Source organism: Saccoglossus kowalevskii, chromosome 10, assembly GCF_978046115.1.
Source record: "Saccoglossus kowalevskii chromosome 10, keSacKowa6.1, whole genome shotgun sequence".
Classification (NCBI taxonomy): domain Eukaryota; kingdom Metazoa; phylum Hemichordata; class Enteropneusta; family Harrimaniidae; genus Saccoglossus; species Saccoglossus kowalevskii.
The window spans coordinates 22029807-22101895 of NC_140650.1; the positions used below are offsets into that span (position 1 = coordinate 22029807).

Below are 72089 nucleotides of genomic sequence, written 5' to 3' on the forward strand. Positions count from 1 at the left end.
AAAGTTTTAACATGCAAAATATAAAAAATATAAACTGGCATCACTAAACTCTCCGCCAGTTGTCATTAATAGTATTTCCACTCGTCGCGTATGTTGGGTGTCTACGATTTATTTTGCAGGTACCAAACTAACAAGATGAAATGTTGTACAAATAACGACTTTAATAACACAGTTAACTGAGTTTGAAGTGCTTAACATGTATACGTAATACTTAATTGATACATGGTAATACAATCTGTGTAGAACGAAGTACATATGTGTACTGGTGTCACACAATGTAAACCTAGTATATTAATTATTTGACGTACCTTAGCCCCTATGTGGTCATGGCAATATGAAAGTACATACGTTGACAAGACTAAGGTTCAACGTACTAATATATTGTGCATCATGTAAGAAGATAAGATTCGAATTGTTTATCAAAATAGAACTGCGTTGCTCCGGGAATTTAATAGGCAATTTGATCGCTTGAAAAACATGTTCCACCGTGTAAACAAAATAAACTTCAGAATACATGTCAAATGTTCGGTCGGCCAGAAAATCGACATTTAAAAAAAGTGTGAAAAAGGGATCCTGCCAAAGGCATGACAATTATATTAACTTGCACGGTTAGATTAGATGATGCGTTAAATACATATTTATACTATCGTACTTGGGGTGTTATTATATCTATGTCTGGTTCTGTCAATCATTTATATTATATTCTACAATTTCTACAATCGTTTTTATTATATTCATATTGTCACATTAAGGAACGCGCCAAACTGATGGTCGGGGAATATAAACCATGAATATTGTATGATCATATATTTACAATGCAATATATTCATCATATTGTGGTGTGTCGTTAGTTGTTTTATTTTGATGATTTAATTACATGTCATATGTCTTGACGGTTTGGTATAATACATGGAAAGATATATATTTGTTATACTGTTCTCATCTCCTTTATAATACGAAGCTGGCATATCATTTCATCTAATATAAATGCAATATAAAGATATTGTTATCCGTGTTTTCATATGAAGATTACATTTCGTGCAGCATGTTTGTTATTCAAAAGACGTTGTAATGCACTGTATAATTTATGGGTGACGAGGGCTATGCAACCATATATATTAACTAATTTAATTTTGTGTAATTTAATACTGGTGGTTCAGTGTCAATGTTGGCAAAAGTATATCATTGAAAATATCAAATATTGAACTGAACAAACAACCTTGTTTCACTTTTCTATTTTTGAAGTCAATTATTTCCATTACAATACAGCTTAGTTTTTCGAATTACTAATTTCAAGGTTTGCATCATATAATGATTGAATGCATTTGTTTGTGTTTATGAAATGGGTACCATAATACCTCGTTCTTCACTGTATGCTAAGTTGTATTAAGATTTATTCTAGTTATTTGTGCAATTTCTGAATTTAATTTGCCGTAGTAGTAACTAACTCATATGCGTCGGGTGCAATTGACATGATCTGATACGGAAAGCGATAAATAATAGATTACTGCTTTGTAACTTTCACAGAATATATTTATATCTGACCAGTGCTTCTCGACCAATCACAAGGCTCGTTTGTAGAACTGTATATACATATGTTCAATGGTCTTGTTTTCGTTATCATAACCACAACTAGAATTAAGTCAAATCTTTCCGTTTTCATAAATTATCTCCGAATTGTCATACTTCTTCGTTATTAGAAATATTTGAACTAGGATTTGTCATATGACTTTTATTCAAATAACGTGAGATAATTGGCTAAACGTACGACAAGACCAATTTAAAATTATGACTTCAGACATAGGGCGCACACGGCGTCATTTGACCATGAAACTATATTTCCGTCATTGCATTTTGTGTTTCATGCTTAAAGCGCGGTGGTCGTCGCGCAGCGCGTGTTCGTATTTCACGTAAATAAACAATGTATTTTACACGCGTTGTATACGTCGCTACGAGTCCCATATCGAACAGGACGCGGCGCGACGACTCCCACCCTTTAAAATTAGATAATCATGAATACTCATAAGTTGGTCATTGTATAACCCCAGAATTTGCGTTTTTCTGCATCAATTTCAGATCAGAATGGTCAACCACCCATGAACACGTACACTGTATTCATTAATGCATAACATAATATTGTTTATGTTATATATACACCCATGATCATTTGAGATTAAATTGTGAAAAGGCAGACATTATAACAAGAACAATTCAATTAACTGAGCTTGTAGAATACCTAATGAATACCTAATTAATAAATAGAAAGTGGAAATGACATAAATGCATTGAAATGAATATTACAAATATTCATAGCATGTGCGAGTATTCACCCACAAGACCACGTGAGTATTTCAGGAACAATCACAACGATTTGCTTGGTCATGTAGCTGAACCGAGCTGAATATTCCACAATGACGTAATGAGAGGGAAAGACATAACCTAACCAATGGGCATGACACATGTGGACTTTGAACACTAAACACTAGTCATGTCTTAAAACCTTTAAAAAGCTGTTCTGAAGCGTCTCCAAAACTAAAAGTCTCGTAAGATCAAACAGCACCATTTTAAAAATTTCAAGTGAAAGTTCATACCATAATTGTGACCAGTATTCGCAAGGTTTGGAGCGAAGTGAGTGAGAATTTCTAATAGATATGCGAGAGATTGCCATGAAGTGCTTCGGAGACGAAGACGATGGAAAACAGATTGAAATGTATATATATATATCTTGTATACGATGTCTGAATAATTTGCGGAAATTGTTTGAAGTGTGATCATTGTGTTTGCGAGTAGGTCTCATGCCACTAATCAACCAATTTTGTAAATATTTTTTTCTCAGGTGCGCCTGGGTCAAAGGTGAGACTAACATGTGGTATTCTGTTCATTACATAGCGGCTGTGTACCGATTGGTTTATTCTGTGTGTATTTGGATGTTCTATTTGTTGTTTTTGTCCAGTGATTTCTCTAGGTGCAATCCAAATGCAGAAGGTGTGTCTTGTTTACCTGAGATTTACAAGAGTTTGAGCCGGCCAACATGCTAGTTTTTCATGTGGTTGATTAGTGGCATGCTGATTTCCCATTTTGAGCAATGTTTTCAATTTTGTTAAACATTCCCATATAGCAATCTTCTCATATGTTAACATTGTCGTCCGTGGAGTTCCAATCAGTGGTATGAGCCCAGCATTATTTCTCTGTTTACGTTGGAGTTATTTTTATATCAGTACCAGTCACAATAATCGTGTCAACACTCATGGACACGAATATTATTGGTGATGATTTAAATAGCGGTAGGTAAAATTTCGACTAATTAACACAATCCCCTAAAATCAACGTGTTGAGTAAAGGACCGACACACTGTGCATTATTCATTAATAATTGAAATGCACAATAAATAATTAATATATTTACCAGATAATGGAATTCTAATTTACTTTAAATCTAGACCTGGTATTAAAGTGGAACAATCCCGTGTTATTTAAAGGTTGCTATGAGGATTTAAATTAAGGATTATGATGGATCAACACAATGCTAATCGCATTGTAAATCGATGTTATTTGTCGTGCCATTTGTCTACTTTGATCTCGCCGGCTGGAAGTTTTCTATAAATACCGTCATGGTCCGCCTATTTAGTTGGTGTGCGGCTCCACACCAAATGGGATTAGATAATTTATAAATTGTATGCTCTAGGGACAAAACGTTACAAGAATGTTTATGATTAGCTACCAAAACCAAAACAGTAGGGCCAGATTGTTTGTTTCCAGGGTCTCCGTTAAAGCCATTTCCATCGCAGTTTGAAATACATAGCCATACTTCGATGTAAAATATTGTTTTTAAAAATGTTTGTATTTAAAAATAACAGCTAAAAACCAATTGTCGTTTTGAACTACATTGAACTATCGACATCGATTGACGTTATATGACCTGCCGCTGTTTTTTTTAAATAAAGGTGTATTAAACATTGTTATTAATATGGTATTCTTCTTTCGATATATATTGCTGTAGTAGGAGAGAATTGAATCCCATTTGAGGGGCAAACACAGGTGTCGTGGCTCTGTCGCTTTCGACGACATCTTGACGTGATAAAGAGCGAGTAAAACATTCTCCCCAGCTCATGTTGACATGTATTTAAATCACCGACTGTAGATTATATTTCAACACACTTCCGGTCACACAGAACAATTATTTGCCACTCATTTATAGGCAAGTACGTACAGCAAAAAATGTCAAAGAAATCATTTGATAATACCGGTGAACGTTGTATCCATTGTTTACTTATCTGACAACCCTCTCCAAAACAGCAGCCAAGAATAAAAACGTGAAATATCTTACTCGTAAAACCCATGTACACACCAATACCTCTATCAGATAGGAAATGTATTCATGAGTGTTCAGTGTTAAAAAAAACGTAAAATTGCTTGTTTCACCACAACATTTAATTTTCTGTCAATGTATTACTATGATAATAATGTTTATGCATCTTTGATGCATTTAAGAAGTATTTGTCTCTAATGTTTCGCCTTTTGTCTGTCAGAGATAGGTTGTTTATGTTTGTATAATCTAATAGCAGCAAATCAGTAAACAGTACCCTGTCTCTTCCACTTATTCGTCAAAGTATAAGGTATTAAGATACAACAAAGCAGACTTTTATATAATGAAGAAATAGTAAAAGTACATTTTTTTGGCAAGTTTATTGAGTTTATTTATGTTAACATTTTTTTTAATAATAAAGCAGGTGTGAAACTTGCAGTGAAAACAAAACATGGCTAAGACTTTCTTAGATTGCCTTGTATTCAAAATGTAAAACATCAACTTTACCTACATTTTCACATTTAAATACTAATGAATATATTCCCCATTCTTATAGCTATGTTGAATTTGGGTTTGATTAAAGAACGCGTTTGCACTATATAATGGGGAAGGTGTGGCTTAATATACTAATTAACACCTTGCCTACCAGAGGCATTACTGCTTGATAGAAGATCTAGTAAATTGCATGCCTAAATTGGCTATTTCTACAAAGCTAGGCATGTGCGAGTTTATGAACACACAGGGATGTTACATATGTATTGCGTGTGACTATAAATGAGGCGCCGCTGCTAATACGATGTGTATTACGTGACGTCATGGCGATTTTGACCTATTTGACCTGCTATGACGTCAATAGGTGTTATACCATGACATTACAAACAATCATTTCCCTATTTACAGGTAGTGTTATTCGTACAAGAATTTGAAATGTGTTTGTTATGTAAACATCTTTTTTCAAGTAGACTAAATTGAAAGTCTTGAGACATTCTAATCTTACATCACAAATTAGTGGCACGAGTCAAAATCTGAAGATTTTACATGGATTTTGATTGCGCAAGTTGCATCGTCACACGAAATGAACTGTTTGTTTTGTGCACAGTTAACAATTAAGCGCAGACGTTTTCTTCCTGTATACGATGACGATTGCGAGCTGGCATAGTTGAAAAATCAGTCAAATTACTAGGGCCCGCCCTTACGCATGAGTAAGAAAACCTGTTTTTTAAGAAAGTAAGCTGCATTAAATTTAGAAGTGGCTGGACCACAGTAAGTGTTCTGTCTCCTGTCAAGCGTCAAAATGATGATATATATTTACATTTTCAATAAGTAATATATATTTTTAAATAGCAATAATATGGTTGCATCACGAACATATGTGTATTCGAAAATGTTCATAGTGTATGACAAAACATGTATAATTCTAATACGCTCACCATGTCACATATGCAGTCAGAAATATTTTGAATATTGGTTTTCAATATACCTATCTCCATTTTATTCGTGTTATATGCAAATAAGTCATCAGATATAGAGCTATTACTAAATATGATCTGAAACATTGATCTTGAAATTGATCGAAAATTTTCTATAATTTTTTGCTTTTGTCAAACCTAAAGAATAAAAGAAAATTAATGTCTACGACAAACTACGTTGGTAACAACCCGCAGTGCAGCAAACCAACAACACAGTGTTATAGAGAAAATTATAATAAGGGTTTGGTGGTAAATATATTAGAATGAGGTATATCTGCAAATCATCCATCTTTTATTACAATATATAATCCTGGTTTAATGTTTGTATGATATTAATGGTTGTTTTGAATTTTTGGATGTTATTCCACGTATGGTTGTTATAATACGGGGCACGACGTGCGTCACAAACTGACACAGTTTGGGGGGGGGGATTCTAATAAACCACATGCGAAGGTATACGTCCTTAATAAGTTATGTGAAAATCAATGTCTGGTCGCTCACCAATACCATTAGTCGCCAATATGTGCTTTTCAGTTGATCCAGCTCCACAACTTGGTGTCATTGTGGCGAAATGTTGATTTAGGGAATCAAGTGTAATAAGGAAGCGCTCCAAATTATTAAGTTTAATTTTTTGTAATGTTTACAAAGTGTTTATGTGTGGAGCAAAATACGTTGTTTTGCCGCTATTTTGAATTCATAATGAATTCATTAGCGACATCTTAAATCAGCAAATTAGTTCTCTCGCTAAATTCGCTAAAAAAACATGCTCGCTCGCACCTTTTATTCCGATAATCAGAAAATAACTGAATCCTATCCTCAATCTGATTTGGCAAAGCACGTTGGCTAGTAGTCCATTTCATTTTGTATTTTCTGAATTTAATTTGCCATATTAGTAACACATGCCGGCAATTGACATGATCCGATACGGGAGACGATAAATCACGGTTATCATTTCGTACCGTTCACGGAATATTATAACCTACCTAGTGCTTCTCGGCCTATCAGAGCGCACCGCTGCATGCCTTTATTTACACCTCTTCAATGGTCATGTTCCCCGAGTCTGACCAGTGACCTTAGTAAGAACACAACTAGAAACAAGTCCCAGATCTCTTGGTTGCCATTAATTGTTTTCATAATTTGTCTTTACATGTAGTTATTTTGATGTGTGCACGGTGTAATTTGTACATGGAACCCGATGTCAGTAATTGTATTTTTGGGGTATTTCATGCTTAAAATGAATATCATGAACATTCGTACGTTGATCATTATAAGTTCCTCCTGAGTAATTATATACACACGTGTACTATACTCGTGCATTTTGTCATAAATAAATTAGAAGAAATCCTAACTAGAACATTTCTCTGAACTGGGATTGCAGTTCTAAATGAACGTAGGAAGTAGAAATAAACACAATTGTATGAAATTGAATATTTTAAAACATGTTTGACTATGAACTGAAACTGTGCGGGTAGTCACTCACAAGGCCACGTTGTTTTTCGGAAGGAACAGATGAAATGAATACAACAACAGAGCTAAACATTCTACAGGGATGCAACTAAAGTTACACAACGACAGAGGGAACAAGACATAAGCTAGCCAATGAGCATGCCAAATGTGGATATATTTGGCGATAAAGCGAGTCGCGTTTATTCATTTTAGCAACAGTCACAATAATCATCTAGGAATAGTATTATTGGTGGTGGCATGATATTTTTTTTTAAAATTAACATAATCCAAGAAATCGACATGTTTTGGTGAAGAACTACGCATTGTACCTTGCATTGTCTGGTCATTCATTTATTCATTAAGATTGAACATAACACAGAGATCTATTAATAATTTTTTGAAATATACAATAGAATAACAATATTATTTATTGAAGTACATATTGAATAATTAATTTATTAATCAATAACCATCTATACATATTAATAGATAATGGAATTGTAAAACGAGATTTCAAATTTTCTTTAAAATCTAAATCAGGTAAATGGAACAATCCTGTTTAATTCGATAAGGTCGATAAGATGATTTAAAATTTGGTAATGATAGAATCACTACAATGCTAATCGCATTGAGAATCTGTGTTTTTTGTCAAGTCATTTGTGTACTTAGATCTCACTGGCAGATTGGTGCGTGGCTACACATCGAGTGTGGCCAAACAGGTCAATTTATAAATTGTACGCTTTTTTTGGGGTTTTTGACAAAGCATGTACATTTCGATAATAATTGCGTAATCACCATGTAACATATGCAGTCAGAAAAGTTTGGGTTCTGGATACTCTATATAAACATCTCCAATGTGTCCCTGCTATATGCAAATGTACAAAGTACGTCAAAGCCAATCTAATTTCAACAGATATTCTTGAGTTGGTAAGAATTTACGATTTTGCAATGGGAAAGTTACTAATTACTTATTATTACTAATTGCTTATACTTTTCAAAGATATTTTAAATTTTCAAATTGTGAATGCCATATAAATATGTTACATCAAGTACAATATAAGCGATCTATTAAAATGTGAATAAATTACCCATTAAAAAATTAAAAGTTTAATTTCAGGAAAAAAAGACTTAGCACGAAATATTTGCAACATAATATATACTATATATATATATATATATACAGATATGGATGGTAATAATTATATCATTATTGTTACATTGTAAAATCATGTACATTCTTCTTATACAGAGTACAAATCAACATTTTAATGTTCACACCATTTTTATGTTACAAAACAAAAACAAAATAACAAATCGAATGTCTCAGATAAAATCATTTGAAATACAGTTATCAATTTCGCTGTACGTATATTGGCCGTTTTGGACCTGGTGATGGCGTCATCTTTCTGGACGGCGATCCCGATCCTGTCTGTAAAGAAGTCATACCTGTGTTACTGCGGACGCACTTTCGTCTTCGTCTGATTCCCAGCGCCCTCATGAACGCGGTTCTGAACTTAGACGAGAGTATGCTGTATAAGAGTGGGTTGATTGAGGAGTTCATGTACAGCATAATTCGACAAAACGTGGCGAGGCTAAGAATTGTGTATGGTGTGTGCTTCATGGAGAAGTCCCTGTCGAAGATAAAAATTAGAGTTACCGCTCTCTGCGGGAGTAAACAAATAAAAAACATAACGACAACAGCGAACAACATGACGACGGCTCGGCGCCGAGCTCGCAGCGGGCCTTGTGGTAAGGAATTCTTTGTGCCGTCTTTATTCTTCTTCTTATCGTCCTTTCTAATGTTAGCAAGCTCGTATTGATTCCTGTCGCTGTTACACGCTTGTCTTGGGTAATGAGCGCCCTTGGTGGAGTGCGCCTGTGTGCTTATTCGCAGGGCGTTGGCGATAGCAGTGTAAAGACCTCCTAGCAAGAAGAATGGTACAGCGAAAAAAAGCACCGTTAATACGACGATGAAAGCCCTGGCTTCTCGCGTATCGATGTACGTGCCGCATCTGTATACTCGATCGCCCTCTGGTGTTAAATCCGGTTCATGTTTCGCGAATAGAGTGTACGGAATGCATGAAGCGCCCGCCACGATCCAGATAAATACACATATTTTGATTGTTCTGCTTGTTGTGCATATGTATTGGGCTTTAAGTGGGTGACAGAACGCCACGTAACGCTCTACTGCGATAGCTACCAACGTCAAGACAGAAGCGTGGGAAGTGGTGTGCTCGAGGAATGGAACCAATTTACCTGAAATATTAAACGAAAGTTCAGTTAGAAAAAAATAACCCAGTATAACCCGGGAGTATCACCCAGGCGACAGGACGGGGTAACTTAGTTTTTGACGAAACAGAACGCCACAGGAAGTAAATAACCTCTGTTAATTTTCTGGCGCCGCTTTGTACGTCGTGACCTGAGAAGGTCGAACCTGTGAAATATGTAGTGATGTCACTTCTAATGATGCATTTAACAGTCGTTGATGTGATGCATACGAGCGTCCCCGGGAAGCGCCCTCAGGAGTAATATAACGTGCCAGAAGGTGCCTGAGTATAGTTCCTTCATTTGTATGTTGTTTCATTCGCGCTCTATAGTACTGGATTCATTGGCATGGTAACCAGTTAATGATGTTTAGGACAGTTTTACTTTTCTGGATTTCGCCGTATAAGCACATTTATAATATTTTGTTTATGATACATTCTCTTAAATATTACTAAGATTACCAACATATTTATAATAAATATGGAAAGTGATTTTTGAGTGTTAGCATTTGTTCGCCTTCGAGAAAAATCAAAATCAAATTAAAATTAACACTTACAACGTAAGTATTTACGTAAATGCAATACTTATGCAGTGCTGGAGCAGTGTGTCATTGTTTCGGGTTGATTCAACAACAGAAATACAAACATGTTGACAACAGAATAAATATTGTATAGATGACAAATATGTACATTGTGAAGTTCTGAGCAATCTAATTTGATTACAAGTGCGGATTTCTAGCTATGACTAAAACAGAATTCAGTGTTTATTTGCCTGTTTTTAAAAATTAAACGAACTTTCGTAGGACCACGAGTGTTTATTTCCATTTTATTTGCATTGCATATGCTTTGTCAATCCTAGACTGTCGATTTAAAAATATATATATATTTGCAAGTTGCAAAACCAAGGTAGCGATTACAATGGAAAAAATAATAAGCTCCCTTGTATCCAAGGCGACATCGCGAAAGGGATATGTGACCCAGAAAACTACAGAGAGTACATAATTAGCTTCAGTTATCAATTGGTTCGTTATTTATAAAGGCTCTTACACGATGGATACGTACAATACTGTCTAGGTAATGCTGTATGAACGCCTCGAGGAAGGTCTTTCCGATATCTGTGCTGCTAATCGATACACCATACTTTGAACGGCTTGGCATGCATTACGTCGTTTCCGGGATGGCCACACATGACCGTGTAGTACGTGTTTGTTTAAAGGCCACTTAGCTATAATATAACTGTATCTTCCCTAAGGATACCATTCGAGAAGATGCGAGGAACGATTATAGTGGTAGCTTTAGGAATGGCAGAGAGAACGTAACAGTGTTTCTAGTGAGCAAATGTTTAAGTTTACACATGATATGTTTGTGTCACTTTTTATTTATGAAAAGATATATAATTTGTCGTTTCACCGTTTATATATGTAAATTATGTCTCTACTTTTCACGAATAATGAACAATTCAGTAGCTGACACAATCAAACTCAACATCTACTCAATGTATGAGAAAGAAATGTATATTATAATATTATTATCATTATTACATTATTGCGGGCTAAATATGCATTATCTATAACAAATATTTTTTAATAATTACACCAAAACATTGAAGTAAGCACCATAATGTACGCAAAAACTAACTAAACAATTGTAACTTAACAATTGAGATAGACGTTGACTGAAACTGTAATGGCAATCAATCTCCCATGAAAAGAAAAACAAATATAATCACAAAGTGGTCATAATGCTCAATGCTGCGTGCTACACGCACGGCACACATTTAATCTGTACATGCTGTACTTAGGCTATATTATGTAAATTTTCTACGATTTGTTTCTCTATATCACAACACTAAAGACGTAATATAAGCCCACTTAGATGATGAAAATACTACTATATAGATACATTTGAAGTATTTGGTTTCAAACTAGTTAGGAATAAAGCTAATACACAAAGTTCACGCCAAGTTTATCATTTCACGCAGCGTGAGTAGTAGTGCATGTTAGTACATGTTTATTTTTAGTATTATTAAAAAAAAGATTTCCACAATTTGTGGATATAATTGAAATATACGATGCTACTAGAAATACGCCGACACAAATGACTCTGAGTACAAAGCAGCGGCAACTATATACCAATGTCTACGTTTACACAGCGTGAGTCGAACACGTGTTCGTCTGTTTTACGTATTATGAAATAAACAATTGCCAGAATGTCTCCACGCAATTCAAATATACGCTGTCGTTTTCATGTTGCTTGTATCACGACAAGTCGTCGCAATTTGCTTTTATTCAAACGGTCTAAGTCATAAACTAGACTAATATGATTGTAATATACATTGAATTCGTGTACTAAAATATAATACATTATAATATAGCTGTGAGTCTTGTGATGTGTGTGGCTAACCACTGTGGTTTATATTGTGATCCATACTTTCTGGTCATAGTTGTTCTCGATTAACGGTAAGCAGGTAAATAGAAAATAACATATATTGGTAATATGGGGATAGACATTATGGATGAAATTATGTTGCAATACGATATTGGTTTAAGTTCAAGTATAAAGTTAATATTTTCATTGCGTTGTAATACGATATTGGTTTAAGTTCAAGTATAAAGTTAATATTTTCATTACGATGTAATACGATATTGGTTTAAGTTCAAGTACAAACTTAATATTTTCATTACGATGTAATACGATACTGGTTTAAGTTCAAGTACAAAGTTAATATTTTCATTACGATGTAATACGATATTGGTTTAAGTTCAAGTACAAAGTTAATATTTCCATTACGATGTAATAGAATATTGGTTTAGGTTCAAGTACAAAGTTAATATTTTCATTACGATGTAATACGATACTGGTTTAAGTTCAAGTACAAAGTTGATATTTTCATTACGATGTAATACGATACTGGTTTAAGTTCAAGTACAAAGTTAATATTTTCATTACGATGTAATACGATACTGGTTTAAGTTCAAGTACAAAGTTAATATTTTCATCACGATGTAATACGATACTGGTTTAAGTTCAAGTACAAAGTAAATATTTTCATTACGATGTAATACGATACTGTTTTAAGTTCAAGTACAAAGTTAATATTTTCATTACGATGTAATACGATACTGGTTTAAGTTCAAGTACAAAGTTAATATTTTCATTACGATGTAATACGATATTGGTTTAAGTTCAAGTACAAAGTTAATATTTTCATTACGATGTAATACGATACTGGTTTAAGTTCAAGTACAAAGTTAATATTTCCATTACGATGTAATACGATACTGGTTTAAGTTCAAGTACAAAGTTAATATTTTCATTACGATGTAATACGATACTGGTTTAAGTTCAAGGACAAAGTTAATATTTCCATTACGATGTAATACGACAATGGTTTAGGTTCAAGTACAAAGTTAATATTTTCATTACGATGTAATAGATACTGGTTTAAGTTCAAGTACAAAGTTAATATTTCCATTACGATGTAATACGATACTGGTTTAGGTTCAAGTACAAAGTTAATATTTCCATTACGATGTAATACGATATTGGTTTTGGTTCAAGTACAAAGTTAATATTTTCATTACGATGTAATACGATACTGGTTTAGGTTCAAGTACAAAGTTAATATTATCATTACGATGTAATGGGATATTGGTTTAGGTTCAAGTACAAAGTTAATATTTTCATTACGATGTAATACGATATTGGTTTAGGTTCAAGTACAAAGTTAATATTTTCATTACGATGTAATACGATATTGGTTTTGGTTCAAGTACAAAGTTAATATTTTCATTACGATGTAATACGATATTGGTTTAAGTTCAAGTACAAAGTTAATATTTCCATTACGATGTAATAGAATATTGGTTTAGGTTCAAGTACAAAGTTAATATTTTCATTACGATGTAATACGATACTGGTTTAAGTTCAAGTACAAAGTTGATATTTTCATTACGATGTAATACGATACTGGTTTAAGTTCAAGTACAAAGTTAATATTTTCATTACGATGTAATACGATACTGGTTTAAGTTCAAGTACAAAGTTAATATTTTCATCACGATGTAATACGATACTGGTTTAAGTTCAAGTAAAAAGTAAATATTTTCATTACGATGTAATACGATACTGTTTTAAGTTCAAGTACAAAGTTAATATTTTCATTACGATGTAATACGATACTGGTTTAAGTTCAAGTACAAAGTTAATATTTTCATTACGATGTAATACGATATTGGTTTAAGTTCAAGTACAAAGTTAATATTTTCATTACGATGTAATACGATACTGGTTTAAGTTCAAGTACAAAGTTAATATTTCCATTACGATGTAATACGATACTGGTTTAAGTTCAAGTACAAAGTTAATATTTTCATTACGATGTAATACGATACTGGTTTAAGTTCAAGGACAAAGTTAATATTTCCATTACGATGTAATACGACAATGGTTTAGGTTCAAGTACAAAGTTAATATTTTCATTACGATGTAATAGATACTGGTTTAAGTTCAAGTACAAAGTTAATATTTCCATTACGATGTAATACGATACTGGTTTAGGTTCAAGTACAAAGTTAATATTTCCATTACGATGTAATACGATATTGGTTTTGGTTCAAGTACAAAGTTAATATTTTCATTACGATGTAATACGATACTGGTTTAGGTTCAAGTACAAAGTTAATATTATCATTACGATGTAATGGGATATTGGTTTAGGTTCAAGTACAAAGTTAATATTTTCATTACGATGTAATACGATATTGGTTTAGGTTCAAGTACAAAGTTAATATTTTCATTACGATGTAATACGATATTGGTTTTGGTTCAAGTACAAAGTTAATATTTTCATTACGATGTAATACGATACTGGTTTAGGTTCAAGTACAAAGTTAATATTTTCACAAGTTATGTGTTCTACTGACATGCTCATAAACTAGCTACTCACGTTTGCCTGTAGTAATTCTATGGGCAAACTCTGGCTTGAGATAATTGCTACAGATAACTGATCACATGTGATTTCTTCACTCCGGGGGGCAATTAACCTTTCCAGTTGCACCATTACTTGCAGAGATGGCACTTTCATCAATACAAACTTATCCTTAATTGACGTCCATGGCGTTATTAGGACAATTATCTCACTGGGTAATGTATTGTGGTTAAGTAAAAGTCCATTGATAGCAAATGAACAATTCCGTCTGGAAATCACACATTGACAGGGGTAAGTCAAGAAGTCAGCTTGTTTTCCGATTATGGACAGCGGGATTCGATAACAGCGCTAAGGGTATGTAGAGTTAATAAAGACAATTTCAGTCATTGTGAGTTTGTCCTTGTTAGTAAACGTGTGTGAAATCTTAAAATTAACCAGAATTGTTGTTAGATAAAAAAAAAGAACCTTAAGAGTTGATTAGAATGTCTTATTAGACAAAATACGAACAGGTCGAAGATACAATTGATTAAAAATAAACGGGCGAGGTAGCAATCAATCACTATGATCCACTCAGTGATTCCCCGGGTTCAACATGTGCAAATATCTCGAATGCATCACCATTTCTTTCTCATTAAGATTAGGGAAAGCATTTTAACAGAGAAAAAACAAAAACACCTTCCAGTAGATTGCGATGCGGAATCTATCAATTTGTAATTACATTCGATTAATGGAGCACATCAACACACCTGTGTTACATGGACTGTATACGAGTTTATATGTGCATCCATGAAATTCAAATTTGGTTCAACCGCGCAAGTAGATGAAAATGCCAACGTAATAAAATGAATTGATAACAAACTTTTAATTATTAAAATACATTTTGCCATTCCATTCCCCCGATCTACTTATCTATTTATGTCTGACCTATTTTACAAATAACATAATATACGATGCCTGCAGTTGACATATCGGTAAGCGTCATAGAAACTCTGCACCTTTCATATTGAAATAATCGTCTGAAACATCTACAATGCACGGTCGAATATCGAGACTGGTTTATGCACGTGACTGTTGGATCGCTTGTAATAAGCGCGCCCTAGGGTCCTCCGTGTAAATTCATGGTGCCGATAGGTGGTGATAGTTCGAATTCTTGTCGTTCACGCGTGCCAAATATGCTTCATTATTTCTTGTATCCGCGTCACTGTGGTTGATGCATTGCACAGTGATTGTTACGAAGCGTGATATTAAAAACATTGCCGCGGATATGCAATATAACTTTTGTATCACGCACCTCCCCAGAATCGCAGCGTACATATAAACCAGTTATATAGTTTATATTCATCGCTGATCTTCAATTCTATAAAAAACATGGCGGGAACAATGTTGTCGTCCGTGAAATAAAACTATTACACAACCCCATGGGGATGATTGATAGAGACTTGGGTACATGCACCTGGCCTATCAGTTATCAGAAAAACGCGCATGGTCCAGTCCCAGTAAAATATTTTGCAGTGAATGTCGTGACGTTTACCCACCCACGTATAATCGCTACCTAAATCACCATCGTCTGCTAATATGTGTGTTTCTTTTAAAAAACTAATATAGGAAGTTTTAAAAAGATGAAAAATAGTTTACGTTCAAAACGAAATTAAAAATTTGAAAAAAATAGAATTAAATTTACTGAATGTAACCCTTTAATTAGATCGAATTGTAATATTAGTAAACATAGATCATAATAAACCGTGATCATTTCACGATGTACTTTATTAATTTAGGCAAGAACGCACGTGCATACAGCAGCGTTACTCAACTCAGCCAGGTACAAACACAATGCTATCATTGATGGCCGTCTGACCGCCATGTTCTCTGTAAAATGTGGTATTATAATATAAATTCTAGCACCACGATATAAATTGTAAGCAATTTAACTTTGCAATCAACCACTATATTACATGATCAGTTAAATGGATTATTAGTGCGTTTTATAATCTAGTAATAACAAAAAAATACTTTCCACAATTCCAGGGGTAAGCAACTTAACAGTGTAAGCAGCTGCTTTAATACACGACCAGTTAAACGGATTCTTTGTGCGTTCGATAATCTTTTATAAGCTATAACCCCGTTTATTGATTTCAATTTTACAGAGTGGCAATCTGTTTTACATTTGCACGACTGAACAGACAGTATAATCCGTATCACATGATATATGCATCGATTGAAACCAGATACATAGTGGTGCATATTAAAGTACTTGACACAATTCATCAGGGTAGTTCGACCAAAGCGTCCAAAACATGTATCGCAAACTCGTTTAACTTGTTAGTGTATACAAATCTAACCCTAGTGTTGAAGAAAGGCGAAATGATACATAGCCTTAATATAATGTGGGTTCGAATGACTTCATCATCATCATCATCGTCATGACAAGAATGTAATGTTTGAAACCACAGTCTTCAAAGAATCATGTTAATTTACACCCCCAAACGATATGATCACACTATTTGTACGCAACTTGTTTTTGCAAAATTGTCTGAATTATTTTGTATTACTGCTTTGTTTACGCATACGCTATATGGCACATGATGGGGGCAAATCGGGCAAATAAAGAAAAAACATTGCCCTGTATGTGTAAACATTGTTTCACGTATCAATTTGAATTGAACAAAAGCAACATATATCTGAGAAACGGAACACAAAATAAAGACAAATCAAGTAAAATGTTCAACATTGTTAAAATGGATGGTAAGCCAAATGATTATGTACATTTATACCAACGTTGACGAAATTCCCATTTCATGTCAGATCAATTTTATCGTAGTTACTGACAGAGACTTAATTAATATCATATTTTTTAAGAATATATTACCCTTTCTATGGTAGATAATTTTAATCCATTGAGTTATCGTGTCACCAGCATGTGACAACGAAATCCAGCAAACTTGTAAAATGATAAATGTATATTAAATGTAACGATAATAGTCATACAGTCTGGTGCCGCTGATAATTCAACGGCGCCATATTCTAAAATGAATGTTCGCCTCCCGCACATAGGTAAGCACAAAACGTGCCGGGTGAACTCTGTCACGAAGATAGTCAACCCACATCGCAAAGAATACCGAATTACTCGTTTTCTCATTATGTCATTTTTATTAAGATTATTATTTACAGAACCCGTAGTTAAATATACGTAAAATTTATGCAAATAATAACGTACGTTTATATATAATTAGTATATAACGAGTAACAGGTCTACATTTTATTGACTTACTTCGTATATTTGCATTTGTTGTATTGTGCATTAAGCTTACGGATTGATAATAAATAAACGTCTGTGCACAGCATCTGTTATTGTCAGAACGCGATTACAATGCTTTTATGGGATCTTGTAGTAAATTGTACTTTTCGAAATCCTTCATATATATTCAAAGCTAGTAATGTAAGTCTATTTTGGATCTAATTCTCTAGGAACCCCTCAAACAACTTGGTTGTGACATGTATCGCTTCAAACAAATGTTAAATAATTAAAATAAGTGAAGACAGATTACGATATTATAGACACGTGCCCACGAGATTCGAACTCATGACCACGGCAAAGCGACTTGCCGCTGTAAGTAGAGGCACAACTCAGTAGGCCACAGCAAAAAATGAACGGATACAACTAGCCGGTGACAACCTCACTGCTTATTTTCTATTGAGTAAATGCTTAATTTCAACATAAACTGCATTATCATTCAAAAATTAAAACATGGCCTGTTAGAACACTTGCATATTATACGTGTTTAACATCGAGTATATTGCGTTTGTATATAGCATATACTTGTTGGAATGAAATGCAATCACCAATGTGTACATTTCACTTACCAACAACTGTCATATTCAAAAAAAAACATTATTAATCATATTCATCAGAATCACGCATTTTTGGATTTTGTTTTCCTGAACCTTCTAATCACAGCTATTGCTATGGATACAGTGAGATATGTTGCACGTGTCGAGCAACATCCACTAGCGACAGATATTTCCTTCTATTTTGCTTTTATGTATTAATTTATCATTGATCCAAAATGTTCGGCGTGATAAACTAAACTACTTTCTTTACCCGAGATAGACGGAATTTAAACACAAGTCAGTGCAAACAGAGACCGTGTGGTTTCCATCACAGCCAGCCTAGCCTCAATAACAGTTTGGCTGTGTTTGTTGTAGTGACAAATGAGAGAACATTAATGCAAGGATGACGTTACAAAAATGCACCTTTTAAGCATAAAAAAGATGGTAATTAGCATATTAAGTAAGATATATTTCCAGTTAATATCACTGTTATTGCGCGGTTTATAATTTTTACAGTGTTGCTAGGTGACTTAATTAATAGATAGATGACTAATTAGCTTAATGAGGTTTCTATCTAATCAGAAAACTACGAAGTGGTATGTATGTGTTGGGCACACTAACGCTAGCCTGTCCAGAGTACAGAAAACTGAGCAGGTAGACTGTTTTAATTATCTACAATTGACGATAAAGAAGAAAGACGAAGTTACAAGTTCAGGAAGTCTACCAATATGACGCATTTTTTATCTTGTTTTAGTTAACACCCCAATTAGACCATATAAAGAGAGAGACTTGTGTAATCAATATCCCGACAAGAATCAGATTTATTTACAACTAATGCTTATTGGAGTGTCTAGAACAGTGACGTGGAATAATGGTTTTATCATTTTAATCAAACACGTGGATTCAAAGATTGAATAGTTCAGTTGTGAGTTGGTTCTTTAACTGCGAGCGGTGTGCAACTTGGTTCCAGTTTGTAGCTAGAATGTGATTTAAGTGCCACTGAATACACACAGACATATGTTTTTGTGAGCAGTTGGACTTGATCTGGACTGCGTTTGACAGAGAAATGTAATTTTCGTAGTGTTTTAAAAAATTTCCATGGTAATACATGTTGCTTGGAAGAGCATATTTTATCCTGAAACTCATCCAATAATTCATAATTTATTTATTACTAAAAAATCTAATCAAACCATCTTACTGAAAAGGGAATTATCAAAATTGGCGACCATACTTATTCCTCACAACATCTTTTCCCCGTTGAGATGATTCGATGAATTAAAACACCGTCCTTCTATCAACTAATCTATCTCTATCATGAACTAATACAGCTATCCACCAGTCATCGCATACATAGAAATTGTGTGATCGTGAAAGACGAATACCCAAGGGGCTATATAACTATTAATAAAATACACAGGTCTAATCCACTTTATTCACACTCGTATATTTGTATCTGACATATTTTACACATTTATGTATTAAGCATTAAGTAATATAAATCAATATAAGATATACTGATATAAGATCAATTGTAAAGATGCTTTTACCCAGTATTTCCCAGAACAATACGCACGCTAATAGACCTGGAGCGTTTGCAATTATGTGTTGGTTGGCTTTCCCCCCAATGATGGGTAATCTTATCTCTCAATGGTCCCGATGCTGAATTCGCTATCAAATGACGTACAATTTGAACAGTTTTTTTCAGGCACGTTTCTTTTTCTACGAGTTTCAGATTTCATTACAGGCACAGAAATCTGTTTCTAATATCTGTATCTAATATCAGAGTGATCGGTTATATTATACGCCCGCGCCATAATCAAACCATACTGGAACTCAATTTATTCCATGATCTCTGTATTTATCGCGTTAAAGAATCCACTTAATTTGAATACAAATACAGATTGACATTGACAGTGTATCAGCATTGTGTATTATAATATGACAGAACCCCACACCCTCCCCGTGGCTTTCGTTGCGTATGGAAGTTATTTTCACGAGTGATGCGGTGTATCCTGCGGCCGTACTTTCACGAGCGAAGCGAGTGAAAGTACAGCAGAATACACCGCATCTCGAGTGAAAATAACTTTCATACGCAACGAAAGCCACGGGGAGGGTGTGGGGTTCTGTTATTATTACATATGTTCCATACTTGATTATTTCGTATTAAAGAAAGAACGTGCAAATCAGGATGGAATTTAGGTCGGGGAACCCCATTGCCCATTAATATGTTCCAATATAAGTGTTACGCCCTAGCAGCGCCTGTCAGTGTAGAACGCGCCCGGAGAACGCGTGTCACTGTTTGTATGAAATTAAAATAATCAGACGTCTAATCTGAGTCACTGTCCGAATAAATAACTCGTTGACGTTTAGTTGGGAACACGACAGAACCAGAACTTGAACTGGACCACTATGATACACAGTTTATGTTGAAGTTAAAAGTTCCGCAAACATGCCGTGCAACTGCGGTACTCCACTGACGGGATGACTTTCGTCGACAGCGGTTGTCGCTGAGCTGCACGCTACAACTTCGTGTGTGATGTTGCTTGCTGGTCGTGGATTGACTGAGTCTTGATTACCGGTTAAAATGTTGCTCTTTTGGCGTTGGTAATTTTTATTTGGAACTGAGTAACGCCGCAACGTCGCCAGCAGAAACCTGGTATCTCGATGCTGATGGTTGCGGCTGCATAGTAATCGCTGATTTTACTGCGGGTGGATCTTCTGAGAGCCCTTCAAGGTTTATAAAACTCAGTTTCCAGGTGATCAATATACATTAAGTTCTCCCAATCGTAGTATTCCATGTGATGTACACCTGACATGCCAAAAATGCTGTTGAACGATTTGAACTGGATAAAAATAGCAGACGAAAATGTGTTTACAAAATAAAAATAGTTCGGTAGCCAATGAAAATACCATGTTCATTTGCATATCGACCGTGAAAATACCGAAAACATTATTGCATGGGTGATATGCAAATTAGTTTGGGCCAAAATAAGTGACTGCCTAAAAGTATCATTATTGTTGTTCAAATTTCATTTCACTCGGCAAGTATATTCATGTACCCCAAGGGGAAAATATCATACTTCTAAATATTGTTTATTTCGAAAAACTGTACTCCTGAAGGGACTACTTTGTTTGCTCTCAGACCTCATTTGCATATGGGTTGTGGAAATACCGATTTTGATTTCATGGACGAATCAAAATAAACTGCAGTACATATGTAATAATGGTTAGTATTTCAGTATTGTGTATTATAATGGGTAGTGTTTCAGTATTGTGTATTATAATGGGTAGTGTTTCAGTATTGTGTATTATAATGGGTAGTGTTTCAGTATTGTGTATTATAATGGTTAGTGTTTCACCATTGTGTATTATAATGGGTAGTGTTTCAGTATTGTGTATTATCAGGGTTAGTGTTTCAGCATTATGTTTTATAATGGTTAGTATTTTAGTATTGTTTATTATAATGGTTAGTATTTCAGCATTATGTTTTATAATGGTTAGTATTTTAGTATTGTTTATTATAATGGTTAGTATTTCAGCGATGTGTATTACAATCGTTAATATTTCAGCATTGTATATTATAATGGTTAGTGTTTCAGTATTGTGTATTATAATCGGTTGTGTTTTAGCATTGTGTAGTATAATGTTTACTACTTCAGCATTGTGTATTATAATGGTTTGTGTTTCAGCATTGTGTATTATAATGGTTTGTGTTTCAGCATTGTGTATTATAATGGTTAGTATTTCAGTATTGTGTATTATAATGGTTAGTATTTTAGCATTGTGAATTATAATGGTTAGTGTTTCAGTATTGTGTATTATAGTCGGTTGTGTGTCAGCATTGTGTATTATAATGGTTAGTATTTTAGCATTGTGAATTATAATGGTTAGTGTTTCAGTATTGTGTATTATAGTCGGTTGTGTTTCAGCATTGTGTATTATAATGGTTAGTATTTTAGCATTGTGTATTATAATGGTTAGTATTTTAGCATTGTGTATTATAATGATTAGTATTTTAGCATTGTGCATTATAATGGGTAGTGTGTCAGCATTGTGTATTATAATGATTAGTATTTTAACATTGTGTATTATAATGGGTAGTGTTTTAACATTGTGTATTATAATGGTTAGTGTGTCAGCATTGTGTATTATAATGGTTAGTGTTTCAGCATTGTGTTTTATAATGGTTAGTATTTCAGCATTGTGTATTATAATGGTTAGTATTTCAGTATTGGTATTATAATGGTTAGTATTTCAGCGTATGTTGTGACGTTTCTTACACTAAATGAATTTAAATATGCGTTGACATCGTGTAAGTACTGAGAAACGATTCATATACGAATTATAAATACTCATATTTTGAAAACGTGAGACAAATATTTAAACCCATCTACTGTGGACATTAAACATGGAACAATACTAAATTGGACTGATTGCAACACACCCCCTGGAAATATAATTGGATAAATTAGCTTACTCGCGTCATATACTCAAATTTGTGTTTTGTTTAAATCACTTGACTCCTAGCGTGTACAATCTATCTAAAGAGAAGTACAGGATTTATAAGGACGAAACCTGACACCGAAATCGTTATTGCTATGTGAAACCAACACCAACGGTACGGTATAATAACATCGTGACGAAATAATTTCAGAATATAATAATAATCTGGGACATTATTTCTACATTTTACGATTTCTACTTGTTATATGTTATACCCCTCCCCTCCTCGCACGGAAATTTGTGATTCACAGGATATACGTGGAAACAACTAAATACTGATTGCGATCCTGTTCATGACTGCATTAAATGTCGGGGAAGTAGAAATCCCGTAACATTATACACTTGTTTTTTTAAGAATGAATTGAAACTCAGAAATACCCTAGGGTGGAACCGTCTTCTTCCCTCATATCTTAATCAAGTCACCCTGTTCACATCTGCTTTCACTGGATGGAAATAGATACAGGCTAACTGTTAATAGTCTCGCCGTACTTTTAATAGACCTGTGATGTATATGGTAAAATGCTGAGCGTTGACAGCTATGTGTCTCGTAAAAGAAAATATGTTTGTCTTAACTTGTAAATCAATAATATCGCTTAATTGAAGGAGGTCAGGCCAAATTGAAAAGAATTGAAAAGACAATTTCAAATCAAATAACAAAACTGAATAGTAATACATTGTAAATTGCGAATAAACAGACACATATAACAATATGAAATGGAGGATTTCACGATCACGACAATAGACTCACCACTATCCTCGGGGGCGGAGCTACGTCACAAGACGTTCCACGTTGTTAAGACGCGCACTACTGTACAATGCATTTATATGGGCTTTGTGCGCGCTGCTGTGGAACGCCGATCGAGCCGGTTAAAATTCGAGAAAACAACACAAACCCAATTTTTAAGTAATCCTGAACAACACACGCATGGCTAATCTTGTTACACTGTTCAGAGGAGTCTTAATAACCATCCCAAAGTACCGTTTTCTTCGAGTTGTTGGCCTTTGTCTTCACCGCGATGGTTTCCAGGCGGTGAAAATGCTTGGATATCCTCCCCGAGGATAGGCAGATGCGCTATCTCCCATTCCGCACTCCCTGCGCCAAAAAAACACGCAGATGGAAATTATGTATAGTTAATACCGTTCCACAGCGACTATATGGTATTGCACAAGTCGAATCTCGGACATTACAAAGTAGGTATTTAGTTACGATTGTTTACGTAATTAACTAAATCACTCATGGATGACGCTGACGATTGTTATTGTAATTATGCTAGCTTGTTCCTTTTTCCTTGTGCTGATCTGAGTCAGCAAGTAAGCGTGTATGAGGAACAGCTTAAGCACCATATGCACGTTTGAGTAGGGAACTGATAGTAGACCCGGCTCTGTCAGAAGAACACTATCAATGCCATGTGTGTTGTTTGACAGGAAAAGCTTCCAGAGTGTAGCTGAACTGCCTCAAGTTCCCTCTAGTTGATGTGTCTGGAGGACTTCCGTGCAGTGTTCCAGAAAACCCGAGTCTGGAATTCCATTAGGTGTAGTTAATTGAGCCAAAACCAATATATAAGTTAGAGTACATCATCATGTGAGTTGTTTTGCATTGACTCAGCATGTGTTCACCTCAGCCTACTCATGAAGCATTCATCACTCGGATGCCATCGGTAAGTGTGGTATAAGACACTTCAACGAACAAGTGATCGGGGATGGCCCACCAAGCTTGTGCCATCGACTAGTAGGTGTTCTGTGGGGGTCTGGTCGTATGTCCAGCAGCCGTATTGATCAGTGTCGCAACATTCAACATATTTCATCACCTTAACCACTCTCAATTTTTCAAAGTGTGGACATTGGCTGAAATCATATGAGGTCTACCACCTCCTTAATTCTGTCGCAGCATCTGGCCAATGTTGTCATTTCTATTTACATCCACGGGTACACATCACAGAGTTCTGTCCACGTTGACCACACGACCCAACAACAACGTGTTTGATATAACGCCTAAACAAAATTTCTCCCCTCTCATATGAAATTGCTTACACGAGTGACTAACCTAGTTAAAACACCAGCCCGGATATTGAATAGCAGTGGGTTATTTGTATATACAACATGATAATACAAGCAAAACACAGAATAGAGGATCACTGCTAAAATAAACACAGCGAAAATTGAGTAGACCAGATAACACTAAAAATGAAAATTACCACTAGACTTTCCTCAAACCTACTAGGTATGGTGTAATTGATTCACAGCACCTGATGACACTTCTTATAGAGCAGAAGATACAAGGCTTGACAAAACACACAAGCATTACACATTACATTCAGCAGTAACGAGAAAACGCAGCCAAAGGGCAATGTTACAAGACAAATCAACCATAAAATCTTTCAACAAAACCTGCCAGAATGGACAACTACCTCTTGGTTACACAGGTCACCCGGAAGTGGAACGTCTAATCATTAAAGACTGACACTTTTTTTCAACATACAGCAGCATCCTACAAAACAAGTTATGAGAAAATTATGAAGAAAACCTAGCAATAAGATGCGGATTGCTTCAGATGCTGATAATAGAAACCTGCTAACTATTAAATGGTCAATGGGCTACATGACACTGTGGAAGTGAGGAACTTCAATCGAGCCCAAAGTGTAATGTAGATACTTGAGTATTGGTCATACCAAATCATCAGGATGATTCAAGAACGATTTCAGAGAAATATCCAACCTAAACAATAGTGTTACTAATCGGAGTGACGACATAAACTACATCATATATCATTTATACTGCTTTACGTGGTTGGATATATGATACAATACAGTTTTTATTTCACTACTGAATAATCCCACGCGATTATCGCACTCTGACGTCAGGATTACATACATCAAAGGATGTGACCACAAGGATGTATTAGAAACAATCCTCAACTTATATTACATGGATGGCATACGTACATACCAAAGTGATATTAAAACTAATTGAGCTATATACAATATGCTAAGTAAGTAATGATACCAAATTGGTTTACCAAATTCACATGTAAATCTATGTATATACCCCGAAGAAACCTCGTGAATCAGTTGAAAATCCAGTTCATTATTTAGTGTTATAAAGGCATCCGCATCAGCGACAGTAATATCGATAACGCCAGTGACAGAGATGAAAAATATCACAATCCATCACTGTGAAAGTAAACAGATTGTCCACATTAATTCACATAATACTCTAAAAATCACATTTTATATATCGTGTTTCTGGTTTTGTTATTGTATGAAAAGTACAAAGTATATTTACAAAGAAATTGTTCTAGACCAATAATTTTCAAGTAAGTATCTTGTATCATTATTAGATAGGTAATTGCTGTAGATTATATACCTTGACTTTGACTCGAAGAGCAAGCTTTTTATCTGACTATATGATAAAAGACATGATTCTCATTTTATCATCACCAAATTTTCAACCCATTTCTCCACTCTTTCCTATTGGGGTATACAATTCCCACATGCTGTGCCGGAGTTGTAGTACGTACACTAACATTTTTTAGAAAAGACCTTGCCTTCTTTGGTCCAAACTATTAAACCAAAGGTTTTGTAGATAACGAATAGCCATCATTGTATCTACATTCAATTATACAGGGCAATGTAATCGATGCTTAGGTTCGCCCACGCAGGAATTGATGTAAACTATTACTATAGAAGGATTTTATCATAATCCGATTCAGTTGTATGCATGTAATGTAACCCGAAAGATTGACCAAAACCTATAACATATATTAAATATTAAGGCATCTGCTGCACCAAACATGTATATTAATGGAATATTGTTTAGGATTAATTTTGCTTCCAGACTTAAAAATGTAGTGAATACAAATATAGACTATTTAAGTATTCGCATTATTCGATCAGTATTTGCATAATTTCATTACATCGAGAACTAACCAGATGGGAACTGTGTGACTGACAGTCTGAAACATGAAAGAAATATAGTATTCTATTGCACTTATGCATTTCACTGACATCGTGGCAGCGCAACAAGAATTAATATACCAATTACACTTATATGCACGATGCCCCGTATCACGACATAACCAATCACCCATGCAATTGAAAGCGACACTTCATTTGGTTTACGAGATTGTCAATGAACATGTCTGCGATTTCAGACTACTACAGGATAGATTATTACAAGATAATGGGAATACAATTCTCATTACTCGTAATTACTAGTAACTGGAATATGTGACAACAAATATTTATTGCGTGTCATTGCAAATGCGTACAGTCGCATCGTTCTGTAGCTTAGTTTGCTACTCAGTACTTCAGATCCTGAAAGCTTTCATCAGGAGATGCTGATCTCTGTTGTGCCGTAAAAATAGGTAATCAAGTTGAGAATATGTTTAGCCGCACATTTACGTGTACGTTTATCGTTTGAATCAATCCATGGTTTGTAAGAATGTACACAAATCTAAGCTAACATTTAGGATGAAGTCAATTTAGAAACTTCACGATGACATTAATAACTGACTCTAAGTAATATATTATACTCTTTATTAGTATCGCAAATGCTTAGAAAGACGTTGTGTGAATATCTGAACGACTGTATTGATTTCTTTGTGTTTAGCCAGAAACGGTAAACGTCAATGGTGCTTCAATTATTTTATCTAAATGAGTATCGATTTCAAATTATCTGCTAATGCAATGGAGGCATGCATGCAACAGTTAACATTTAACAAGGCAGAAAAGGGAGAGTATACCATACAAAATTGTTATTCTGCTGGATAATCCATAAAAAGAAAACAATGCTATTTAAACATCTCTAAATCTATTTGCATCAGTAAATGTTCAAATCCAATTCATTGTGACAATTGTAGATATCCAGCTTCATAACCCGTAAACTCACCGTATATAAGGACAAATGAAATACTTTAATTTTATAATATAGTTGTTATATTTATCTCAGAATGGGATGGGATGGAAGATGATGATATGTTGTACTGACTATCAAGTACTCATCAAGTACCCATAATGCACTCATGAACGAGATCTAAGAATATACAATGTATTTAAATGAATATGACCAAGGAACATATATTGTATATGTAAGTGTGCAATCGTATAATTTCAGTAAGAAATTCAACAATGTCCAGCTTACCATTAAACTGCCCATGAACAATGGAGATGGAGTACATATTGGTTTAAATGTGTATGAAATGAAAAATACCAATTCTTGCATTAAATTAATTATGTACTATGTTATCGATTTTGAAATGTAATGTGACTCCAATGCATGTTGGGATTGATAATCTTCGACATCATCTGCTATTTAGGAGTATCTCATCTTGAGTAATTCTGGATAATATTCCGTCAAAATATCAAAGGTCAATATTTAGTTATACAGATGTCTGATTGAATGATTTCTAAATCAGATAACTCATCGCGAAGCTTACGTTTTAACACAATCGATAGTTTAATTTGCCAAATTATATCTTACACAATGGATATTATATATTTTTGTAATAAAGTACTGTATAAAGAATATGTACATTTTATTTTTCATATATGTTTTTTTTAACATTACAAATAAAATAAATCTGAATTTCATTGTATTAATACTATAAAATAATACTATTTTAATGATGTTTGAAACATTAAACAAATAAGCACTGCTAGGTTTTTGCCCAATGCTCGCAATCGGAATATAGTTTACAGAGTCGGTGAATGTTGTTGACAAGTGATGTTTGACAATCCATTATCTAATGATTGTTATATGAACATATAACTGGCAACACAAAGTTTTCCTTCAATTTGCATCAGTGTGAAAGTATTCAACGTGATCATTGTGTCTGCCGTAGCACTGGTTAAAAGAAAATTGTAACATTTATACGTTTTTTGTCGCCACTCCTTTTCTCTGTGGTATCAATAAATAAATAATGAATAAATAACAAAACTACTACATTGGTGCTACATGTTTAAAATTTATAGTGATGAGTCTAACGACAATTAGAATAATACAATAATATACTGACTTACTTCCAATTATTGTATCACTAAATAACCAGACACAACAAAATCGTTCATGTTGCTCAGGTTGAATAGTCGAGATGAATTGATTTCCGATGTAATGTATATTTTACTTTGTTTAGTAAATTACACGTGTTCAGTCAGTAAAGAGGAATGATTCGCCCTTATACTCAGGTGTTTATGACATAAATAGCATAATATAAAAAGATTCGTATTTCTTCAAACAATTAGTTGTTACTGTGTACTCACTGACGCTTGTTATCCCTCCTTTCGTATACAGCGGGGTAGCTCAGTAAGATGAATAGAAACTGTATAAGAATGTTTGTCGTTTGAGATATATAGTACGTTTAGTAAGTGATTTATGTGTGGTGTCGAATATGGGCAGTCATACACATGGGCCTTAGTTTTACGAGACGTATAATACATTCACGCAAAACAGTTTATCGATTGTTCACAAGTGTGTCTGAAGGATGAAGAGGGGGGGGGGGTTAGTGAAAGCATGATTATAGCAAAATGGTATCGCAAGAAATTTCTACGAACCGATTCGGTTATCTGTAGAATTGACCGATTGTTTTGACCAATCCATAATTAATTCAATAGTATTGAATAAAGTGGTTGTAATGCCATTCATTTTCGGATGTATTATCGAAGGTAATTAATACATGATTAATGTCACACCAAATTGTTGCTTGAATTATTCCTTTGCAGAAAGCAGCTCAGCGAATTTCGAAAATACGTGAAAGGCGCGGACCGATCGTTGCCACAAAAATAAAATGACTTGATTTTGAACTTAATTTTGTTTATAGTTCAATGTCAATATGCCGATTGTTCATCGAGGGATATGAGATACTTTTACTTCATCTAAATGGTTATCATCGAATTAGTATAACATATTATTTAGCGTAGAAACACCTCCAAATTACTTTCGCTTTTGTCGTATACAGTGCGATATTTTGACGTCACAAAGAGGCTATTATTTTTGTTTGTCCTGTATTCACGTTCAAGGTCACGCATAATGCGAGATCACGCAGTGAACAGAAATCTGACTATTGTGTGCAGTGACACGTAGTACCGGTTACCAGGCAAAGCTACCTCATCTCTAACCCAGGTCACCTCATAATAGCGATAATCTTGTGCAATTTTCCGATGCATTACACACCACAGTTTGTAAAAGTAATGTACTATCCCTGATGCTCTGGAATAAAATGTCGTCACAATTTCTAATGCTCGGGAAGCGGAAAACAGTGTGGTAATATATATATAGCATGAATACATCAAAACTAAATAAATAAATTGGAATTTTAACGTATTTTTAGTTTTTTATTATTAATAATTCTTAGCAAATAGTATTTGCCAGCGCAGCATAGCGATTTTTTATGATCCAAATTAGGACTCTAAAAATGACAGCACTAATCAATTGTTTTTTCTTCCCACGTTGAAACATGCATTAACGATTTATTGTTATACCTTTGTTTAAATTTTCCAATAAGAAAAAATGCTATTGATAAACTCGTATATCACGGGCTATATTTAACGAAGTTAATTATGCCAGTGAAAAACGACAGAGAGACGACCCCAGGACTCTGAAAAAAAGATTCGTGATCCAGTAATTCTGGAATTATATCACGTTGAATAAACAGATAAATCTGAACAATTGCAGAAATTCAATATATAGATATATAAACTTGAACATTACGACGAGAAAACGTTATGAACCTAAACTAAAGCTATTCTTGCTTCATACTCGCACACTAACAAGAGTTAAGTTGTGGGATTTGGAGTGTAACAGGTCGTACATTAGACAGAGCGTTTCGTATTACGCTTTCTTCCTTTCTATTAACCTAATTCGACACTTGCGACTAAAAGATCGAATTTCCAATGCAAAAATTGCATCCACGAGACATTTTATATCATTATCCACTGACAGCATTTACCGAACCGGAAAAAGTGTATTTCTTGTTGGGTCTTATAATGCCTGCTTTTCCGTTAAAAACAGCTGCAAGTGAACACAGCTTAGAAAATCTGAACACTCATACATCACAACGGACAAGTTGTGAAGACAAATCGACACATGATACTCCTCAAGAATAATGTTTCAGGATGTGTACACACCTTCCGATTTTAATATAGTTACACTCGTACTGCTCACTTAATATATTTACTCAAAGATTAATGAGATCTATGTTGAAATTCTATCAACTGCAATGGCGACGGTATGCATGTAGTCATGCTTATCACGTGGCGAGTCTCTTATTAATCATTCAAAGAGAAGACTAGTAAGTTGAATGGCTATACATGTAAATGAACTAAAGGTTGCAGCAGTTTATAGGCATTAGTCACATGCATTCAGCTACCCAATCAATGACCTTGATTCGTACGTGAACATCATCATAATTTTCAGCGCAACTGCAATCCGCGAACGAGCTCTATAGCGGCGTTTCGATGGTAGATGGTTGATGCGACAGGCTTGACCACTCAATACGCTTGACCACTTTGTGAGCATTACACACTATTATAAGTTTACATGTTTTGTGTGTATTTATCGCATCGCATATGTATTGATTTAAAAAAAACATGACGTGTGTTTATTTTTTCAACGTGATTTATGTATGTTTGTTCGTAAAAAACACATCATTTAGCCGATGATGCGTATCTATATTAGCAGCGATTGACATCGTTTGTGATAGGCAATTTATCTTGAACTAATCCTAATACATTGTCCAATCGTAATGATAATATATATTTCATGCTCCAGTGTGCGGTTGAATTATTATCATATGCTACATATGATCCATATGTACTCGTAATATATCAAAACATGCACACAATAAGTTTTCAGGCAATTCGCATAGACTTATTAAATTTACAGCACAAAATATTTGTTCACCAACTGCCAGAATACTTATCAGTTATAACGACACCAATCATCATCGTAGCATTATTTATGTATGAGAGACATATGTATTGTACGTATTAACTATACTTTGAATGAACATTTTCTCACCCATTGTAAATGTTTGGTTGTCATTGTGATACACCAAACACTCAGCATAAATTAATTATTCATGTATTGTTACGTTCATTCATTGTTCATTTTGAAATATACAAACAGAAATTGACGTTGTAAAAACAACCTGATGAAGGGATGCTTTTAACAGTTGCTATATACTGTCTTTAAATAGACGAACCATTTAATATTGGTGCAGCATTTGTAAGTTTAGTAAACCGTACACGTCTTATATAGGGAAACTTAACTTAAGGCAACTTAGGTCATGCAACCAGGACATACCTCTACAGTTGCACCAAGAAGTCGGTTGTCCAATTACAAGTGTCGGAGGACACTCGATCAACTAGGCACTATCCAAATCCCTTGCCACATCCGATTATGCTTTAAATTAGGGAAACCAAATTGATTGATTCGATGTCACCAGTCATACATATCAGCATGTTGGTCCATGTTTTATCGACAATTTAGATTGGATTTTGATCCACCAAGTTGTGTATAACACAACAAATCATGGATATCAACAAAGAAAACTAATTCTTTCTCAGGATCCAGTTCCCACTCACTGCGAGATTACCAGTCTGAGTCTTAGATACCAACATCGTAATCACACTTCCAGTCCAAGAACACCAACTAAATTTCAACTTCACCATCGGTTTGACAAAGTGCCAGATTGGCCATTTCGGAGAATGATTGAAACAGTTGATTTGAATTGATTATGTACCACAACCTGTGCCATGAGGCATATGTATATCTAACGCTTATATGATATTGTTTTGCACATATTTTCTATATACGATATGTCATATCCATCACTTACACTTGTTGGTAAGGATGTACTTTAGGGATTGATTCTCTAAGACAAGTCAAGTGTTTTCTTGTGTTCAAAATTCGAATCACCTGGGATCGAGCATAGGCCCTAGCAGTAAATGTCACTTTAACAAGGACTGACTTTCGCTCGTTTTGATGGAAGTCTCATTGGTGTAGCTGACATCCTCGATTTATCTACTAAGCGGTGCCTTCATCAGGGCACTTCTCAGGTTGTATCAAGACTAGAACATATCAGAATTCGAATTATACTAGTAGGGTTGGTGAGATTGGGACATTCTACCAGATAAAAGAAAAGGAATCAAGTCACTAGAGTAATAAGGATAATAAGTCTGACGAGATCGGTCTTGTCTTCGCAGCTCTTCCTAGCATTGGGGAATTACGCTAGGCATTAAGGTTTTAGGTCATCCATTTCAAACTCTTCTGTGTTATAATTAATTATGATAATTAGCTTTTAACTTCCATAACGATGTATACTGACTACACTCAGTCGGCGTTAGTGGTTGAGTGGTCCTCTTGCAGAGAAACTAGACCTGTCAGACCTACCTACCCATCATTTGATAACCCTAACAATTCTTTATATCCTAATTTATAGTGATAAATTGGTGGAAATTATCAAGTTGCTTAAGCTTACTTGGATTCGGCCAATTGGACCCTATATACATTCCCCAGGACAGTCCGTATTCCACTACATTCAGGCAACTACATGTTTTTGGTATATTATGAATATCTTAAAACTAGAAGTATGTCCAAGTTGTATTATTAAGTTAAAAAACTACTTTTGAGTTTTTTTACATGCACTATATGAATAATTAATATTGTTCAATTAAGAACGTATTTTGTATTGTGTTACTCATATATAGGTTGAGTAAATGTGAGATTGGGACAGAATATTAGTTTTTAATCAGAGTATAGTATACTTTTATCCAACCAAACTTGTCGTATGGCGTGTCTAACCTCGGTTGCAACTATACGCAGTAAAACAATGGTTCTTCTACGGTCGATCTGCTTACCCGGTAATCATTGTCATATAAAGGTCAATTGTCTCACGTATAACTGGATATCTATTGTCCAATGCACACGGTCTCGTGATTTTGTGCAAGAGACATATCACCTGAAGTAATATCACAGTCTGTTTGCTGACATTTATGCACGACGGACGTAATTATACACGCACGTGTACCGTACAAGAAAATAAAATTAGCGTTTGTGTATGATATAATCATTTTCCCAGGTTTTCACCATGTGTCGTGGAATATTATACTTACAGCGTTTTCAAATAGAACATATGGATGCATGCACATACTCAATATAATGTGTTTCTCACGTGGGCTTGGTTTGTCAAGAATATGTGAAATATATTTATACCAGCGTGAAATGAGTGTGGACTGTATGTTTCTATTATTATTGTTTAATAAATAAAGTAGACTAGAATACTATGAGCTGTTTATAAGAAAAGTTGAAATTCTTGGCTATTTCATAAAAAATGAAACAAAGATTTCTGCGAGATAATAGTTGTTTAGTAAAATCAACACAAACATATAAAGCAAACATTTTTTTTATAACATATCTAAAATTATCAAATGGGCGCTGATTTAGTAAAATCAGTAGCAAAAAGCATAAAGTTTCAGTCGGGCATATCGAGAAACAAACTAATTCCAAACCCAAACTGTGATAGAAATTATCCAAATGTGTGTAAACACTCATTGCTTCCTAAGTAATGATAAAATACACATCGTAGTTACACAATAGTCAAAACACTATATTGTCTTGAATTAATCTTTTAAACACACACGCATATCAATTACTAGTATTGCGGATTTGAGTCAGTTCTTGACAAGTTGGTTTCCTCAGCCTCAAGGAAACCTCTTTTTAACCAACATGAATAACACTCTAGGCTATTTTGTCATAATCATGTTGAAGTCCATATGTATAATTAATAGATATATTAATAAGTAAAACACGATTTGTAACAGAATCGCCCGCTATTGATAGGATTGCGTATCACACGTAATCAGTACAAAGATAATCAATATTATTATGCCAATTCGGAATTCGGGCTTGTAATGAGGTTTGGATATTGATACATTTGATTGTAGCTAGAAGGTTACACAATGAATTTTAATTTCATGTTCTTGCCCTCCTAATGAAATGATTATCGGAATATATATATATATATATATATTACCTGACATCGCATTGTGTGTTGAAACATTTTTCTATAATGTACTAGTTCAAAAGGGGGGAGAAGATGAGAAAAAAACGATACTTACACATGACTTCGCCCAATAGCCAATGACTGACGATGTAGGTTTCTAAGAGAGCCACTGGCATGCAAATCACCAGAACCAACAGATCGGCTACACTCAGATTCACCAAGAAGAAATTCGTTGAGCTTCGCATGTCACGATTGCGACATACGACAAATATAACCAGTATGTTACCCAAAACGCCAAAAACAAAGATAACCGCATACACGACCGTGACAATTATAAGTAGAGCGGACGGCAAGTTGTACACCGGGTAGGGTATGAACGTCAAATTCATAGACGAATTATCTAAGCGATCAATCGTACTATTGAGAAGCCATTCCATGTTGAGTGCAAGCTTACCGGCAGCGGATTTCTGTTGCCAGGGATATACCCACAAATCAGTTTCGTCTTCAGTTGAAAATACAATGATGTTAGCTCTTAAGTGCAGCCCTTTCCACACTATGTTTTCCCACACTCCTTATATTTAGACTAGATTACAATAGTATATTCCCCCATCACAGCATATACTTAAAACGTATGCATGGCGATTGGTTTAGATCTCCGTTGCCATGGCAATCACAGCTAACCATTTGATATGCGCGTGTCATTAAATATATAAAGAGCGCGGGGTATTGCGCCAGCTGTAGATATTTACCAAAAAACACAACGAAACTTTTTTTTATTTATGACTCTGAATGAATGGTCGTTGTCTTCTGACGTTAATACGATACTCTTCGCAGCATACAAAGGCCAATATGTTATTTGGAATTACATATTTTATATTGTCATGTACAACTGGTAATAACAGATCGTTTTCATTGACAGGATGGCATATAAATGAATAATTGTGACCACACGATGCCGACCGGTTATATAGTTAAATGTGTTTTGCATCTTTTTTATTTTTTCCATAATATACAGTCCTAGTTTTACTATTTCATTTCGCAAGCCCAAGCCGAATAACGAGCTTATCGGTATTGGACATTTTGTAGGTCGTGAATTGCTGCGTAATGATTTTGAAGGTAACACACGTCCTCGCTGTTTCCCCGTGAGCGACACGGCGTTATTGCACTAAATTTTACGAAACCCTATTTTGTAAACCCCCACAATACGAGAGCCAGAGACTATATCTTATTAATGACGGGTTTATTAATAAAAAAAAAACACGAGAAATGTAGATTGTTAAAACAGATGACGTAGAAAGTAAATATAATTTATACACGAATAGCATTATTTGCATAAATAGCAGCTGTAAGTGAGCAACAACAGGAAGTCGGTGGGGGCATATCAATGGACATTAGGAAGAGGTTCTTTCCTTTCATCACTATTCACAATATATGTCTGAATGGAACTTTTCTATAACATCCTTGCACGTGTTAAGCAATCAATTAATTTCTAAGTGTATGTACGAGGTTCAGCAATATCGAGAATATGACGTCAGACTTCTGAAAATTATGGTAATACTGAACATGTAATAATAATTCAATAATCTCTGATTATTGATTTTTCTTTTGTATTTTAAATTTGCGTGTTTTAATGAAGAGTAAATAATATTGTAATTCGCTATTTAAAAGGAAATTGTCACAATGATTGTGTCGTTGTTTAAAATACAACTACGCATATGAATGTGGTAGTGTGTAGCCTTATTCCTAAGAAAATATGCTAATTGTACCCGAGTATACGCCAGTCTAGTTCAGCAGTCATATTCTGTGTAGGAATGTAATTCTAACTTTGTACAGTGTGCTATCAATACATACACACAATCACTGTATTATAAACGATTGGGTTTGGGTAACATAACGATACTGTGTCAGCGCAGTATATAACTCACGTCTCACTTAATTGGACAATATATATGTTATTCCGAAATCACAGCTACTTACGCGTGTGAAAAAAAAAACACTCGTAAACGTGACGAAACGATTCACGAGACTCTTTTCTTTAACAATATACAGCTTTAAATAGGTTAATTCTGGCCCGGTTTTAATTAATGATTATTTGGCCGATCAATATTTGCGACACAATTGTACCATGACCTTGTGCGATCTATGCATCCAATTCGTGAATATGCGTCTTTTATTATCCTGGAACAGTGGTGTGTTTATGAACGCCCGTCGCATCTGTTACTTTATCATCGCCATCCATAACGCGATAATCACGTTCCCAGACGGTTTCGCACTCCTATACGTGTTAATAATGGATGCTTATCGACCAATATATCTAGGGTTGGTGTGATAGTGTCAGCTACGTAGCGTTAAAAAAACACATTTAATTTACTCTGTTTACATGTAGCGCCTGTGTTTTATAGTATAAATTAACGCTACGAATTATTGGAAAGTAATCTGATGGATCAGTGAAGTAAACATATGAATCATCGCCTATAACATAAACAAATATAATAATATTAACAATAAAAAAAGATTGAAACATAGAACAAACTCTCTGGTCTATAACCACTCAACATATGACGTAACATTTCTACACTGGAGATTAAGAGCATGTGAATAATTAAACACTTTTGTTGATCTGACTTAGTAAGCCACTTTACGCGAATTCGTACAAATAACTATACACTATATCTGTGTAATACATTTAATTTGAATATCCTAATATATCACACACAAAAAGTATTTCAATGCACACGTTTGTAACCAAAAGTAATCAGCTATTATGTACTGTGTTGTGTATTAAAGCTCAGTTTAATCGACACAAACGATGTAACATAAAAAAACAGTTACTTTTTTCACTAATATGGTCTCTTCATGTATATCTTATATTGTTTTCTACTTCAGATCAGGGGTTCAAAAAACGTATATTTATCTTTCGTCACGTGGTCTATTTTACTAGTCCAATGTATATTTCTGTAATTCCACATTTGATATATGTCGATTTTGTAATCATGTCATGTTATAGATTTATTCATATGCACATTTGGCAAGATATGGAATTACCGGCGTTAAGACTACTAAAATATGTCTTTGATATGGAAAACACATATTCGTTGTAACGTGATATGCACGGCAATACACATGTTGTGTTATGTAAATGATATCCTTCAATAATGGGGCGAAGTAATTTATGCATGTATTCCGGTGTTTTCTAGGACTATCGTGTTATGGGTCGTTAATCGCGCCTTGTAACCGTGATCATAATCATGGCTATTACTTTACCTGCAACCTCACAGTTACTCAAAAGGTGTATATAGATTGTTTTGTTTCATTCACCATCCTTTGTAAATTATTGCTTTTTGCTTTGTTATTGCCCACGTCATCACGTGCTAACAACTAGCTAATTCCATATATAAGTAGTGATTTTCGTTTTCACCGATATTTAATACTATACGATACCAGCAACCAGTTGTTAATTATTTAAATAAATAATAATGTACATGTATAAGTGGCATTACCATAAGGCTATTAAAATATTTATACATTGAACAGTCATTTTAACCACAATACTGCGAATGTCCTAAAATTTGCATATGTAATAATATCCTTGTATACAGATACATTATTCAAATTCCATGCGATTCGTATAGGTTTCCGAAGCCTCAACGCAGGTTATGTATTATCATAGCATACGTGCGTTACGTAAGTGTTTTTGTATAGAAGGGCAAAAGGCCAATGACAAGGATATGCCGGATATTGATAGCTCGGGGGCGGGTGCAGGTAATACAAATTATATCAAGCAACGCATATATTGAAACAAAACTTACAATCCACATTTAGTCGTGCAATAACAATTTGATAATAAACTTGTCAAATAATACCCCAAACTGCATCATAAATAGACGCACAACCATTCGATACACTCATCAGTTAATGAAAAATAATTGTATGTCAAACGGTGCTCCTATACAGTGCCTCAATTTGAAATTAACATCCATGTAATTTAAATGACAGTATATATAGATCTGAAATGAATATCGATGCATGTATAGAATACCGTCCTTGATAGGCCCAATTCTGAATTTCATTTGCAACTCATATTCTGTTATTTACAGCACGTTACAGTTCATTTCAAATTGATGTGTATCTGTATGATTCCAAATCTGTGCTATGTGTTTTAATTTATCCTGATATCTAGAAGACATGTGCTTTTGCAATATGCCGGCTCAGGCTTTCAATATCCTGTTTATCTTCTTCTACTATTGTCTCAGCCCCACTTCTCCCTCCGGCCGATTCATTTTTTCAGTTGTGTGATTGATCCGTTATTTTAATAGACAAAAGGAAATGACGTAAACGACGCTCGACGTGACACAAACAATTGCGATGGGGCTACACAAAACATCTATAAATTCATACACCTTCTTGTACATTAACAGCCACTTTTGGAACCCCGGTAAGGTAAAAGTCAGAGGCGTGAAGCGCCGCAGAATTTACATACCTCGACCCCAAAGTGGTCGGTAATCCTTCCGTTATACCACACTTTGTTTCATGCTTATTCTTGTAACCATGTATATATTCCGATAAACGGACATTTTATTGGTATTCTTTGTTACACATTGTTGCGATTGTTGACGTGTTCTGCAATAAATCAACGTATTTTCAGGCGAGCCTTCTGAGACAGTTGGGGACATTACGTCAGATTATCCGCTTAGCTAGCCTCATGTGAATGCACTTACCCCTTGATAGTGCGTGGAACTTATAATACTGAATTTTGATATCGCTTACTGGTGGGACGTAGTAATATTAGATGTGGTTCGAGGCGTTCAGCGCCGAGGATTTTAACAGAAATGGACCTCAAATTGGTTGGCAATCCTTCCATTATCCCCCCTCTTTGTCTTATGTCTATTATTGAAACCATGTATTCTTTGTATACAAAACTACAGATTTATAATAGTTTATAGTTTTTAAACTTTAAGTAAAGTATTAAATATTAATCTAACAATTACGATGGCGAGTTTCCAAAGTAGTCCAAAACAAGCCATAGTGTTACTGGACCTAATCCCCCACTGCAGACTTTGAAAGCAGCTGATCTCAACGTTTCAGAGTGTCGTTGAGTGGGTGGAGTTGTTTTCCGTAGCAATCATCATATATTAGACATTACCATGGTTTCAGAATGTCCAGCGTCAACATATGGTAAAAATTAGACAATGATAGGTAAACGTGCTAATGTAAGCTAGTTCAAAATCTACGCCCTCGCAACACCTCTCTGCCCGTGGTGTTTCCTATACTTAAGTCAGATTAGCATGTCTCGTGTGTTCGCATTTATATCTTGAACGTACAGGGGGATTTATAAGTCTTAGATTTAGATATCGTTCAAAGTTTCGAAATTTACGTAACATTAATGTCGGAACATACGCTAAAAAAATTGAAAGTAAATATTTTGAATTTTAGATTTACGAAAACCGTAGTAAACTGTGTACTGTTATATTTAAAACAATGCCCGAAGTCAGAAAGATATTTCACGGTAATTAATAACATGTGACAAGAGCAGGAAATGAAATCTACTATTCTTATTCTATGCACAACCCTAAGGGCAGGTTGATATCCAATCCATTAGAGGTAACCAATATATTCATTCTACTGAATATAACTATTCTTGACCGGCGAATATTGCCATGATTACCATGCAATGTTTACTTGTGTTGTGCTGACTCTTGAACACATGACAAAATAAAGTAATCAAAGAACTTGTACGATCGACTTACTGTTTATTCCGCCATATTGAGTTAACCTAATCGCGCTATTTTTGCCATATCAATACACGGTAATACGGTGACATTTAATGCCCTAACATATGTATTTATTCTGACGCATTAAATAAAGTAGTCTCACACGTCACAGTACCCTATCTACAGCAAGTAGACGACTCGGTCTCTCAGAATCTGTATCTTCGGACACTCTATGCAATAACGAATTCATAGTGTTATTGAAGTTGACCTATATGACAACATAACGAAACACGCACCTGATTCTGACAAGTAGTATGATGATTTGCAATTAGGTTTCAATCAGTCGCGAAGCTCCTACATTACCAAATAACACTGAACTTTGAAATGTAGCCAAGAAAATTCCCATTTATAAAACCCGTTTGTGAAATAACCACCCCAGAATATGTCGACATAAACTAATCCCATTATATCACTATTTTAAATTCTGTGAAATACATCATTAAAGGGTATCACAAAACAACCTGGGCAGAAATATGAAATTGAGGCTGATGATTAACTGTCTGGTAAAGTTAAGTTAAGACTACGTGTATAAGTCAATACAGAAACCATGCTTATAAAAAAAATTAGCTTACCGTCACTGTTACGTAACGTGGTTTGCAAAGGGATTAATGACATGCGATTTTCACTAATTTCTCTCTATGAACCTGGCTATTTTCAAAGAAATCTTGCGTATGTAATAATTGTAAACTTGACATACTGTAACACTCAGTAGTAAGTATATAGCTGTAAATTGATAAAAGAGGCAGATTTTTCGGGCTTCTAACAGAGAATATCCAGGTTTTCTGTGTCTTGTATCAGAGGTGTTATGGTCGCCTTTGTTTTGGGTGCATTATATAGGCCGAATAAGAGTTACGACTTTGGATTAGTGCCGCTTATTGTGGTCTATAGACCATTAATTGAAATTAAGCATTTCCACACAAGATAATATATTAATTTCAATTTGATTTATAACTCCAGCAATTATAAATAATAGAATATTCAATCGTGTCCAAAATGTGGAAGTATGTTACATTCATACGAAAATCCCTCAGTTTCTAGAAATCAGAGCGAAAGATATATAATATGACAATTGTTCTTGTTGAACAACGATACAAACATCTGATAAACTGTACTAAATATAGTGATTCCGTGAACATCGCATCGAGCTGTATATAAGCCCCAAAATTATGGCAGTAAAATTAGAAAGCATTATTATAATAAGGGCTTAGGCTTATCTGGTGGTCGATCGTCACGGTGTTGTTTAACCTATTCACATATCATCATTGCAGTATGCATCCACTAGTGAAAGACACCATAACTCGTATAACTGTTAGCCGTTTCGCCAGACATTTAAGTTTAACTATTTAATACGTCGAATAAATCACAAATTAACAAGTCTCACAAATTTTGGACATTATAACTGACGCATGAGAGGTTAGGATTTTATGAGATACTGTAACAGGACATTAATATTTCTGTCTCGTTTTCTCAATTTCTTGATTTTTCGTTTCACTTTTCGATTTTAGTAAAAGTATGTATCTTACACCGTAGTTATGTATTATGTATTATATAGCTTTTAAACAAATATATACGATTGTTTACGTGTTCGTCGATCGATAAACATACTCGCATGTGAACCTACCGAGATAGTTAAAAGATATTATATCAGATACCCATTTAGCATGTCTCTGGTGGTTACACCGCTATCTCGATTATACGGAGCAATAATAAGCCTGTAAGTTCAGTTGCGGTTATGAATTTTGATTTCGTTAGCTAGTGAGACGTATATATCCTAGCAATATTATACTTTTAGCACATTTTGGCAATTTTGTTTAAAGGCCAATCAAAATTACCTGTCACTTTTTGCGCGATGAGTTCTATTTTTACATTGCTGTAAATGCGTTTTCCCCACGGACTATCGGTATAAAACCTCGCTAAATTCCGCGGAGATGGCCACCATTTAGTGCAAACCATAAAATGCACAATCTCCCTGTATAAATTATTGCATATATGCCCGACCAATCCCAACGGTTGGTGTACTTTTATGGCTCGGTTTTATGGTTACCTTATGTTACTCGCTTGGAAACCAATATAACTTAAGAGATGTACGGTATTATATATATATATATATTTTTTAACTATCATGCTACCATGATTGCGGTAATTTGAATAATACAAGGTTATTGCTAAAACATCGAAATAGTTTAAGCAAGTATATTTTGTGTTCTATGTATGTAGAACACATGGGAGTTTGACATCCAGTACTTAAATGTAACATAAATTGTATTTCAGGCTATTTTTCCTGAATCGTACTGGGTATATCTGTCATACGCAATCATGCGCACGTTAGCTTATTTCACGCATAACTCTTAACTATTTAGATTACCATACACGAAGTGTGTCTTCCATCGTCCATCGATTCTACCGTAGAATATGACCTGATATTTGGTGATGTGTTTTTCAGTGTTGTTTTCACAACTGTTCATGACCACTGGTCGACAAATGTATATTTCGTTTACTAGGCATGATCTAGCTGGCGACTGAAAACGTGTGATCAAATAGTACACAAAAATTGTAAATGGTAAAAAGTTTGCGGAAGTTGGAAAATGAATAACCCATACTACCACATGTTATATTATAACATTGTATTCACTTTCAGTCAGGCACTCCAATAATCGCACATGTACTTTTCAAAATCGTTACTAAAATAAAAGCCAGAAGCAGTTATGAACAACAGAACGGTACTGCTAGATTTGAATTAATCGTATGCAATATCACGGTTCCACATAAACTATGAAGTATTTCACAAACTTTGACCAATATTGCGCGCGTCTGTGTATGATTCAGTTCCAAACAAAATAAACGAAATCTGCACTGAAATTGTTCTACAGCCTATATAGACCGATTATTTGTGATAAAGAGATTCTTACACAACAATCTGGTGCTTTCGCATCGTTTTATTCGTGATCTTAGTATGTTGACTCATCTAAATTGCAACGATATTACGGAATTTTGGTGTAACGACTTCTTATAATTAACCATCTAGCACAAAAGGCGTTTCGTAAAAAGCCATATCTGCACTCGTTCGAATCCTTATAAGGAGTAAAATTACGTCATCGGCAGTGACGCGTTCAAACCTATTGACGTCATATTCTAGACTAGCTGCCGACTATGATCGTAAGACTCTGAAAAATCTAAGGATAATAAACCAGAGAGAATCGGTCTGGAGTGTTGTGAATAGGCCTCAATTACAAACCATCGGTGCATGCGTGTTTGTAATAATGATGTACATAATTCTGTGTCAATCACGTAGCTACATATCATTTCAGCAGGTCATTTTTGAGTATACTCAGAACGGTTACATTCCAAGCTAATCACAAACGAACATATTTTTTTTCACTTTGAACGCCAAAACCTATAGCGTGCGAAAGAAAATATAAACCCGCAACATGGACGAAAACGTTTGTACAGTGCAAAACGTATTCCGTTGCCATTTCGGGCTCTAATTTTTAACATTAAATTATTACCACAAACAGGTAATAGGATATACAATAATACAATTATAGCGAGAATACCGCAATGTTTGCGCTCAGACAGTACGGAGTCGCGTCGCTTTGCGTCGGCTGATACAATCACCGTACTTCCTTTGTACGTATTAAGCTGTTGTGATGACTTCATACTACACGCACCATGTTGTATATTTTTTCTGAGCTTTAGAATGAGTTCAAATGTATTATGATTTTTTTCCATCTTTATATCCTTTTCATTGGGCATATTGTGCACTACTTCCTTCTTTATTCTTTTTTCTACCTCGACTCGTCATTCACGTTAATCGAGTTTTGTCTGAGGTCTCCTCATCGCCTCATTTTAAAATCTGTCTTTTCTTCTCCACATTTTTACAGCCATCCTTACTATTTTTATTTCAGGTATCCCCGCCACTTCCGTGTTTGCTTTCGTTACTGGGCTAAGCAATTCACAATATTATACAACAAATCCAAACAGGTCTCAAACGAGAAGCCCTAATAATAATAATAATAATAATGTTTCCATATCAGTTTTTCATACAACCGGAATGTGATTAAATTTTCCATGCACATTTAATGAAAACCGGTTTTGAGAGTGGTCAAATATATTCTTCTTTTCAATATACAGGTTTTAAATTAAACTACCGATGAAGAATTATGAATCGATAAGTTCTTATAAAGGTGGGCAGTTTTAAGTAAGCTAATAAACACAAATGCATGTCTTCTACGGATATTACATTAAACAGAGGATCGTGTTATATTGCATCATTTAATCACTCACAAAGCATAAAGCAATATTAGCTTGCTGACCCCTAGCTGTTTTTGAGCTTATTGAATATATTGATTGGGAAAATATTGTCAAGAGCTGGTCGTTTTTTGGAAGATGGACATGGATTTAACCGTGTCTCGATTTAGACATTATATGCATCGCTCGCTCGCTTTATATGCATACTTTTTAAACCATGTCCCAGGACAACGAACAGCAATGTATTCCGAGAAAGAGACAACAATGCCATCTTTGGTTAGTATTCTAATTTAACTAATAACAAGTACATTGATGTCGCGCAAACAATAACTACATTGTTATTAAATCGGTTATAAGTCACGTGCCCGGTCGCGCGACTGACTGTGTCAACTGTGTTTAATACACGCAGGTCGCAGTACAATTAACAGAACGCGGAATCATTGAAATTAAAATCATAACCACTGGTGCAGCAAGCTTGCTTTTAGTGACTGGGAAATGACGGGTGCTCAGAAACGCATGAAAAAACACCGTTTTAATGGTATTTCTATAAGTGCATGCTGACGTATATGATACCCGTAACTTCTTATTTACTTGATGACATGCGAAATGAATACAATAAGTAAGACCAATTTCCAGTGAAATGCGTTAAGTACTGTCGACCGTACGTTTTTTCTTATTACCAATAACGATGCATGTTCCCAACGGAATGATAACAAATAACACACCGCCTCGTAATACATACAAATAAACGAAGTCCTCGTTTACTTTCTTTTACTGTAATATATTCAATTTATAGTTCAATCTGAACGAAAAAAAACTCACTCACGCAGGAGAAATAATAGTATTTATCAATGTACATATCAAGTACGAGCCAGCAAATAACTGTCATCTAAACTACTTCGCAAATGTGCCGTGATAGCATTCAGCAAACCATGAAAATTAGTAAAGTGTTCACAAAAAGTCACAACGTAAGTCAAGCATTGTGCATTTAATAATATCAACATTTTATAATCAATGCATCTATGTACAATTTAAGCAGACATTTATATTTAATTTACTAGTATGAGAACACAATCATACATACAGAGAATGAAATTGAGTTATACCTACAACGTGTTTGAATAACCAGTGAAGTATTCGACCATTGAACTGTCATGTCAGTCCATTATATTATGTCAATTATATATTAAAAGGATCTAAAAGTATAAATGATTGAACCGATGTGTATCGTAACTTGGTTATACTAGGGGGCCTTGCTACAATGACCATGGTATCAGTTAGGATACGTGAGATTAAACTACATTATATTATTTAATATTCTAGAAATCACAGGATTAAATTTATCGGAGTGAATTTTAGTTGATTAACTACGCGGCGAGACAATGACAGAATGAATTGATTCAAGGTGATACACTGTTTTTTCAAGCGAAATTTAAGATCAAAGTCATTACTGAATGCTTTTTTCCCACTACATGAATCCTTAAAAAACACAGTAGTTAGGTGCAAGTTAATACAAGAAAACTGGGCAAATTAATGAGCATTTTGTCTCTGCAATAAGCGACTTTATGTGTACTATTCATTATCGGTGTTAACGACGCATGTACTGGAAAAAAATTGTTCCTCACTTCACGGAAAATACAGGATAGGATGCAAATCGGTTATCAGTTTCACATCGTAGATATTGTTAAATTTAGTTCGGCTTTGACATTTGACGATATCATTGATACATGTTATGTTTTTTATTTAATTTAATTTAATTTAAGTATTCAGATGTTATGAGGTTATTACGAGTATACTTCAAAGTATGCAAGAAGACAGTACAACGAGAGTATCGACCGACGCGCATCGACAGTGTACTGTCTGAGTGCATACTTTGAGGTATCCTCGTAATACCCTTATACATCTTTCCCTTCTAATGATATCATGGGAATGCCGAAATCCAAAATGAAATCCTGTCAAAACTTGGTGGTAGCCATGTTTGTTTTTATTTATATATTAGCAAATGACGGACGCACATTTTAAAATGTGTCCAAGTCTGCATGTGTGCATGAAGAATTCACATTTCAGAATTTAGTTACGGATAACCTAAAGGACAATGTATTAGACGGGAAGCCAACCGATGTAACAATGTGAACTAGGTATGATTGGTTGCACACAGGAAATATAATTGAAGGGAAAATTTAATAATTGTATGTAGACTAGATATCAGACATTTTCTACTTCAATGAAGCCCTATGCACTATGTCGTTCTCCCATTTAACATGCAACATAATTTAGTTTGGGGAAATAAAGTGCGGCCTATTATGGCGTGATAACAGGGCGAGGGTGGAGATGTGCGAAATAATAGGCAAGACGTTGTTGATCCCGTGAAAATACTCATCCGTGGCTTTTTAACCCGTAACAATAGGCACTGCTGTATTCTCTATTTTAATTAGTATATCTCGAAATAACGAACAATTGAAAATACGAGCAGCTTGAGTAAAAAATAGACCATGTGGTTAGCGAGTATAAATTCGACGATGCTCACAGTTTCAATTTAATGAAAAAAATAACCCCGAAAACACACTTACTTTTCGACCACGAGTAACATATATAAATGCATATATCATTGTTATAAATGGGGTATTTGTAGTATCATAGAATAGTATCCGATATGTGATATAGGATCATTGATTGTAAAAAAAAACTTTAACGTGCAATAACGTATTTATTTATTTATCATGGCAAAAGTTGGCCAGAGTGAGTAAATTACACCCACACCGCATTGTATTTTTTTGTTGAGACAAAAAAGTAACTAATTTACATCACCTTTAATGGGTTTTGTTTTGGCTATTATTTGTATTATTAATATTAATTAATATAAAATACATTAAATATGCTTCATGCACTGTAATATTTGCATACAAAGTAGTATTATATCTTAAGGACACGATCAACTAGCTAGCCTCATCGAGCTTCTAAAGTAATAGCTGCGTCGGATATATGTTAAACCTAGATATAGTATTATGTCATGCAAGAGCTTGACTTAATCCTTTGTGTCAGCACATGACATTTGACATAAATAATACAACGCTGCAATTTATATTAGCTTCATATATATTCTATAACGTGAAATGTTTTTATTATAACTTACATATTTATTATATTACAACATATTCGGAATTATTATACATATATCACCGTAAGTTACACCATGCCGTAATTTTGCGGTATTTTAACAGGTATTTTCATTCTACCATATTAGGAAATGCGAATTCCAAATATGGAATAATCTACACAGTTTCCACTAAGGTTTGACCTGACTCCATACAAAGAAGTTCGCGGATTCTGTTCTAAACATGTTGGATTTCGGCATTCCAATGATGTATCCTTGTAAGGAAAAGATGTATAATAATAAGATTAATACGAGGATATCTAAAAGTATGCACTCAGACAGTATCGATACTCCCGTTGTACTTTCTTCGTGCGTAATTTTGAGGAATCCTCGTAATAACCTAATATTATTCAAACTATGAATATATTTGCATGTAGTCAGCTGTTTCCCAATTATGTATTGTCTCATAGTCTAAACTATATTCGAACAATCAACTATAGTTAGTGTTTATATCCTTTGGTGTAATTGTAATACTACCCCAGACCATTCGTCCCGGTGTTATCGCTATCGCCACACGAGACTCCAGCTTGTCTCCTATACAATTTTCCTTCCGCCCACTTAATTTTAATATTCATATGACCTTTGCACTGACATCGATAGCCAATCGCATTCGACCGCGGACGTCACTCTAAATAAACAACTGAATAAATTAATATACCATATTTGGAAGATAGCGGGTAAATTCAACGTTGTTGGTGTGTTCCTTCGGGTTCCGAAGTCGCACGAAACGAGTTCATGTTCCGTTATCTTTCGCAAGTAAAACAGGTCGATATGTATTAAACATGGCATTTGTTTTCTTGTTTTAACCCCCTTATTACGCAAGCTTCCGTCGAAGTGGTGTTTTTTTCGACGATTTGTGGCATGTTGCAAAACGAACGAAACATTGCGGCATTCTTAGCGGTGGATAAATGATCGATTATGTCGTCACATTTATGTCTCGTTTGAAAGAGAATAAACAACCGCTCAGAAAAATATGTTGCTAATATTTAAGTGCGGTGCCTTGAAATCGCCTGCCCGACGTCCACATTTCAAAAGGATGTTCGATTTGCAATGACGACCGTTCATATGTACTAGGCGACGTTACTAATTACTACTAGGGTCGGTGTTTGCATTAAGAATTATAGAACAAAAGATCAGCAAAGCGGTGCTTTTGTCGGCGATTTTGTCAAAGGGAATATTGATAAAATGTTGCAAAACAGAATCGCGAGTTGGATGAAAAATTGCGCCGGCGACATTCTCAGCGATGGCGACACCCGAGAGACACCGTGTCACGGTGCATTCGTGCATCAGTACACCGAAGAAATACATACATATTGTTGCGGACGACTATTGTAGACTGTGTTCGTGTAGTCTTCGAGTTTGTGGACAGTTAAAGTCGTGTGTGAATTTATTCAAGCCAGGAAAAGCAGGAGGGATAACTTATGGAAATCGTCTTTCCAATTTGATCCAGTGCGACGTTGTGAAAGGAGCGACTCTGTCGTCTCATCTATGTCTAGTTTGTAAGAGAAAGATTGATAGCGCAGAAAAATCCGCCAATAATGTAAAACAGTGGCGTGAAATTGTCAGTCATTCTAATATCTCCCAACCTGTGAACGAAAGGGTTAAGCGTGCTGCCTTGAAATCGCCTGCCCGACCACGTTCAAGTTCAAAACGACGTTCCATAACTTTCTCACATTCAATTTGCAATGATGACCGCAGTTCAAATGTACTTAGCGACAATTTCCTTAGAAATCATTTTGATTTGATTTATGGATGGCGAGCACCGACACTCCGATCCGATGAACTAATCAAAACTAAAATGGCGCGTGTCAGGTGACTTTGTTTACTAAAGATAGCGTGGACGTTTGATTGACACTCAACTCATTAGTATTCCACCAATCACAGCTACATCTACTTTCTGGATGTGCGCAGTCAAATTGTATAGGAGACAAGCTGGAGTCTCGTGTGGCGATAGCGATAACACCGGGACGAATGGTCTGGGGTATTGTAATACTAATACTGATTTTACTGTAATTTTGAAGATAATATCCTAATTGTTAAATTATCACATTTTAAATATGTAACCATTTTGAAAACATATAAAAAATTACATTACCCAAAATAGCAATGCAATAAATAGAAAATACCCATGGATTCTTCCTTTCTGCAGTAAACATTTATTTGTATTCAAAAACGTTATTTGAGCAGATTTTAAAAATTATGTTGCCATAACTAAAAGACAAAGAGTGACAACAATGTCAATGACATTTATCTTCAAACTAGCAAAACGATCTTTCAAGTTTACATTATGAACAAACCTTTTTTTATTCTGTTATAGTTGCTATATGTACTCATATAATTTTATAATCTCATAAGCATCAGCATCATGGTTTTTCATATATATGATTCTTGTAAATTTATACTTATATACGAATATACAATTCTTATACTCTCGTAAATTTATAACTCCCTTTTATAACTATGTTTAAAACTTAAAACTTCACATTGCTACCTGGCCAATCAAATCACTGCACTGTGATAAGCAATTGATCACACATACTATCAATTGAGCTATTATATAGTGAACTCAGTAATTGGCATTTTTGATATTTTATGTTGATCATACATATTCATAAGATAAACACGTGGTTTATAAATATAACGTCCACCTGCCACGAATTTTACCTGCAAAATGTCATTATTTTAGCGTTTAGCAATTTCTTAAACAAACTTCCAAAAACGAGGAAAGAATAGGAAAATCAGAATTAATGTCATTAATTCAATTTATAATTACTAAGACTTAATAACAAATATGAGATGAAATATGGTACAAAAATTGAATCCCACCTAAATGGTCCTTTCAAATAATACAAATATCATGCATATTCGTAAATCATGTTCATTGATTCATGTACCACCATGTAAATTATACCACTTATATGTATGTAAGTATGGAACGTGGTATGTTATGTAATTGCAAACTACACAATCAATCCCTACCCCACCTCTCTCACAGTAGTTCTAAGAGTAGTAAGTACTTACCCTTAAAAACCATGAATATATGTAAACCATGTTCATTGTAAAACCATGATTTTCGTTACTAGTAATTGTTTACAACATAAAACACAGTCTTGGGACACGTGATCACGATAATCGCCCATCTCACCACTACAGGCAAACTAATTCACTGCAAAATTAACAATTGTAGACTTATATTGTTGATTTTCTGACAATACCCTTCGTGCACTAGGCTATTGACTTCAAACACCGACCAGTTGTCGTCTGATAACTTGCATGTTTTGACCTTTATAAATTTTTCGTTGCACCAAGGTTTTCTTCTTTCCTTTAAAATCATTACCTCCATTAACTGACAGTTTTCATGTTTGTAGTCGATTTAAAAAGCGTTTAAGGTCAATGACATTGCTACTAAATGACCTCGTACCCATGTCATTAATGAATAGCGTTGATAGCGCCTTGCTTGCCACCAAATACATTCTGTATACATTGATTGCAAAATATTACCAGTTAGACGGAGATTAGCTCCCTTATAGAATATAAAGATAATGATTCGTCGTCACGTCGATCGAATGTTTTTTTATCAATCAACATATTCACAATGCAGACGACTATTTAATGGAACGTAATTCATGAAGTTGTCGATAATGCAGAGTGTTTTTTTTGTGAAATCTTCCTGGTTCATTAACGAAAGGTGAATGACGCACTCAAATATTCTGGAATATAATATTAATGCAAACACCTTGCCAATAACTGGAAGTAAGGATATTCACCTATTCATCTAGAAAATCAAAAGTTGATGGTCGGATTCTTCTCTATTATTGACTCGGCAATTGCTTAATGAATTAAAATATCATCCGCGCCACCACGTCTTTTATTTACCCATGTAAATCCGCCACTCCTATTACCATTATCAATGAACCCGTTATTCTCATACACGTTGTCTTACGTTCTTGCGAAAACAATAGCAACAAATAACCATATGAATTTGGCACCTCGTCCGTAGACGCACTAGTACACAAAAAATACACATAGAGTATTATCTGCTGGTATAAGCGACATTATCGATGTAAGGAGTCGATAATACTCAATCATTCGAAATCATTCGGCAAGCTGGAAGAATGTGACCAGTGTTTTTTTCGCGGTGCCTTATTTTTATCTTTCTCGAATGTGCCAACATTTCTCGGAAATATATATCTCCTCGAACTTTTTATTCATTTAAACATTCTTTTAATTGTCTTAATTGATTTCTTAGAATTTCGAATGTCATTTCTTATAATGTTCTATGCTTTTATAAGATTCTTAACATGGGAAGATTATAAATAGTTATGATTTCATATACATTTGTTACTGCAACTATTTTCATTGTCCATTAATACTGTCTTTGTATCTGATATATTGTTGAACCATTGTGCATAAGACATTTTTATTGAATAGTTATAGCTACTTGTGAAGTACAAGCATGTTTATAAGTTATGTATTTTTTTAAATTTTCAATAATAGTTTTGTAATAAAAGTTGGCACCTATCTGGCCCTTTGTTTCTGAATCTTTATTTATGAAACCTATTGTAAGAATAATACCCAAATGTAAGTCCAAGTCTACAAACACACAAACACATCGTCAAATCAATGAGTAAATTTTACATGGACTTAAATATTTGATATTGACTTGATTATTTACATTCAACTTTAAAAATGTTGTCATGGACACATGTCAAGAAAGCATGTCGTACTTCAGCAAAATAAGCTGAATATATGGGTAAATGTAAAAAAGTAAAAAACAAACAAAAAGCAAATAATAAAGTAAAAGTAAATAAATGAATATAGATATTGTCTTTGAAATGAACAGATCATGATAAAATCACCCCAAGACACGGGCACTTTGTCATCACAATATCGATTTACAAGAATGTCCTAAAAAGATAATATCAGACAACAAATGAGTGATAAAATTAAAGACTCAATAAACAGAATCCATTTAATTGTTTAACTTATGTTCTGAAATAAAAATGTAGGTGTTAAAGTGGCAGTTAAAGTAGACAATGTATATTAATGTCAGTGCTTTAAGTCAATTACACATACGGTATGAACTATGGTATAAAGATTTACCCAACATAAATGGTTCCCTCAAATATAACAAATGAAAGGCAATCATACATTACAGCAAGGAACAGAGTTTTCGAACACAATCGCAGAACCACTACATGCAGACACACTCACGCACTGCATCGAAAAACGTAGTTCAAAATGGCGTATAATGTGGACAAGTATTGGATATTGTGATTTTTGCCATTGACTCCAAGTACTGATCAGCTGTCGTCTAATAAGTTGGAAGTTTAGACCTCTATAAACCGTTTTCCGTTGAACTGAGGCTACCAACTTTCCTGTCATTACCTTCATTACCTGGCAATTTCCATTTTTGTAGTCGATTTAAAATGCGTTGAAGGCCAATGACATTGCTACTAATATACCTCGTATCTATGTACACAATAGTAATGGAGAGACGATAGAACCTTGGCTGTAAAAACGTAAACATTGGAAATAACTTTTTACGCTATCCGGTGTGCAAATTATGAACAAGTTGATTTACAAAACATCAACGGGGATTAGCCCACTTGTAGAAAAAGTACAAAAATAATAATAGTCGATCAAATACTTTTCAACAATCAACATAATCACAATGCAGACGATTATTTAATGAAACGTAACTATCCATGAAGTTGTCAATAATGAATAGGTGAGTATTTTTTTGTGAAATTTTGCTGGTTCATGAACGAAAGCTGATAGATATTGAACTGCTCAACTATTCTGGAATACAATATTGATGCAAACGCCTTGCCAATAACAATATGTAAGAATATTCATCTATTCAGCTGGTGAATCAATAGGAGAAGGTCGGATAGGTATTGTGTGTTATAACACATTATCATCGACACAAGCACCTAGTATATTTACCCATGTAAATCCGCCACTCTCATCGCCTTTACCAATGTACTCGTTATTTATTCTCATACAAGTTGTCCTAAATTGTCAAAACTGAGCACCTCGTCCGTAGACAAACGAGAACACAATAATGCACATTGAGTGTTATCTGCTGATATAAGCGACATTATCAATGGAAGGGGTCGATGTGAGTTTTTTTATTTTACTTGAATGTGCCAAACTTACATGCATTTTTTCCATCAGTGTATAGCTTGGATTTTGTTTAAACAAATTTTCAAACGACGTGTTGGCATCCTGTTTCTGCATTTAATACATTTGGTACATCGTATATATTACAGTATACATCGCACTGGATGCTCGCGACAATAGTCAAAACGTATGTTCTGTGTTCTGCTCATATTCTGTGAATTCATTCATTCAAATATCAAATTTGATCGCTTGAATTAATGGTAGTGTGAGTTGAAAATACAAGTAATAGAATTTTTGATGAATGAACAAAAAACTCATAACTAAACGTAATGTGCAATTGATAGTACTTATATATGTTCACTGATTCATTGCGATCTTTAAACCATAAGCGCTGAACATATGTTTCTAATATTATCACGTATTTTAGAATTGTGGCGCTAAACATGATGATAACTGTTCACGCTTGTGTCTAATACTGCTATAACTTGATCTATGCCTGCTTAAAGTGGTTTTGATATACACAGATGCGTCATTATCTCCATGCGTTGCCAGGTGATTAAGTCTCACTTCTCGTTTTCTGTGTAACGTAGCTGCGGAGAAGTAATACAAGTTATGTTATTATTTGCCACATGATCCTAGGAGAAACAGCAGACATTTAACGACAAAAATAATCCAAACGAAGAGCATATTCCCACTCACATATTCGGCTTATGATTGCATGCATACCAGAATATATGCAGACATGGTCCATAAAGGTGGCCACACAGGAAAAGAATTATATTTAAATTGCACACGGACAGTAAACAATCCGTGGTAAATGGTGGCCATATGAGTTAAGACCACATGTTTATACAAAGGCATAAAGCTGGTTATGTCATAAACGTTTTATTAATATGCACTTTTATAAATTAAAATTACTTGCAGAATTTCAAATTGACCAATGCAGATAAGATATGGCGACATCCTCGGGGTTTTTAATTAATATTAATGAGCTAGTTCAACATCATCCAATCAGCAAGCTCGTTTTTGAATAAGTAGGCGGTCAAATTTGCTATGTCACTTGAAGGTTTGCGCGGCCGCACATTATGGACATAGACAATGTACATTCTCGAACAATCATTATTAAATATTAGAATTTTAACGAAATCTGATGATCTGTAATTATAAATAGTTAGACAGCAGACATTTAACGACAAAAATAATCCAAACGAAGAGCATATTCCCACTCACATATTCGGCTTATGATTGCATGCATACCAGAATATATGCAGACATGGTCCATAAAGGTGGTCACACAGGAAAAGAATTATATTTAAATTGCACACGGACAGTAAACAATCCGTGGTAAATGGTGGCCATATGAGTTAAGACCACATGTTTATACAAAGACATAAAGCTGGTTATGTCATAAACGTTTTATTAATATGCACTTTTATAAATTAAAATTACTTGCAGAATTTCAAATTGACCAATGCAGATAAGATATGGCGACATCCTCGGGGTTTTTAATTAATATTAATGAGCTAGTTCAACATCATCCAATCAGCAAGCTCGTTTTTGAATAAGTAGGCGGTCAAATTTGCTATGTCACTTGAAGGTTTGCGCGGCCGCACATTATGGGCATAGACAATGTACATTCTCGAACAATCATTATTAAATATTAGAATTTTAACGAAATCTGATGATCTGTAATTATAAATAGTTATTAATATGTTTATAAACTAAGGTATTGCTTTTTGCTTTTCATTGTAAGGTATTTCTAATATTAAATGGTGATTTGGTTGTTTCATTTATTAGTGAAGTTATTGCGATATTCCATCGTGGTTGATTTCAGAGTTCGTGGAATTTGAGCTTTAAAAACATTATTCTGATGGCTCGACAGGTAATTAATTATTGCGTATGCCAAATTGATGAGGCTTAATAACCTATCACCCCAAGCGCTTGATGGCAGTTCAACGTGCTTTAATTTTGTCGAACGAACAGTTTTATAATACCTTTCCTAGATCGAGTGGATTCGTTAAAAAAATTGGAGGCCGCAATTATCCAGACAATCTCTAAAACGAAGTGTAACAATGATTTAAAAAGTTGTGTTTGGTTTAAATGCTTATTTTATCATTCAAGGTTGCTGTCACCACGGAACCATGAAGTACGACTGGCTTACCAAATATATCACCTTATCATCGCACGTTCAACATAGATACATGACCGCGCCAATTGTAGCGAGAATAGTTATTGCCGTTTATGTATGTTATAACACTGGTATGCACAGGCGAAAACTTTACAATTCCATATATTGAGGCATATTGAGGCAGGCACGAGATTTAGAACAATAAACGACATATATACTTGAGCGTGTGTGCATACGAAGTGAATTGAGCAAAATCGAGTGGTAGACCAGATTTCGGTGTTTTTTGGCTACTACAACTTCAGTTTAAAATGTAATCATAGTCCGAGATATGGTAAAAACGTCGAAGCATCAGAAACCATGTTCAGAAGAGAGAAAGCACCCGAGAGGTTCCACTTGCAGCCGTGTTAAAAGAAAAATAGGCCTTGAAGCTAGCATACATTGATTATAGATATATGGAGCGATGGGGTATCGCGATGTTTAATCGAAGATTTTTTTGTTAGCGGCAAAAGAAAATCTTCTCAATCGACAAAATTTTGACAAATACAAAATCCAATTAGTGCCCTATGCCATAGTGCATTTTGAGGGTCGACAAAACTTCCAGGCTCACGAGCGAGCCTCTGCAGACGGGAATCATTTTGTTTGCGTCGTAATTTTCGTATGCATTACTCTTGAATTCCAATTACCCAAGGGTCGAGATGTTTTTCTTCATTACTTTCTATGCTAGTAACGAAAATAAAATAAAATAAAATAAAATAAAATAAAATAAAATAAAATAAAATAAAATAAAATAAAATAAAATAAAATAAAATAAAATAAAATAAAATAAAATGACTCGTTTAATTTAATATCACAATGCAAAGACGTTCACAGTTATTAATATTGTTGGGAAAATGCCACAGAAATTACATTCCATATTTGGGTCCAAGTGACAGGACAGGGCAGTGTGGCAATTTTTTGTATATAATATTATGCCTATCTCGGTGTCACGGTCGACACTACGTATCTCAACCAAGGTTCCCTCAAAGTCGTATCTATTAACAAATGTAACGTTTTTAATTGGCCGCTAATTGATTTGTCAATCCGATGCACTACTCCACATTCGATGTTAGATGCAGTACTCACGTGGGAGTACATACTTATGATTTGACTAATTTCTGAGACCACTGTAACAACACATCACGATTACACAACGGAAATACATATCATGCTCTGGTGACTCATCACGCGCGAGCTATGTCAACTGATTGTTGGGAGATTGACCAAGTGTAGAGCAGAGAAGATCTTATCGATTGATATTCGTTGCTCAATATTGTACTGTGAAGATTGTACGATTTTTGACTGTGCACTGACACCTTTGAAATCAATACCACCTGAGATACATTTGGCGTCCTTTCATTTAATTGATTCTTATCTCACCAATGAAATTCTAAGAAGGGCAATGATGTACTATGATAACCGATCACCGGAAACAAGAAATATAGAATCTCCCATCTCTAGTCACTAGATATATAGAAACACATTTAACTGAATCTGAAAATCAGGTATGGCTAGCTGAGATTTGTTGCTAGCTAAATATGATTGTGCATGTAATCAGCGCTGACTTACACTGAGTGGTACACCGTAATATAAACGCCAAAATAATATGTAACTATAGAATAAGCAAATTAACAGATTCAATTAAACAGGCCACACAGGTATGGTATAAAGGTAATACAATCTATATATTCAACCCAATAGTTATTTTTGTTTTATTAGAAGAGAAGAAGTTTGCCGCTCAAGCCAAAAAACTTGAAATTTGGTAAGGTTTGTCGGGCTCTTTTAAAAAAAATTACTGATGCGTTTTTTCATTCATCACTGACTCTAAAGTGAATATATTATAAATACATCAATAAATATATACTATTTTTCCTTCATTTTGTATTTTCATATGTTTTGCGTGTCATTGTAATGTGATTTTCTGGTAAAATTTATTTACTGGAAAATATTAAATGTCTGCTTTTATTAAGATAAGAAAAACTGTTTGTCTTATTTTGGGCGGCCAATAGGTTGCTGATAAAGATTCTTTCGTGGCCGATTCCATCGCAGCTTAAAATCAATCTTAAAACAGTCACTGAATGAATTCAGTATCAATATTGAAAAACCAATATGTGTTACTAAGATCGCAATACATGTATCACCCGTGCACGGCAAACAAGGATATTTGTATTTTTGGCACGCGCCCTCAAGCGGCTTCATGTTTCTATGTTCTTGTTGAGAAGCACGTCACCGATTATTCAGGGAATGGCTTCATTGGTTTCTTGTTTCGTGAAATAGTAACTACTACTTTTTTTCGCATGTTTACACACTCAGATAATGAAGTAACGCGAAACGAGTGTACTCATATATGACGTCACGAGTGACGACATCGGGTAGAACACGATACCGTAAAAAAATAATTAAAGGTCGAATCGAGAGAAAAACTCTCGTGTTGAATAATAATGTTGATCACACACTGTGAGATCATTGTAAACTATTGTTATATTTATATTTACCAGTCTGTTGTTTATCGGAAATATATGCTTTAAACAAAACTGTGCGTCATTTTAAGATTACGGCACCTATGCGCATGCCCGTACACAATTGTAAATACAATATTGAGTACGACAAGAAATCATACCGTCATGGACAACACCATGCAACATACACACACGTACAATATTATTACATTGTAGAGCAATATCGATTACAGAAACTTATTCGTACAGTCACTTTTTTAACAACACGAACATCGCATAGCACACAATATGGTGATTAATTAATTAATTAATTAATTAATTAATTAATTAATTAATTAATTAATTAATTAATTAATTAATTAATGTGTTTTAATTACGCATATATCTGTTTCCAGAATAAAATTGGTTAACCAGGGATTTTACAATGTACACTGCCCTCACACATCAACGTTTGGCGTCAGTACCTTATTTCGATGTTGCGCCCTCAAATGTAATCCAAACGTACTGACAGAAAACAGTAATTTGTACGTAAAATGTTTTGTTTAATTCACCAAGCACGTAACTTATTATTGGTACAGTATTTACTGTTAGCACTTTATGCACATTTCGTGCATTTACTTGCTTGAAGGGCGTTGGTCGTCGAGTCGCGTCGCGCCGTAATTCAAATAGGATTCATAGCGACTTACACAACGCGTGTAAAATACACTGTGCGACGATCATCGCTCTTTAAGACACGGGAGCGGGGGGTCGTTACCTGCGCACACGACAGGCGGTCATAGCATGTCGTTGTTTACAAATAATAAGTAGCTACCCATGAACCTCTACGTTTTCAGCATGCGTTGTTATTAGAATTTAATTTCCGTGCGTAGGCAGGTGATGAACCCTTTGCTTTAAGTGATTACCTTGAATTACTAAACAACTGGAAACATGTGTTTACGATCGGAGCCATTTCCGGTTGTCCAGTCATACTAAACATGTGAAACTGCTGCATTTTTGATTTCCGACATGATGATCTACGACATGGTATTTTATGCGACAGGACGACAGATATGTTGAAACGTTTGAACACTATCAAAGGCGCCGATTTATAATCAGCGGGTAACTAAAACGTTCTAAAGTTGATTATTTAGCTCACAATTTCATATATCGCAATAATAACGTAATTAAGAGAAGGCAAATCTTTATCTGTATTACTACGTATAGTTAAAATGATATCTGACAATGCCGACCGCGGCCAGATCTTCCCCAAACTCTAGTTGAGTCAAGCTTATATTATTACATTTGATATGTGGATAAAACCTTTCAACAAAGAAACAATCCTTAATGTTAAAAGAAACATTCCTTACAAATATTGGGAAACATTAGGTATGGCTCTATCACACACATTCGTGTTTGTGTGTTCGTGCATTGATCCAACCACTGACCAACTATCTTCTGATTGCGTGACTGCACTACACTCAGTCTGTAAAGCGATTTAAAATATGACACATTTTTGTTCCGACTTTAAAATCACTTTCATAATTAAACACATTAAGTGTTTTTTCTTAAAATCGCAAATGATTTATTTTAAAACGCTACTGTTTTAAAATTAGGCTTTTTTACTGTTTTGTGATAACACATTTTAAGTGTTTACAAGCTTGTTCCCACTTTAAAAACACTTAAACTTTTTATAAACTGCATAATTACGAAAAGTGTAGTCAATGCAGTCAGTGTTTTTATTGAATTTCGTGGGTGTTTTTGCACATAACACATTATGTAAAGTGTATCTACCAGAAACATGTATAAAAAGTGTTTATTATCACAACATTTTAAAAGTGATTTTATTTGACACACATTTCGAGAAGTTTTACACCTGGAACATGTATTGAAAAAGTTCTTATTATCACAACAATTTTAAAAGTGTTTTTACAAGACAAACATTTTGTAAAGAGTTTATGATCACGACACGTAGAAAAGTGTCTCACTCGATGACATGTTTTAATGAAGTGTTTACTATGACTACTCTGTGAAAATTGTTTTCAATAGACACATATTTTAAAATTTTTCCACCATAAATATGTACAGAAAAAGTGTTTATCATCGCAATACTTTGAAAAGTGCTTTCACGCAAAAACGCAATCTGAATATTGACAATTGCTTGCAACAGGAACACATTTTAATAAATATTTCCACTGATAACATTGTAAAAAAATCGTTATCATTATCATTTCAGAAAGTGTCAATGAGCAAAATATATCAAATGATGCGTTTCACTATTGCACAGTAATCATAACATACGATTAGCAATATAATGAAGTAAGTATTTATTCCTAAATAACATCAATAAGGCAAGTTTGAGCATAACATTTAAAAAACAGACATATGTAGTTGATGTGAAAAATAATATCAATCGCATAAAGTAGTGTCCTCGACCTCTGTACATGTGCAATCAAATACGTGTATTTACTGAAATTCAAACTTTTGGTGTAGATACAATACCCAATAATTGTGAACATTTACAATTCAGATGAGTAATGAACTAAATCATCTTCAAACATTTTTTTCTTTTACACAAACGGTATTGTTGTCTCGAATGCAGTCTCTCCGAGAACATCAAATTCCTTGGGAAAAACAAAAAAATAGTGGAACAAATATAAAAGTCATTAATTTTAGAGAAACATGTTCCCTTGCAATTACATTTTCACTCTATCCTCGAGTTAGCATATATACATTTATTCATATAAATCCATTCTATTTCATTCACCTTTCACTGTTCTGTGCATCAAATGGTTTGATTGCTTCTTTTCACCAATTTTTCACGACCCCCTAAAACGGAAAGTGTGGTATTTTAAAACTATATTTATCTAAGCAGAGTTCTTCTGGCATAGAGGACGAGGAAGCTGAACCAACAATAACCCATATTAACAGGACAAAATTAATTCATAGTATTAGCAATATCATCTTGTTCGCTACGATCTTTTCTTTTGAAAACTGAAAAGTATTATATTATTAAAATCCCGTGAGTAACGTTTAATTAATTATCATTATTGTTTTTTTAAGCAGTGCGATATTTGAATCAGAATTATGTGATGTAAAATTGTTATTATAAAGTAATGCACATGTCAAGGGAAAACGAAAATATGACCACACACCATTAACATTTATTCTGCCTAAATGTCCTGTAAATGCAGGAAGTTTAATAATTAAGTTATCCCGCACATAATGAAAGGAATTAAGACTGCTGCAAATAACAATGCAGTACACAACTGTCGACGCTGGCTCTATCAATTACACTTTATACAAGTTTCGTATCGGAGTAACAATATCATCATACCTTCAGGTTTGTTTAGGATAACTTCCAGTTCCCTTCTTCCAGCAGAAAATCTATAAGGCATCATCCGGTACAAGTTGTTGTTACTTCTTTAATGAACATGCCATCTGTCAACATACTCTCAATAATATAATTCACTCATTGAATGAGCGTGCACATAACACAAGTTACCAGTTACTTAAACACAAAACATAAAATAGTGTTCATCGTAAACACCCTCGTTTACGAAAGGTAATTAGAAGTGATTGCAAAAAAGTAGCAAACTAATTTATTGGTCAATATTTGTTTTATTGTTGTATTTATTGTATTAAATTTCTAAATAAAAATTAAATGGTCACGTATTATTAGGAGCTCGCTTAGATTATACGCAAATGTTCACAGGTGTGTGGCAATCACCTTATTAGAATTCAATATTGTGGATAATAATTATGAAGAAAATGAATCTAATCATTATATCACATGGAATTAACGCCTGTTTAGCGCTGAATCATCCAACTTAATAACTCGAGCATTGATAACAACACCGTGCATGTTTAAATCCATCGGTTATTAAACTTGTAACAGGTACTCGGTATGCACACTCCCAAAATACATGAATTTATAAATCGAGACGTGTGTGAGCAGTCGATAATAAACATTGTGTCTATTATAGATGCATACCATAGACGGCATACAAAAGTGATCTGTTTATGGACACTTATATAGTTGGATGTTTTATGATGAAACATTGCATATGTGATACCTTGAACGATTGCATGTGTGTTTATTTTAGGAAGTGCTTCATGTTACCTAAATTTGGAAGAAAGGTTTTTTAGTTACTGTCATGAAAACTTTGTGAAACATTTATAGTCTTGAGTTTCGGGTTGAAACATGGTTGGCGACTTTGCTTTCTGAGGTTTTCCCAATTGAACAGTTTAAATCACAAGTGAGAATGCTTAGATGTGATTGGAACTACAACCACCACTCACCAAATCATAATCCACTATGCCACGAGGTACTTAATTCATCACGTGTCTCGATATCCAGTTGTACTTATAGGTTGGTAAGACCATATAAGCGCACATAACATTCATTAATTCTTCCACAGCCTGGTGATTGACATAACATTGTTTTCTGAAGGTAATGCCATGACCATTGTACGTTGAATTACGTCACCTTCGGTGATTTTCTAGTTTGCATATATACCATAACGTTCACTCACGCGTTCACAGACTTTTCACTCAATTATGTTTAATACTGCTTGCATAAAGTTGGATTCATTAGTCCATACATGTTTTATCAATTAATCCTTTAATGACAAATTTATTCCCCCGTAATATAATGTTTTAAAATGCAACAGTGTGCTTTCAATTAAAACCATATGTTTTAATGAAAAACTTGAAAGTGCTCTCAAGATTAACAGTGTAAGTACTAATTGACCAATAAGATCGCGGCTTTTCAATAGTGGTCTCCGCATGGTAATATAATGCAGCGTAGTGATGAGCTTTGTCGTTTAAGCGAGTTCGCGCATTTATACGTTCTTAACATGTGTGTAATTACACTTGATATAATAATTAATAATATTAATGAAATTATTGTAGTACTCGTAGTGTGTTGAACCATTATGATTAAATTACACAGGAATATCACAAGGGTAATTTCTGTCCAACAATACGTAACCCACAGCTTTACGCTTTATGCCATTCGTTGAAATCAAACTGTCAATGTCACGAGCCTGACGAGCGGGCAGCCAAACACAGATGTGCAACAGTAATCTTCACGAATTCTAACAGACACAAACGAGTCTTCACTTTGTAGTAATATACATACCATCTCTGGAGACAGCGGGAAATCAAAAAGTAATAAATGGAAACAAATGCGGGTGCCTCTTTTTTTAATTGTCATTTATTTTATTGAATATTTCAGCGATTTGAATTGCTATTTTGATATTCAGATGCGTCCATACTCAGCATGTTCGCCCGAATTCAAAAACACAGCAGCACTCTTGAGACAGAAAATGAGCCTCGAATTTCAGAATAATCCATGAATATAAAGTCATCGTGGTTGTAAAATAATTCCATCTCTTTGTTAACAAACAAAACTGATGCGAACATTTTGTGCAGTGATTATCGCATTATTGGTATGCCGGAATTTCTTATTGACACCTTTGTCGAGTTTGGGGGATATATTAAAAAAAAACTATCGGCATTTCAATGGGGATAAATTATGCTACGATGATGGCTTGTTTAATCCTTTATTTGTATAAACCAGAATTTCTACAGAAATTAGTTAAAAAATCAAAATGTAACATTTGATGAAGTACATTCTATAAATAATCCTAAATGTAGGGATGATATATACAGTTAAATTTAAGATTAAGGGACAATATAATCTGATTATTTTGCTTCATACTTGAAACTGTGCATTGAATTTGACTCCGAGAGTAACCTTTCTACCAGAATATATGATACCAGAGAAGATATAATTTAGTATTATCCATTTCACACACCTTTGCAATATCCCATTCTCATTTAGAATGCCTGGGAATGTAGTACATACATTCTAACTATTAAACCAAGAGTGTTGTCACGTGACTGATGTAGACTTCAGATTTCATACCGAAAGCATTTGGATATGATTGATATATGGCGGCTACCAGTACTCCCACTTTATATATATATGCGGTCCAATATTGAAAATTGATTTGACTATGTTGTGTAGTGTACTTGTTGGTTAATTGTTTTGTTTTGGTGTTGTGGATTGTTTTGTTGATTGACAAACGCGAAGGTATTTCCATGCTTAGGCATGTGCTATACACATTAACGATAAATCGTCCATTGCTATGACCTTACAGCTTTATGTCACTGAGTAACCTAAGCATTCATGCTAGACATGTGTAAATGTATTCGTCATTTACGGGGATAAGCTTTTATAACCATGGTTATCACTACATTATATTATGGTTTATTAAATCAATATGTTTTACTAATACAGTGGTAACACATTTATTAAACTCTTTCATTTAGTACCTTTGTGAAAGTATTGAATAAACCTTTCTATGTAGAATATATATAATCTTAGTGTGAAAAACAGTGTACTCCTATTAACCTTTCCTGTCACGCACAGGGCACACGCACGCAATATAAATGTGAAATGTTTTTTAAAAAACACGGTCGTTGTACGTCGCTATTATGTGTGTATTTGTTTTCAGGGCGTCGATGCGATGTGATTCGATCCGATATTTTTAAAAAATGATAAAAAAAAGGAAAAGAAAGTTTATACAAAACATCAAACGTTGTTATTATCCTTTGTCGCTTCCGATTAACTGTTTGTACTATTTGATGAAGGAATCGTACAATTCTATGTATAGAGTAACGCATTATATGCAATTAAAAAAAACGGGACTATGCGATGCGTATGTCTGTGTTTATTTATTCATTGAGATAGAACTAATTTATAAAAGATTTGTTTTCCGCTGACCCGTCGCCAGATCCAGTTCGGAGTTTATAATTATAGTAGTACCGATAAGTTATTCTACAAATATCAGTAGTCTAGAAAAATATACCGAAAAAATCGATGGATGCGGAGCATCACAAACCCCAAGAAAGGGGTCAGACCAGGTACACGTGAAGGGTAAGCATCTGCTGCTGGCATGCCCCACCCGTCGTGATGTTCCAAATTCATGTCAGGGAAAAATTTCAAATCAAGTTTACTGGACAAACAACTCCACCAAGTCACAATGACAAACACGACCACAAACAAATCTGCAATCATGTTACAGACAGAAATCTCATAGGGAGCCACCAAATCATGATGTTGACCAAAAAAAACACACCAAAATGCACGTTTAAGTCGAGGAATCAGAAACCCCCGGCTTATCAACTTGGAAGTCAATAGCCGAGATCTGGTCTGGAAATCTGAATACATAGAACATGTTCTCGAGTAACGCACAAGCTGTGAAATATAAACTCTATAAATAAGCTGGTGGTGTAGGAATGTTTCTATTGATATATGGAAAGTTCACGATAGCAACATTAAAATCGTCACGCTTGTCATACAGCCTAGTATGCAGTTTTCCACTGCAGCTGTCAAATTCGAGTAGTAGATCAAGATATGAAGCAGAATTCAGTGTGTCTGTAGTATCCTTAATTTGAAGTTCATTAGGATAAATAGTATGTAAATAACTACTGAACTGGGGATTGTTCAGTGACAGAACATTATCAATATAACGAAATGTGAAACGAGTCAGTTTCTTAGCTCCATTTTTCATTAAACCTTCAATGAATTCCGCATCATAAGAATACAAAAACAAATCAGCAAGCAGAGTGGCGCAATTAGTGCCTATAGGAATACCAATAGTTTGCTGAAAGACTTGCCCACCACAAACAACAAATATGTTTTCAATGAGAAAATTAATCAATTTAACTAATTCTTCTTCAGTATACTTCTGTCTTGAATCTGTATGATTTTGGACAAAGTAGCAAGATATACGATTCAAGACTAAATACTTATATATCGACGTCTGCCAATGTTTGTAAAAGAAACATTGAAAAAATAAATCTTTAAGCCTGCTTATAAGTTGGGAATGTGGTATAGTGGTATAAAGTGTGGAAAAATCATATGTGTGTATATTATTAGTTAGGACGTGATACCGTAACCTCTTCTACATTCATTTGTTGTTTGTATATATCTAAGATTTGTGATGCATTTTGACTTGAATTTAGAGATTTCTCGGCAATTTTCAGTATCTTTTGGTATGTTTTTGGGCAAACATAATGGGCATATCCCACTCGCCATCAACACCACACTGACTTTATTTATGGCGCAAATGGCTAGGAATAAATCAATACACAGTGTACAGCATGTTTATGTCAGAATAGGCAAAAAGATCTAACAAAAATGTAGTGGTTCAATTGTTTTGACCTTGTTTTGAGTGAACTGACCACGATTGGTAACACTCAAGTCATCCACAACGACATACACTTTACAAGGCATGGATATAACTAAAGTTTGACTACATTGCGGTTATATTACGTCTCATATGTATATCACAATAATAACTGTCATGAAGTCGCCATTACTTTCTACTTACAAAGCCCAGCGTAATTTATTTCAATAGCGATGCCAATTCCCGTAGTTTGAACATAGGGCGTGAGTCATTTTAGAAACTATACTGAACCTACTAGAACTGAATGGAAGATGAATTATCTACTTTTCACTGTGAATATGTAATGTCACATCCCATTGTGGCTCAGTCGTTTGTCTGAGTATGCTAACGTGGACAACACGAGACAGCTTATTCACAATACACAGCTTTTCTTTTCCCAGCTTCTATTTCGTATTAACTTTAATGCCATCCAATTTTCCTTTAATATCTTTATATCCAATCTTTAGATGGGAAGCCAAATCTGTCAAGGTGATATGATTACTAAAAGGCTAGCCGTTAGTGGCGTTATGAAACGTGACGCGCCTTTCATTCCTTGTCAAGGATTACTCGTCCAATCGATTTCACACATCGATTGTTTAACGACTATCGCACAAGACGTTTTGTTCATGCGAAAACTAGCTCTTTGAAAAGCGTTCTATAGAAATATTCATAACCGAGGAGGCTAGAGATAGGTCGCATGATAAAATCACGCATACAACATTCTCTTTGAAGTGTATGATTGCACATATTACATATAATGGATCGGATTAATTCGTTTCAGTCTTGCGTAATAACGTCTAGTCCTATGATTTGAGTAATATACTCACGTTGTGTATTATAGATGTGCACGTGGTGTGAACGGAAGTTATTCACATCATGTATCAGAAAATAAAACTATAAAATTGTGAAGAAGCAATTGGCTTTTGAGAAAATTCAGAAATGGTTTAACTATTATATCAGCCCACCATCTGTATTTCAAAATTTTGATTACAAAATAGAATTGTTGCTTGTATTGCAGAACTAATCAATGGTGTATTTTATGGGGTATTCACGGGGGCGGTTCTGCGTCACAGAACGTTTTATGTTGTTTTGACGCGCACCACTGTGCAATGTATTTCTATGGGCCCCGTGCGAGCTGCTGTAGAACGTCACTCGAAGAGTCGGTGAAAACAGCTAAACTCGAGAATACAACACAAACTTAGAGGTAATCCTGAACAACCAAATTATTATGTTGTTTTTTTCTATACTGTTCAGGAGAATCTCAACAACTAGCCCAAAGTACAGTTTTCTGAGGGTTTTCGACTGTTGTTCTCACCGGCGATGGATAACGTTGTCAGGCGGAGAAAATGCCCGGATGTTCGCTCCCGAGGATGTTCCCCGGGGAAGAAATAGTTTGAATTTATTAAAGCTGATTTATTTAGCCATATTATGTAGTGTTCCAATGATTTGACTCATAACATGTTGCTTGTTTACTGACATATATATGAACACACAATTATATTTAAAATATATACCATCAGGACATTGTACTATACTCTACCACAGCACATTCACTTGGAAGGCCATTTTAGAACTATGTATAACAAAAAATACTTTGCAAGTAAGTTATCGTGAAGAAACAGGAGTCAGTTATTTAAAAACAAATCTTGAATGTGGGAAGTTAAGCACAAATGTAAGAATAATTGTTTTTTTTTGAATGGCAGCGTTTAATGAATATTGGAAATAGAAATGACCTCGACTTTCAGAGTATGCTAAATTCATTAAAGCATCGTGTAAACGTATCCCCTTAACGGGTAAGTGTATTTGAATTGAATGAACCTATTTTAATAATAACATTCCATTTATTAAAAGATTGTTCCAAGGAGGTATATAGTGTAAATCAATGTTGTATTTTTTAAATTCGAAAAACACATTCAACGTTAACTTTATATTCTGTGTACAGTACGTTGTTAATAATTAAATGCAAAATAATATATTAATCTTGCCTCATTAACGACAACATTATATTATTACACTTCGTAGCTTTTTCCGCCTGTAAGTTTCTCATAATACCCTAGCATTTTAACGAGCTTAACGATGTTAACCGATAGTCACGCGGGTATAGAATTTCAAATCAAAAGCTGGGTCCACGACACATACGTAGCATAGTATTTATCTTTGGTTTCCACCAATACTGCAGGCTATGAAAATCGTTGTTAAGTATTCGCATTTTTTAATTCCAGCTTCTTACATATTACGGCGGGGGAGTACAACGAATAGGATGCGCTCTTATTTAATATTCTTTTTTTTCACACACGCACACGTATTATAATAAGAAAGAAATTCAACTTTGACATGTGAGATTCTCGCACATTAGTGAACAATACCCAATATACTCCACTGCAAAGACTATCTATGTTCTTAAATAATTATTTTGTATTATTTTTTTTAATATTTTTTTTCAGTATGATATACAACAAATATACATTGTCGAAAACCAATCACCCGTTAACACGCATGGTTTGGTTTGTCCCACTCAAAGCTTAGAATACGTCTAGTAGATCAAACTACAAAATGTCTCCAGGGGCAATATCGTATACATTATCTCAATCCAAATGTTATATTGCGTCGTTTCATGCATTATATCCGAGAGATATACATTGTCATACATCGTTGGAAAATAACTTTCGGAATTTCGCTTGTTCAATCAAAAGCAAAATAAAGAAGATAAAATACAAAAAATACGCATGATTCTTGGGTACAAACCCGCTGCATTTGTATGTGTTGTAAGTAACCGTTATTCAAAATATTTAATACGTGATCGTATCAGATTTAATAATAATATTTGTAATATTTATTCGTTGGTGAATCCTGCCAATCTATAGTAAAGGTTGCCTCTCTCTTTCGCATAAGGTCAAAAGGTCTGTCCTTGAACCCGCAATTCATGTTGATTGCTTTCTGGGACTGAATCTTTCCAATGTGTGTGTGGATATTAACGCGATATAATGTTACAAAGTGTACAGATTGCATTAAATTCGGGAAAAAAAATACAAGTTATAACGTAGTGTATCATCCTAATATGACCCCAGGGCATGTTTTTGTAGAATTATACACTGACTTACTAATACTGAAACCAACAACGTAGACATTATTGGTATTGCAGTTGTAATTTTAATCTTGGAATGTTCGTGCACTTCATGTTACAAGATCGTTTATCGCCTATTCATTCCTCTGTGTTTGTCCTAATTCCACCATGTAACGTGAAAAAAAAACACACTCGTTATAGTTTTATAGCCCATAAAATATGATACACGTACGTCATGATCTCATATTGTTTTCCACTGCTGAAATATACCGTTTTATAAACAGGTTCGATGAATCTCATCTTTTCCTTCATGGATTTCTTTTCAGCTACATCTTTTCAGCTTGTTTATATTTATTGATAATTTGAAAATAAACGAAAAAACAAACAAACTATAAGTCACAAGGGGGCACTGCGGAACGGCAATGCTGTATACAAATAAAACGCCAAATTATTTGCATACGCACCTCCGATGAACGAATATTATATTATTTTTGACTTCAAATGTTGCTAAACACATACATGAGATAAGCACGTGATACTAGAATATTTCATTTATTGGGAAAGTATTGCATGTTTGTGGTGTGGACATGCAGCTTGCTTCAAATTATTGATGTCGACGACCGGAAAAACGATTAAATTAGGGAAGACAAAATACTTTTCTTTCGAAAACTTTGCATTGTTTACAAGAATTGTACATGACTAATGGACTTGGCTTCATAAAGCATTGTTGGAATCTTTATATTATGTATTATGCGTAACACTTGAAAAAAACCTTAATGAGTTTGTTTATGAAAGAGTTATTATCTGTTTAATTCTAAACGATGACAACATTTACTCTGAGGTAATGGTCATGCAGGTTATTTATTCTACCAATGTTACTTAACCAATTGTTTAAATAGCTCATAGAGCGTTGATTTCTTTCCTATGAAACTCTTCCTGGTGTAATCATATACAACTGAACATATGGTGTTCTTAAAGCATTTTATTGATCTCGTATAATAGGGATTGTAAACACAATGTATGTCACATAGTATTCAACACTAGTTATAAACTGAGAACAAAATCTAAATATAAACAAATTTGGGCGCTACACCGTGCACATTTAAAATGAGCCAACATTCTCAGAGTTATTTACGTTTGTAAATAATAAATTTTTTAGATTCATTTCTTAACAATGAATTTAGATAACTTGAGTTAAAGACTGTCAAAATCTAAACAAGTTCATAAAAGTCAGGTTCGGAACAAATTACGATTATTGCACTCACGAGGTCCACCATATATAATCTTTAAGACATTGTAAAAATGTATGACTATTGCGATTATTTATTCTAAGTAGTGTTCTTCATTATGCCACGCCCGAAAGATCGCGTGATCGAGTTGGATTTGTATCCCCTTGCAGTCCATCGAACCGACTTGTTGCTGCTGTTTTGCTGGTGAATTGTATTTGCAATAATAGTTGCCTGAGTTGTGGTGTGAAAAATAATAAGACGATAGCATTTTGCATTATGAAAACATTTCCTTTTTGCCAGGATCACTATGGTAACTTAAGCGGGATTCAGCACGACCAGTCTTTATCCGGCAGTAAAATAATCTCAGTGACATTAATTACATCGCCAAATAATAGTTTATATCCAAATACAGATGCACATGCGGTAGAGATTAGTATCCTCAAACGAAATGATCTCACGTATTGAAAGAAGCCATAACTGTGATTTATGGTCGCATTTATCGCGGGTAATTAAATACGAATCAACGCTTGTGACGTCACCACACACCAAACACACTCAGACAGACCTTACTGTATGTGTCTCACTTCGATGCTTGTGAGATTCCTCGACATAAAGTACTTTTGTAATCTTTATTGACGAAGCACATGTGTTAACCGTACGTGCAATTATATGCTAACTTTAGAAAGGAAAACAAGAATATGTCGAGGTAAGTTCAGACGATTTTCCAACTAGTGTTGTGACTAACCTATCGGTCACTGCTTTTTACGAGATTTCCGCCATTACATAGTGCGACTGGTGCTGTAAATGTAAATTAGTTGTTAATGCTACTTCAACGTTGATCTTAATCCGTGTTTTCAACGCTTTCAACCAAGTATACCTCTTAAAGTATATGTGGAGTCATGAAAAGCACAATTG

The 72089-nt window shown here is 34.5% G+C and overlaps 1 protein-coding gene across 1 annotated transcript; it reads right to left on the bottom strand.

Moving 5' to 3' along the window:
• Window positions 1-8506: 8506 nt before the first annotated feature.
• LOC100375131 (growth hormone secretagogue receptor type 1-like) lies at window positions 8507-35180 on the bottom strand. Its single transcript, XM_078009953.2, has 2 exons — window positions 34859-35180; window positions 8507-9476 (listed from the first exon to the last, which is right to left on the bottom strand). The coding sequence occupies exons 1-2, from the start codon at window positions 35178-35180 to the stop codon at window positions 8572-8574; spliced, it is 1227 nt and encodes a 408-aa protein (XP_077866079.2). The 3' UTR covers window positions 8507-8571.
• Window positions 35181-72089: the final 36909 nt, after the last annotated feature.

Excerpts from the sequence above, each read along its gene's own strand:
- LOC100375131 (XM_078009953.2), bottom strand. The coding sequence starts at position 35,180 with ATGGAATGGCTTCTCAATAGTACGATTGATCGCTTAGATAATTCGTCT. Across the intron at positions 9,477-34,858 it reads GCTATTGGGCGAAGTCATGT|GTAAATTGGTTCCATTCCTC; the intron begins GTAAGTATCGTT and ends TTAATATTTCAG.